The sequence below is a fragment of the Gavia stellata genome, chromosome Z (assembly GCF_030936135.1).
Source record: "Gavia stellata isolate bGavSte3 chromosome Z, bGavSte3.hap2, whole genome shotgun sequence".
Taxonomy (NCBI): domain Eukaryota; kingdom Metazoa; phylum Chordata; class Aves; order Gaviiformes; family Gaviidae; genus Gavia; species Gavia stellata.
The window spans coordinates 4,512,178-4,584,266 of record NC_082637.1 but is presented as its reverse complement, the minus strand read 5'-3'; the positions used below and the strand labels follow the sequence as shown (position 1 = coordinate 4,584,266).

At 41.9% G+C, this 72,089-nt stretch overlaps 1 protein-coding gene and 1 pseudogene across 3 annotated transcripts; one reads left to right on the top strand and one right to left on the bottom strand.

The window, feature by feature from the left end:
* Window positions 1–21,537: 21,537 nt before the first annotated feature.
* On the top strand, window positions 21,538–34,358 carry LOC104253297 (elongation factor 2-like; annotated as a pseudogene).
* Window positions 34,359–37,434: 3,076 nt separating this feature from the next.
* On the bottom strand, window positions 37,435–68,236 carry PIAS2 (protein inhibitor of activated STAT 2). Of its 3 annotated transcripts, none has more exons than XM_059833254.1 (14): window positions 68,191–68,236; window positions 59,281–59,755; window positions 55,985–56,069; window positions 55,296–55,346; window positions 55,079–55,169; window positions 50,569–50,703; window positions 47,188–47,293; window positions 46,516–46,589; window positions 45,475–45,635; window positions 44,731–44,864; window positions 44,111–44,282; window positions 41,726–41,865; window positions 39,878–39,915; window positions 37,435–38,182 (listed from the first exon to the last, which is right to left on the bottom strand). In XM_059833254.1, the coding sequence occupies exons 1-14, from the start codon at window positions 68,212–68,214 to the stop codon at window positions 37,997–37,999; spliced, it is 1,872 nt and encodes a 623-aa protein (XP_059689237.1). In that variant the 5' UTR covers window positions 68,215–68,236; the 3' UTR covers window positions 37,435–37,996. The 3 variants fall into 3 exon arrangements, with proteins under 3 accessions (XP_059689237.1, XP_059689236.1, XP_059689238.1); XM_059833253.1 differs by having other exon boundaries at window positions 37,435–38,179; XM_059833255.1 differs by having other exon boundaries at window positions 38,030–38,153.
* Between the last annotated feature and the right edge of the window lie 3,853 nt (window positions 68,237–72,089).

The window sequence follows — 72,089 nt, the reverse complement described above, 5'->3', positions numbered from 1 at the left end:
AGGGAAAACTAACCAGCTTGTATAGCAAGTGAGTCTCACCGCGAAGTCAAACGCAATTTTTCATTTGGCTTGCAGTCAAAAGATCCAAATGATGCCCTGAATCCTGCCTTCACAAGTACATAGGACAGCAGTGTAGCTGAGAGCAAAATTTGATTGGAAAAAAGGAGTGAACTGGGCATTTCAAGCCCTGCTGTAAGCATTCCTGATTAACCACAGCTGATGGGTTTAGAATAGTAGGTCTGAGGATTAAAGTATTATGTAGGCTGAAAACACCACATCACATCTCTAAAATTACTTTGCTTTGTATCATTTAATACTCTGTATACTCTGAGGATCAATTCCTAGGTCCTCATTCACTAATGGGAACCTCCACCTCAAATCTAGTTCATGTTTAGGGTTATGCACTCATTCTCAGAGGCTTTTATAAGAGATTCTGCCTCCAACTCTGCTTTATCATATTTTCTCGTTTGTACTCTTCAAATCCTACTTTAATGGTTTCCCTAGGAACCAATGAATGTCCCACATGTAGATTAAGGAGAACTACAAGCCCTATTTTTTCTTTGCATACATAATTCTTAACACAAAATAGTAATGCAATGTCCATTCACTCAAATATCTTAACTGTAAATAATATACCAGACTATCAGACTACCTTCTGACAAAAAAATTGCATAAAAATGTACCCGGCTCCTAAAGTTCATGATCCAAATGTCCTCTTTTTACGTGTCCAACTTCTGGAGTTCAGGCGCTAGACTGCTTTACCTGGGGATCTTTGCTCCATTTACTGCAAATGATAGAAACTAAATTTTCTGGGTGTCACATTACACAGAGAGAGGAAAAAAAAGCATATTTATAAAAAGTGGCAAATAAAAAGCCTGATTAATGCTCAATCTTGATAGCATTAATTACATATACATCTAACTAAGGATATATATTGTGCCTTTTCTGAACTGAAATTTAAAAAAAAATTAAATCCAGCTTCCCTTCTGGAGGAAATGTGCATTGGCTCTTGCTAGGGGCCTGCTCAGAACATGTGTGTGATGTGTAAAATGCAGAATTCATTTGATTTAATGTTAGTGCTCTCAGTGATAGATCTCTAGAAGGGCTGTTCAGCAGAATCCTGTTATAGCCAGCAGATGAAAACAGGCATCTCCAGAAATGTTTCGTTGCTTTTTAAGGTAGACAGACAGGCAAATGAGCCATTGGGTGTGCTTCTTTCTCCCCACTGACTACAGAAAGTGCTTAAATGACTAGCTTAGACTAAAGATCTACCTTCTTTGCAACTAAAACTAACTGAGATTAATCCCAGCTTGATTGAAAGATCACCAAAGACAATGCAGAAATTAACTTTCTTGAACTCTGGTTCACTACATTTCTGAGAAGTGAATAAGGCCTAATTCATTTCTTTTTGACACCTCTGTAGCAACTTTAACTCCTGCCCAATGCCAAAATGAGGCACCATGAGTTTACACAATGATGCAGAAGAGCAGTTATATATAGAGAGAGATATATATGGCCATAGGAAATCTGTTGCAGCCTCCTCCATCGCTATGTGCCAGGGTTCACCTCAGCCTTCCTCTGTCTTTGTAGCCTGGTGGCTGGGCTGAGCTCAGTCCCCTGGTAAGAGAACTCCCATGCCCCTGACCTCCGAGGTGGCTTGATGCCCACAGCCCAGATTTATCTGTAGAAAGCTTCGTCCCCAAGCTATGGCCAGGTTAAGGCATCTAGAGATAGAGTGACTTTCTCAAGACCCTGTAAGGTGGAAGTGGCAGAGCCAAGACTACAAGACCTAGCACGGATTAAACCCAAGGTACAGATAACATTGTCACCCATCCAAATCAGCTTCCTTCCTTCTTATATCTCTGTTTTAATTTCTTTCCTCTTTAAAAAGCATTCTAGTTATTGGTAGGGAAAGAAACCAAGAAAACAGGATGCTTTCATCTAAAGGTCATCATTTAATTTAAATGTCATCATTTAAAATTTCATCACCACTTAACTCCTGGAAGAAAGGAGAGGTATCAAGTCGCAGAAGCTTTACGGAATGAACGGTGAACACAGAAGAACAGATTAGGAGCATCAATACTGGCCGAATGCTCTCTCAATATGTAATGGCAACTAAGATCAGGGTGACACATCTACTCAGCTCAAACTATGAGATTCCATGGCTAAACTGAGATTTAAACTCTCAGGGCTGGAAGGAGGATCTGGGGAACTACAGGCCTGTCAGCCTGACCTCGGTGCCGGGGAAGATTATGGAGCAGACCATCCTGAGTGCCATCATGCGGCATGTATGTGACAACCAGGCGATCAGGCCCAGGTCAGCATGGGTTTATGAAAGGCAGGTCCTGCCTGACTAACCTGATCTCCCTCTATGACAAAGTGAGCTGCTTAGTGGATGACAGAAAGGCTGTGGATATAGTCTACCTAGACTTTAATAAAGCCTTTGACACTGTTTCCTACAGTGTTGTCCTGGAGAAACTGGCTGCTCATGGCTTGGACAGGTGCACTCTTCGCCAGATAAAAAACTGGCTGGATGGTCGGGCCCAAAGGGTTGTGGTGAATGGAGTTAAAACCAGTTGGCGGCCGGTCACAAGTGGTGTTCCCAGGGCTCAGTACTGGGGCTGGTCTTGTTTAATCTCTTTATCAATGATCTGGACAAGGGGATCGAGTGCTCCCTCAGCAAGTTTGCAGATGACACCAAGTTGGGAGGGAGTGTTGATCTGCTCGAGGGCAGGGAGGCTCTGCAGAGGGATCTGGACAGGCTGGATCGATGGGCCCAGGCCAACTGTACGCGGTTCAACAAGGCCAAGTGCCGGGTCCTGCACTTGGGTCACAACAACCCCATGCAACACTACAGGCTTGGGGACGAGTGGCTGGAAAGCTGCCCCGCAGAAAAGGACCTGGGGGTGTTGGTCGACAGCCGGCTGAAGATGAGCCAGCAGTGTGCCCAGGTGGCCAAGAAGGCCAACAGTATCCTGGCCTGTATCAGAAACAGTGTGGCAGCAGGAGCAGGGAGGTGATCGTGCCCCTGTACTCGGCACTGGTGAGGCCGAACCTCGAATGCTGTGTTCAGTTTTGGGCCCCTCACTACAAGAATGACATTGAGGTGCTGGAGCGTGTCCAGAGAAGGGCGACGAAGCTGGTGAGGGGTCTGGAGCACAAGTCTGATGAGGAGCGGCTGAGGGAGCTGGGGTTGTTCAGTCTGGAGAAGAGGAGGCTGAGGGGAGACCTCATCGCTCTCTACAACTACCTGAAAGGGGGTTGCAGAGAGGTGGGTGTTGGTCTCTTCTCCCAAGTGACAAGCGATAGGACAAGAGGAAATGGCCGCAAGTTGCGCCAAGGGAGGTTTAGATTGGATATTAGGAAAAACTTCTTCACTGAAAGGGTTGTCAGACACTGGAACAGGCTGCCCAGGGAGTTGGTGGAGTCACCATCCCTGGAGGTATTTAAAAGATGTGCAGATGAGGCGCTTGGGGACATGGTTTAGTGGTGGACTTGGCAGCGTTAGGTTTATGGTTGGACTTGATAATCTTAAAGGTCTTTTCCAACCTAAACGATTCTATGAGTCTATGATTCATAGAGCCAAAACCTCATACAATCACAGATTAATTTATGATGGAAGGAACTTCTGGAGGTCCTCTAGTCTAACCCGCCAGCCAGAGCAAGGCCTACTCTGAAACTGACAGGTTGCTCACGGCCTTTGCCAGTGAAGTGTTGAGTATCTCCAACGATGGAGATTCCACAGTCTCTCCTAGCAGCCTCTTGTAATGTTTGAATGAATGCTCCCAGGAGTCCACCTAATAAATTTGCTTTGAAGTTCTACAAAACTTTAGTGATTTGTCTCACGACAGATTTTCTTTCCTCTCTATCTATGTAGTGCTGCCAAAAATTAATTAACAGTGAAAAAAATCATATGAGAAATAATTTGCTACGTGACCCAGAAAATCTAATGGGTTTTGAGGTCTAGGACCACAAGGAATTTGCTTTCACCCCTAACTGAAACCATTTTTTTTTTCACATAATAAAAAGCACTGCAAGTGGGATTCATTTACCTACCTAATAATACCTCTCACTCTGTTCTAAGCCTTAAGAGATGTCAAAAGCTTAGATGAAAAGCGGTAAGAGCCATGCCACCTTTTCTGAGCTCAAAATGTTTTGCAAGAAACAACATTCCTGGTTTCCATGTGATTTTAATTTCAGAGCATAGGACACTAAAAGCTGCATTTTGGGGTTTCTGCATAAAGAATACAAACCTCTTGCAAAATAAATCTATTGAGGTGTGAAGGGGATAGATGTCTACAGTACTTTGAATCTGCTCTTTGAAACTGTTCTTTTTATTATTAGCTGTCTAACTGGAAAGTCTATAAACTTCAGCTGCAGGTCTAGGAAGCTGCTTATGCTAAGAAAATTCTACCAGCTGTATTCTTATTTCGAAGAATTTTATAGCCATTGACCTGGAGGTTCTTAATGTATATATGATTGTCTTTACATCAATAAGTACAAACATAGACATCCACTAAAACTGAATGATACCTGCTTTTCTTTTTTAGAACAGAATGTTGCACTCTAGAAATGTCATAAACTACACGACTCAAGCAAGGAAAGAATATTGACAGACACAAGCCCCTTACTAGGATACTGGAAAATATATCAGAATTGAAATATTGAAAGTAATAGAATTTTAAAATTAACTGTAAAATAAACAGGACTGAAAAATAAGAAATTGCTTTAAAAGAGGAAATAACAGTTAATAGTTTGGGAACCACAAAACACTGAATGCTTGCCAGGATCAAATGGAACAGTACCTCCAACAAAGATGATCACGCACAATTTTTACACATAAAATCACTTATGGGATATTGACAGAAGCAGCAGCAAAACAGAACTGATAACTGAGCACATAGTTCTCACATTGCCAGTAAAAACAGGCCAATAGCTATTTCCTTCTCAGATCTAGAGTCAGGACATATATAACTGAGTTCAAAAGTTGGAACTGCTGATCTGCCCAGTGTTACAGGTCCAAAAAGAGGCATTTTGCTATAACCACACAAGGAGCTAAGAATGCAGAAATACCATCAGTGTTTAAACTTGTCACACAGAAAGATGATGTTCTATCTTAGCATTAAAGGGCAAAGACGGTAGGGTGAGATTTCACTTCAGAGTTGTACTTCTCTTTTTTTTCTTGAAAAAGAGAACTAAAAGCTCCTCCGTGGGTCTACATCCTCGCTGGTAAGACCCAGAGAGATTTTGTGAGATTTTTAGTAAGCTATTTTCCTTGTACTAATTAAAGCTAATTTTCCTAACACAGACTGTAATGACAGTTATAAGCAATAAATTTAAATATTTTACAATAATCCTTTTTACATCTTAATACCCAAACAGTAAGAATCACACTCTTGAGAGTTTTGTACAGCAAATGCATCCTAATTCTTTGGGGAATCATTGGAAAGTTGATAAATGAACACTAAGGGTTATAACTGATGATAATGAGCAAATGCAATAAAAAGTAATTTTCTTAGTCTGTGACTCTGAGTCCCATTAGAGCAATTCACCTGACCTGCAACACCTCCTCTGGCACCCTCTTTCCCAGTGATGAACTATTGATTACATCTCTATTCTGTCACTTTCAGTGACCTAATAAGCCTCCCGTATCCAATTTAAAAAATACTTTCCAAGCAAAAGCTGGTCTGAAAATGAGCTAGAGGTAAAATTAGCAAACTGACATTCCCAGAATTCAATAAAAAGGGGTTATTCTAATTAAAACCTATACCAATACTGCAGTGATAGTACCAAAGCTGTACTGATCCAGTTGTCAAAGCTCTAGACAGTTAGACTTGAGCACTAAAAGCTATCTGGCAACTTTGCAACAACTTTAAGTTGTCCCTTCCTTCATACATGGCTCCCCAGGTACCACGCAGAGTATATCACCTCTATGGGTCAGAAAATGAACAGCTGACCTATTTAATGAGATAGACTGTCTTCCATTTTTCCAAGTTTCCTTTCCCATGTAAATCCTGGAGGTCAGAGATTCCTGGCTGCATCTCCTTCATCATATTCAGTGTAGTCGGTGATAGATGTGCAAGTATCACACAACCTTTTACTGAAAATTCCCTGGATCTTGGACAACTTAGTATTTTCAAAGTGCTTCTATATCCTTTGAGAGAAGATGCTATACAATTGCAAATACTGACTACTCCCATTTTCTCACTTTCCCTGACAGGAAAACACTGCTGTTTTTCAATACTTTAGATACACATTTGTGCCTGAAATATGAAGTGGACTTCTAAAAATAAGTTAATATTAAAGTAAATAGAATAACAGCCAAGAATAAAATCACTCTGCAAAAGCAGATGTTTTCTTTGCACAACCTATAAGAATTTAGGTCTGGAGGAAACCAACACCAGCAGTCAAAAACACCTGTAGTCTTTAAATACCTTAGTCAAAAATAGTTGCAGTCTTTCAAAACCATGATGCATTCATACATTCACATGCTTTAGAAACCTTAGAATTATTCTAGAAACAAGTTTAGGTGCTTCTGTACATTGATCCTAAACCAAGCTTATTTTGGCCTTGTCCATTACAAAATTTGGATCATTTTTGAGTTAAAATCAAGTTGTTTGGTTACTGTTAATTTAAAATACACCTAATTACTCCATCAAATACCTCATTCTGATTAATCTGTGAAAAAGTCTTTTGAGAAGGTAGTTATGTACATAAGCATCCTGGCCTTCTGCCCAGAGACAGGGTGCAAAGCAGTGCTGAGCACAGGGCTGAATGGGTGGCTGGAGAGTCATTTAGTTCTTCAAAGCGAAGCTGTAATAGGGCATGGGTGATGCATCATCCCTCTGTAGAGCAATTAATTGCAACTCCTGCAGCCTCTGTTTGTGGTTTCTGCATTCCTGCAGGAATACCTAAGTATTCTTTTTTTGCCCATGAAACAAGTGCAAAAAGAAACAAGCTGCCTTTTCTCTATTGAAGTTTATCTTGGAAGTCCTGGTCCATCATTTTTTGAAATCTTGGCTTTTATTTTTTCTCTTTTCTGTGATGTTTCAGCACTCTTAAAAACCTCGCATGTAATTAGAGCGTGTAATGTCAGAGAGGTGCGGTGCTGCTACCAGCCTCCCCTGGATGCGATGGAAAGATTCATTACTGCAGTCTCTCAACATATTGGTGGATAGTGGATACTAGATCCTAGATAAGAGATTTACTTGGAAACAGGAAATAAGATCTTAAATCTCTTTCTTCAATGGCAAAGCCAGTGTCACTTTTGTAGGGTCAGATGCTAAGATACAGGTTCCTTTCTTCTCCCATTCCCACCCCCACACTACTATTTAGTTCAATGGGGTCCCATATGACCTCAGCAAATGCCCTGATCACTCATCCCTAAAACTCATGCCCGTGCTCAAATGACTATTCATTTGATTAACTTGGCAGCATCTGCACAATGCTCAGCTACTATTTAGGTAGGAAAAAACACCCTGCAACCCCAGAGAAGACAAGTTGAGGCAAATCATATCTGAGTCAGATTTAATAGGACTTAATTTGACTTCTGATTTGTTTACACTTCATCACACAGCCAGTTTCCATTACGATCCCTCTTTATTTCCTACTTCTATAATTCTGCACCATGCTTTTAACATATGAAATTATTATTAGAGTTAGTTAAACACTTTAAGATTTTTTGGCAACTATGTTCAGTGCAGGTGTTAACAGCTTGCTAACGCATCTAAGGGATACAATCTAAAGCATGCATGAAGTTCAGCAGCTAACAAGTGATCTGTGGTTTGCAATCCCCCCCGCCTCCCATAACACGCATGCATCTTACAGATGTGCCATGCCTGTCTCTGAACGCTCATTTTCTTCCATACAAATGTATTTTACTTAAAAAAAAAAAATAATCCCCATTTGAAAACTAATTATTTTGTGTTTGGAGTTGATTCACAATTTTTACAAAGCTTTTAGATTAATGCAGATCACTATGGATCTAGATTTCCCGTACAGGTTTGTGCAATTGTATCAGAAATGTGCTGTAGAGAGAACAACGCATACCGGCTGCAAGAAATCCAGCCAGACAAGGAGAGCAGCAGCAACCAGATGTCTTCCAATCAGATTGCCCCTTATTTTACTGTGATTACTTATTTACCTTCTACACGTGCTGTGGCTGCCCTCCTATTATGCCAGATTGCCCCCTTCTCTCTGTTTCTCCTCCACTGCCACTCATGGACTCCTGCTTCTTTCGCTCTTTGAATCGCGGGCTGTCCCCCTTTTTCACCTCCCCTAAGCGTCAAGCCAGATCCAGCCTTCACCTCTGCATCACAGTGTGCTTCCACCAATGCTGGGTTTCAGTTTCCTACTGATGTCAAATTTCAGTCCAGCCCACGAAACCCACCCCCTGCCTTGGCTCTTGCATCATGAGCTGGAAAGCCCTCCTACGCCCGAGACTTTGAAAGGGATGTTTGCAGGGAAGCAGCAGTTTTATTCACTCCGTACTTTCTGTCCTATTTCTTTTGCAGCTTTTCTCTCTTATGTGACAAGGAACAGCTGTTTGTGCTGCGGGAAGCGTCTTTCTTGAGCTAAATCCATGCTTGTGCTGGAAACAGCTCTTTCAGTTGCTCCAGTGGCACTGAAACCCCCTGGAGTCAATAAAACTTCTCTAAGGAACATTTCCACTATCAAGTTTTATTTTTATATCTAAAAGAAGCATTTAGACCATCTTTGAAGAGGTTTATTTCTCTTAAAATTTGAACAAGATTCTAAATCTAAAATTCTAAATCAATGCAACTTTTACAGGTATGACTGCTGAAAAGCAAAAAAAGGGGCAGAAAACTTATTTCCTGCATAATTTTGAGTTAAACGCTGAATCTACAGGTTAATTCTGCAAACTGTCTTATGAGTAAGTTGACTCAAACACTGACCTGTTTGAGGCCACTCACATGAGTATAGTTGTCACACAAAATGGGTTAAAATTTCCAAAATCTTGGCTCTTAGATTAATAACTAATCGAGGCCAGGACTGCCTGCTGCTGTTTAACACACAACACGAAGCAGCTTTCTGCTCCTGCTAAAAGCCTCCAGGTAGATCTCCAGTAAGACTGAACAATAACAACAGATTGCTGATGACATCTGGAGCAATGTCTCAAGCCCTATCAACTCTCCGTCACATTTTACACCTCAAATCAGGTTTGAAGTTTTACATGCAGGAGCTTGGTTAGATACACTCACATAGATAAGATAATGGGCAAGAAGTTACATTGCAGGACTTCTCCGTTTCTGGTACAATTTGCGATCTCTGTAATTCTGTCATAACTTATCAGTTTACTTGATATTCCCACTTAGAAAGTGCTTTCCCCAAGCTCTGGGCAACTCATTCTGTTTAAAACACACCACTGCTGAATCTGGATTCCAACACAGTGAAATTAATGACCGTACCATACTCCAACTTTCCCATTGATAGACTAGAACTCCCAAACCAGACACATTTCCAGGATGCCCTGGGAGAAAAGGGCATAGGAGGGATAAAATGTTTCTCTGCCACCCAAGTATGCACTTGATGGAGAAGAGTTAGTGGTCACAAGGAGCTCCCAGCACCCTAGGCCCCACGATAAACTCACCTCAGAGCCCTACAGTTTATGGGAATGTTTCTCCAAACTTCTCATGAAAGAGTTGTTTTTAATCAGAATTGTGAAGGTTTGCTATACATGTTTCTCCCTGTGCTTTTACTCCTTACTGTGTTTACACTTATAGAAAAATTACTTCATCCTTTATTTACCACCATCACCACCAGCAGCTAACAGTGGGCCAGCAGGAAATGAGCAGAAAGGATTATGAACTCCTTAAGGTGACATTTCTGAATTTTTCAGAATTTTGCTTCCTCCCACAGAAAAGGCAGTAAAAAGGCAAGGGAGAACAATGTTTTCCCAAGGATCAAGGAGAAGTGGCAAGTTCAGACTAAGTATCTCAAGAGTGATTATTAACAGAGAGATAGCCCTCAAAGAAACAAAGTAGATTAAAAGACATCAATACTGAAAATGCTGTAAAGATGCATGCACAGGCTACTGAAGAGATCTGGTGCTTATGAGCAGGGACCAGATGAGGTCCTACTGCTTCCAAGGGATATTGTTATCAACACAGCAGTGTCTACTGTTACCATTAGAAAACCTTGCTACCGTCTTTTGCTCTGGTTGTGGAGCAGTACCTTGACCACAGAGAAAAACATTAAAATATAAAAATATAATATAAATATAAATAAATTTATAAATATAAAATAGAATTAAAAACTCAGCAGATAGAGAGTGCTAATGGAGCATGCACTTGCTAGGAAAGCAAGATGATGCTGCCATTTTGCTATTAATGTCACAATTGACATTCCCATAAATGTTGCCAACACTGCTCTGCTCAACATTTGTGAAGAGGAAGTATTTTGTCTAGAACACAGCAATGGTAATGATTCCCAGTTCATTCAACCAGTATATACAGGTGTCAACAACGGCATTGCAGCAGGACAGATAAACAATCTGATTAATACTCTGCGTGCTACTGTCAAGTCCCCTTGGGTGATGCTCACAAGTTACTGCCTGGAAGCGCAACTCAGACTCCATTTTATAACAGAATCTGCAATATTTATTTTGCATCTACTGTGCATAAGTTTGAGTTAGTTTGCATTACTTTGCATTTGCAGCTTCTGGGGGCAACAGGCAAGAAGGAGATAAGGTGGCAAGGCAAGGCAAGGCACAGCACGGCAGAAGAGAGATAGAGGCACAGCTAGTTTTAGGAAAGTAGTGAACAACTCAGTTTTTCAGTCCTATAACTTACTGCAACCTACTACAGTAGTTCTGCAATGTACTACAACCACACTGCAAAACTGGCAGATTACAGCCTTGCCCAAACAGGCGTCCACAACTTCCTTCCAGCCACGCTGGCAAACCCAGCTTCAGGTTGCTAACTGTTTGGACACCACAATGCAGAAAGCCTGCGGTGTAGAAATACCCTCAGTGGTGTATGTGCAGGGAACTTTGTAAGGGGTTAATTTTGCTCCAAGGAATTTTGTGCAGACAGAAATCATAGAGGTCAAAAGCCTAACAGGATTTTTTAAAGGGATTGGACAGTGCAAATACCCACAGTTACATTAGAGACAATAACTCTATAGATAATAATGATATGTTTTAGGAGACATAAAACCCCCTCCAGCTTCAGAATAGAAGTCAGCCATTAAAGTGCTTATGATTACAGACAAACTTCCCTACATGGGCTTCTTATTTCAAAACTGCCAAGTGCCCGAGATTTATGCCCTCTTCCTCAGAAGCCGCAAGGAACAGCCTCACTCAGGAACTGTATTGTACGCTGACCTGATACTGAAAGATGATACTGAAACAAATACAACTACTTCTACTTTTTGCTATAATCTCTGATTACACAGGTTTCTGAAGCATTTCACTGGATTCCACATAAATGAAGGCGCTGGAGATGTGAAGCCATGATGTAAACGTGCCTGGCCAAGCACAGGAGAGCAGAATGATAGGAACTGAGGTTTTGCTAACACTTCTGCAGCATCTTGCCCCAAAGAGTGCACTGAGAAACTTAAACAAGAAATGATAAATTCTGAAATGCAACACTTTCCATGCAGTCACCTCCAAAGCTAGGAAGGAAGCCCTGAGACCAAGCCAACTGCAGCTCAGCATTACTGTAGGGGCACAAAAATTGGCTGAAGACCGGCACTGTTTTTCTTTGGAGCAGCTACCACTTTAAGATGGGGAGAGATTCCTTCTCTTGGTATTCCAGCATCCTAAAGTCTCCGTTAAGGCCATTGAAATCCAAGCCTCTGTAACCTCTTCTACATTATAAAGGTGGTTCAAATAATTAGTGAGGAAATTTTACGTACCTCTTCTCTGTTTCTTCTGGAGTTGTCTGTGAAGTGGGACCTGATCTAATAGGTAGTTTTGATGATGCACTCTATTCCTAGGCACAAACAGAATAGTTGAATATAAATTAGAATGCTCATACTTGCCAGAGAGGACAAGAGAAGGAAAATTCACAGTCAGAGTTGGAATATTATTGCACCATATGCTTTCCAACAGCCAAGCACAACAGGGTCTCTCCACAATCCTTGCCTTACTGCACCCTGTTGTATTTCCACCTGGAAAGACATATGGCAGTGCCTAAGAGAGAAATTATTCCTTTTTCTTTTTTCTGATGTTAATGTAATTTCCCAGCTTTAAAAGAACATGTGATTATGAAACACACTTAGGCCAAGGATTAAAAAAAGTTCCTATCTGTTCTCACTAATGACAAAAACAGGTCCATTGACCTGTTGGCATTATGACCAAATAAAAACTCGAAAGAATGGCTTGGATTCTACTTTGTCTCATGCATCACGGACAAATTTGTCTGTTCTGCAGAAACCTGATGCCTCACAGTTATGTCAGGGACATTAAAGAGTACAAATTTTATTTTTCAGCTCTCAGGGAGCACTGCAGGAGAGAGACATTGTAAAAATCATCCTTCCGCTTGTAAAATGAAAAATATTGCTTTGTAAAGAACTGACCATGAACAAATGTTCAGCACCACAACAGATGCTTTTATCCCTGATTATAGTCAGTTTTTATAACGTCATTTTTTACTGTGAACACATTTATCATTATAGTAAACTGCTCATGACTGCTGCTAGATGAGGGAAGAAGTAGTTATGTTAGAAGATGGGAGTCCCTGGAAGAACGAGAGACTACACAAAAAGCTCTTATAACTATCCTATCATCACTCAGATAAGCAGAAATATTTAACAGTGGTGTTATTGTAGCAGTAATGCTTTTCACCTCCCCAGGGTAGCTCTAAGAGATCACTTCTGGATCACTTCTGCTTAAGAGGGCTATATTGAGTCACCTTTTCAAAAAAAAAAAGGGCATAAAGTTGATTATTACAAGCCTCACCATAGTTGTGGTAGGAGAGGAAGATGGTGAAACTCTGGATTTGTTTCATCAGCCTGGATTAATACGATCATTGCAGAGGGTTGTTCCATGGCCAACCCCCTTTAGTGAGGGTGCCCTTCCTCCGGTCGTCTCACACTGCGCCTTAGCCCTGTGATATCCATTCCCTCAAAGGGGCACATCTGCCTTGGCAGGCTGTAGCCAGAGATAAAGTTTAAATGCCCCAGGCAACTGATCCAACTGGACTTTGAAATGACAACTCCTCCATCCCAGACTTGAAAGTGCTCATGGTGGTTTTACCAATGAAGGAACCTGGCTGCCGGGTCTGGCTCAAGCTGGGAGCTTTCAGTCTTAATCTGGTCACTTCCTGTGTAATAAAGATCCAGAAATTCCTTAGAGACTTCAAACCCTGTACATATGGGTTCACCAAGATTGCTCATTCCTGATAGAGCTTCTTGAAATTGTGTTTACTTCCGCAATGGCTATGCTCAGGACAGCCTTACTGCATTGCCACTTGGCCTATGCCATTCTTTGCAATCAATTACAAAACACATCCTGCTCCCAGATAAACAGATGCGACCTTTTCAGTGCAATTTGGCAGATGTTCTCAATGTAGCACAGTTACCAGAAAGCTGAGTGGTAGCCCTAATTTAATCCACTAGAGAAAAATCTGCCTGCATTCCTTCCGAAGCAGAAAAACACTTCAGTCCTTGTACTTTCCCTTCCTTTTCATTCTGGTTTACAACCAGAATTGAATGAACACTACAACTAAACTTTCTTGAATCTTTGATATAACTATTTCTATATCCATATCACCATATTTAATAATATAATAGAATTTAAAACAATCACACTTAATTATAAGAAGTATTGTAACAATAAATTATGATAAGGTAGGGAAGCATTATTAATTTCATTCACAAGCATGCACCTCCTGGCAAAGAGATTATATAATTTTCCAGCAATGTCTTTCATTTATTTCCCAAAATCAGGTGCCTTATTTATGAGACCAACCCTCAACTCTAAACGGACATGGTTCAGTTATGTTCTTGCTCATTTGGTATATGTAGACAAGCAAGTGTGTTTCACTAACACAAGTGATCACATGATCCATTTCAAATTTACACATACCGGTCTTTGCAAAATGCTAATTTTTACAGCTTGGGTTTTCAAAAACAGTCATTTTGGGCCAACCTATTTCAAACCAATGACAACAGCAATCTCACTGATTTAAGGAGAAAAGAATAAAGGCAACACAGAGACAGTACTTTTGAAAATCATGTGTGCTGCTTTTATGTGTTAGTATCAATACCAGATATTCTTGCAAACCATCTAGTGAAGGAGCAGAAATGATGTCATGTGGCATATTCTATTAGTCCTTCAGTCACAACAAATTACAGGCGAACAAAAAGCTGGACTGCCTTCCTGAAGCGCCTGTCTCTCTTCATTGCCAAGTATGGCCTCCAATGTAGATATCTCTCTCAAATGCCTAATATTTTCTGAGATGGACCCAGGCATTTCTGAAGTGCAGGCAAAATCTGAAGGGATCGCCTGACTATAACCAATGCATAATTTAAAAAAAAAAATAGCAAAAGAACTCCTCAGCGTTCTGATTAATAGTTTTAAAGGAATTGCATGGTGTTAGGAAAAAGCCTGTGAGAAAAAGAAAAGTTAAAGGCTCACTTAATATATAACTATATACCCCTGATTACCTAAATTTCAAGGTGAAATTAAGTTTAGGGGGACAGTCAAGGGTTTAAACTCAAAGACTGCTTGAGATGAGAGGTTACAAAGTTAAAAAACCTATGGCAACGGAAAGTTTTCCTTAAGGAAACTTTCAGCTTTAAAAGCGGTGCTACCCCGGATAATCCCAAAAGCTGGTAGTGAAATTATTCACTGCCTTTCAAAGATTATTATACCACACAGCTTCAACTTACAACTAGTAGGATTTTATTTCCACAGTCCTGAAAAATCAACACAGATTTCAGACTTTTTCTACTCTTTACAAGGCTTACTGGCTTCAGTTTCACAGATTTTCTAACACCGTATTGGTCAGGTACCCTTTGGCTGCCATAAGCGCATCCATCACAGGCTTTTATTCATACAGAAATACTGTAAAGCAGAAGATTCACCATGTATTTTGAGGTAAATGGTCTGCCACTTGTTTGATAAAAAATTTGCAGGGCTGGTCCCTGTTAGTGGTCCAAAAATTATGTGAATCATCAGTTGTAAAGAAACAGTTGCCTCATCAAGCATCTTATATCAGCAAATGCTTTTCTTGTAGAATATCTTAGTAATAAAGTTACTTGGTTTTCTTCTTATGCATCATTACTAGAAATCAGATCCAAATAGTTAATCTACTGAAACATGCATAAACCTGCTATCTTCAGAGGATCCCCTCAGAGGTGTTAATGCTGGGTTTAGAGAAGTGCGATTGGCCATTTAGTCCATCCATAGTGCTTTATATATAATAATATGCGTGTATAATAGGTTGATTTGATAGTCTTCTTTTCTGATCTTCCATTCTTAGGAAGTACTACTGTGTAAATTTGCCTTTAGTTTGATCCCAGAAGTTGGTGCTTTCAGTGAAGACATTCTATTCTGCTTGACAATTTAATTACCTAACATTTCTAACAGTCGTTTTTAGGTGAAAGTCTGTATTAAAAATGTGAAGTGCTGTTATTACTTTAGTGTCTTTCACAACAGCAAGTTATTTTTAAAGGGACGCGATGTCACCTTCGCATTTCAACAGGGAACCGATCAGTCATTTAACCTATTTTTCAAAGTAACTAATAAGGGGTTATGGCACCGAGCCTGACTACCTGTTCAAAGCAAGCCATCAAACCTGCCGCTAAGCATCCGAAGAGGGAAAACGCGCCGGGGCGGTCCTCGCAGCAGCGCACCACGGCACCCCCCGGCAGGTCTCGCTGAGGGGAAGGGGCCGGGCTCCACCTAACGCTACCCGAGAGCGGGCCGGGCCCGCACGAGTGAGGGAGGATTAGCGCGATGGCCGGAGTCGGGACTCTCCTCCACCTCCACACAGCGCGCAGTAACCTGCAGTTCGCAGCCACGGGGCTATCACGGGGGGATTAAGGAACCCAGGACACCATAAGCCCCTGGGGTGGCGGGGGTCCCCGCGCCCAGACTGTCACCGCCTCCCCGCGCCCTCCAGGGGCTCCCGTCCCCTCCCGGTACCCCGGGAGCCGCCGCCGCCCCTCTGAGGGGCCGGGCGATGGCTGGGGGTCATGGCGGCGTTCGGCGCCCGGGCCACCGTTGGGAAAGAGCGCCGGGGAGGAGCGGGCGGGAGGCTCGCAGCGGGAGCGGGCAGCTCACCTCCGGGGAAGGGTCGCAGCGGGAGTAGGCGGCGGCCAAGCGGGCCCCGCCGCCGTGAGGGGAGGCCGTCCGCCCCTCAGCACACCGCGGGCGTCCGCCGAGCTGAGGAGCGCTCGGCGGGGAGGGGGGGCGCGGTGCTGGAGCCCGGCAACAGCTGAGCTCGGCTCGCTCCCGCCTCCCGCAGCCCGGCTGAGGCGGCAGGTGGGATCCGGAGCCATCCGCCGAGACGGTGAGTGTTCCCGCGGGGAGGAGGCCAGGCCAGGCGCGGTGCCGCCCGCGGGGCGGCCAAGCCACCGACCCACAGCGGTGCCCTGAGGCAGCCGGGCTCTGCCCGCGCCTCAACAGAGGGTACCTTGCGGGGACGGGGCGGGGGGGGCGCGGCGGCCATCTTCCTCGCCGTGCTTGTCGCAGCGGGCTGGGGAAGGGGTGGCGGGTTGGAGCCGCCCAGCTGGCCCTCGCCGGAGCATGATACTTTTCAGGAGTTTCTGCTTATTCTCTCTCAGCCCTGGGGGCTGGCTGAGGAGGGGGAGGTGGCTCCCACCCTCCCAGTGCTGACAGGAGTCCGGGGAAGCGGCGTCGCCCGATACCGCTGAGGCGATAGTGGCCGCGTCCCTTTCTGCCCGGCTGTGGGACTCGGGCACCGCTTATTTATTTGTTTTTACAACCCCTTCATGCTCTTTTATTAGAAAGGTGCCAGGTGCACGTGTAGGGGGGGTGCTGCCGCTTCTCTCTCCTCCTTTTGCAGGTATGGGGAGTGCACCTTGTCAGTGTAGGTCACAGATTGGAACGCTTCTGTACGTTTTGCCCACCAACGTGTGTAGTGAATTCAAGTGTAAGCTTTGGGGTTAAATCCTGATCATCGGTGTTTATAAGGATGGGAGATAAAAGCATTGCTTCTAAGGAGGTTTGGAAAAGGCAATGCATATGTGTGAATATATGCGTTATACAGTGCTGTACTGCGCTAATCTTGAGGCAGGATGGTCTGACCTGAATCAGATCAGCAGCATTTTCTCAGGGAAATCTGTGTTAGAAACACTGTGGGGTGGGTTGTGTTGTTTTGTTTTTAATTTACTTTTCTCCTTAGCAAGCCTGCCTCATTATTTTAAGTCGCTGCAGTTCTAGTAATGTGTTTCACCTGTTTTGAGTCTCTTTATTCTACTGAATCAGAATTTACCAGCCTGTTTCTGTGATAAACAGATGCTTGTACGTCTTTGCATTTCTTGATTGTTAATGTTCTTGGAACCTTTTCCTTTTTTTTTTTTTAAAGTCTTGTAATATTTCATTGTATGAGTATTATTGTTTACTGAAATGGACATTCTAGTTACTTATGTCAGCTTCAATAAGTGTTTTCATTTTTCTCTGTTTCTAGAATATGTGTTTCTGAATTGAAGCTGTGTAACGGTTTGTTACAATAAGAATTTGAACATCTTTAAGAGAAAGAGATGCCCTGCAGAAGAGGAAGGCAGTCTACTCTGGAGGCGTTACTGATAGCCAGGGATAAGCAACACTGCAATATGGGCTACCCAAATGATGTAATGCAGTGGTTAAAAGGAGCGAGGTTGTTGTCTGGCTATAGTGGCCATGAAACTTGAGGGGTTTGGCAAAAGTGATGTTCCACTTGTAATAAAGTGGTGATTTTTCTCTCTTTTACAAATACTGCTTTCATCTCCTTCATTTTTTGCTTGCTCTTGCACATGGAAGACCTTAACCCCTCTGCAGCAAGGATTTCATAGCAAGATAACCGATACAGTTGCTGTCTATCACAGCAGAACAGAAACTCTGTAACAGCTCTTTAATGAAAAACATTAAAATTGCTATTAATTTTTAATCTGGCTTTGTGTTTTTAGTTGTATTTATGACCAAAAAAAATTGTGATGCCAGTGCGCCTCTCTCTTATAGAACAACACATATGGTAAGCTCTGTTTTGGCATTTGTGTAAATTAAGTGGTAAATAAAATGTATGGGAGTGGATAGCATTTATTACTACATAATCCTGAAGTTCCTGCCAGAAGGCCTGGTAAGACATTAATATTAATGCTTGGATTGAGCTCTTCATCATTTCTAATATACTATATTTTATTAACAGGCTAATTAGCTGAAACTTACGAATGGTTTACCTAGTTATTTTAACAAGAACAGCTGCTATGATATAATGAAGTGAATTAAAAGTGAGCCAGCAGCGTTAAGCTCTTAAAAATACTCATTTAGGCCAAGGGATGAACCAAGCAATAATAAAGGAGTGCCACTTACCTAAACCTGGCTCTCAGTATTAACTTCCTACAGACTGAAAGCTTCATGCCCAGCCGTATTGTATTGTTGTAGGCCTGGCAAAAAGTACTAACACGGTAATACCTGAGACACCGGACCTTCAGTTTCTGGGCAGGGATGCAGTCGTGTAGTTGAGCAAGAGGATGGAAAGTCTGAAATAAAAATATGTTCACGTTGTTGGCATTGGCGGCTTGCAGTGAGACTTATCAGCAGGAGCTTTGAGGTCACTTATGGAGGCCTGCCTCTTCACCTCCTTGGTGGTGATGACTTCTTTTGAGGTATAATATTGTAGAGCTTTGGGTCCCACAGTCTGTCTAATCCATTAAACTTGGTTGTAGACCCCTCTTGTCTTTGCCTTACCCCCCACCTCCCACCCAAGTACTGCCTGACCCTGCTCTTCTCTCCTGCTTCTCGGCTCTCCTTTCCTTCACCATGACTTAGTGATTCTTTTCCATCTCAAACCCAAGTTGCTCCAGCTCCACCACAAAGTGACAGTAATATATTAATGACAGTAATATATTAATGACTTCTTGAAACACCAAGCAACTAAACCCGCAAAGCTAACATTTTACATCCGTGTCATGTATAATGGTCATTCTGCATCTCTGTTTTCATTCTACTTTTGTAACTGTGGGACGTAATTATCCTAGCTGGAGAGTAAGGCTCTTTTGTTTTTAGGCATGAATCGAGGTTTTTACAACTCCAATACCATCCTTTGTCAGATTATACGAATAGCTTCAACAGTCCATAGAACATCCAGTCCTGTCGGAGGAACATGCACGTGAAGTTTACATCTAGAATTAACGTAAATGGACATGCGTAGGAGGCCTGTATGCTTAACATACAAGGAAGAAATAAACTGTTACGGTCATTCTGCTCCTTACCCCAAAAGAAAACTACAGTCTAGCCTGTGTATATAAATTTATTGGAAACTTGGAGACAATGGAAAAAAATACAGGTTTCAGTTCAAAATGTGATAGCTGTGTAGTTAAATATTTATCAGAAGTAAATTTCACTTGTTCCTTTAAGAAAGTATGTAATTAGCAAATACAAAGAGCCCGTAGGTTTACTTCTCAACACTTAAGTATTTATTTAGATTATGAAATAAGTATATATAGCAGAGCTCTAGCACTATACTTAATTCTCACTAAAAGTACTGATTTATTTTTTTTTTAGCACAGCACAATTTAAAAACAGGAGAATTATAAAAGTAGAAAAGAAAATCAGTGATGCTATTTTCTCTACATGGAAAAGGAAGAGAAGAAAGAAATATTTGAAGGTCTTGGAAGAAGTGTGTAAATTTTGCTTGAGTGAGACTTTGGATGCCAGGACACCCTAGAACGTTCTAGAAAAGAAGTATCATTGGTTTTTATTAAACTGAAAATAACCTAACAGAACAAATTCAGGAATGAAGTGCCTTCATTTGAGGTAGATCACTGACAAAACCATAAGCATACTCTAAAAATTTTCTTGTTTGTGCTAAATTTTCTTCAGCAGAAAAAGAAGGGGGTGAGTTTGTTGTTTTCTCCACTGCAGACTTTGAGGTAGGAAAGAAACTATAAATGTAGGGGAGAGCAGGGAAATAATACATTTTGGGGGGAAGAGGCCAGGCTGCTGCTTAGTTTGGATCTTTCTCATCTGTAAAAAGAACTTGGCTATTTTAGTCAGTATTCCTTTTTTTAATAAGAACCATTTTCTTGAGAAAATGTATAATGAAAAAGTTGAACTGCAGCTCCAAAGTCAGTATGAGAATATGCAGTAATAAGTTATATATCAGAAGTGTATCTGTTCATGTAAAAAAACCCCTGTTTTTTCTCCTACATATATTTTGAGCTGGGCTCGGTTGTTTCTTTTTTAGTTAATATCCTTGCAAGAAGACGGGTTCCCTGTGTTCACAGGCACTCATTAAGACCTAGCCTGTGTTAGAAACCTTTGTTGGTGTAGCAATAGAAAAACATGTTTCTTTATTTCTGTGTCATTTGCAACCCAAACACAGATGAGGAACCTATTTAAGTGTTTCTTATGGTATATTTTTCTTCACTGGAGCCACTAGTATAAACTACTGATGTGGTACATGATTGGTTAATATTCCCCATCATTTTTTCCTCCCAATTCTGTCTTTTTCCGTGTCCCTGTGAAGCACTTCACACATGAAAGGGATTTGCAAGAATAACCACGTTAACTGCACTCCTGTGACCTACAGGTGACTCTCATTACAGAACGAGACAGGCCGAGATTACTAAGATCTCATCTTCCTTTGCTAAATTGTCATGTGTTTAATAGATAATCAGCAGGGCTTCTGAGGGTCAGCATGTTTTTTCTGCAAATTGAAGGAGGGGAATTGGTTTTAGCAAGAGATAGAAGAATTACAGAAACAAGAAAAATTTCTTTTTGGGATATCATTTGTGAGAGGGGCTTTAAAAATTTTGCACTTGGCTAATTAAAGTCTTTAAAGAGGTTTTTGACTGAGCTGGAACACCTGTTTCTAGAGCTGGTATATTGGCTACAAAAGGAGAAGACCCAGCCTCTTCTCAAAACCAGGAGGAGTGGCTCACCTGAGAAGCCCTGGGAGATGGAGGGTAGGTGTGGGAGGAAGACTTGGCAAAGCGAGGGACAGTGGTGGGAGGAGAGGAGAAGGATGTGTGCTGAAGCTCTGATGAGAGCTGTGGCTTGCAGTTGTGTGCACTAACCCTCCTGTAACATTTGGCAGGGATGAGCTGTTCTGTCTCCGCAGGTGGATTCTTCATTTTTTGTGGCAGTTGACATTTTGTGATACAAAATCTGAGCCGTATTTGAAGTTATGCCTCCACTCTTCATACTTATGAAAACATGCTAAAAATGTGAACAACTATTTGTAATGCTAAGCTTAAAAGTATGAACAGCTTCATTTCTTCTTTAGATTGTGAATTTAATAAGAAATAGCAAAAGTTTAAAATTTCACGTAGACATTTGTATACTTTAAAAGGAAGCAACAGCTGGTTTTCTTGTTTTTTTTTTCCTCCCCCATCCAGGTGAACTTCATAGTAGATGAGATCCAAGCAATCATGGGCAAGAAGTCCCATATTAGGAATACGTCTGTGATTGCTCATGTTGATCATGGCAAATCTACCTTGACAGACTCCTTGGTGTGTAAAGCGGGCATCATTGCTTCAGCCAGAGCCATAGAAACGCAATTGACAGAGACATGGAAAGGTGAGCAAGAAAGATGTATCACAATCAAGTCTATGTAAGAATTTGTTTGTATCTTTCTTTTTTTCTTTCTTTCTTTGTAGTCTGAAGACAGAAAAATGGTCTGCTGAAAGCCTTGCCTCTTGTCAGATCTTTTTTTAAGTTGACATGTGAATCAAGCTGTGCATTACAGAACAGAAGTTCACAGTCTTCAGAGTGCAATCTGGGCAATATTGGAGTAGAGCTTTTAAGTGATACCTAGCAACCATTCTTACCCGCTTCTCCCTATGGAGAAAGATGCTTTCAGAAAGATTCTTAGTAGTAACCTTTGTTTTTATTGGATTGCTTACAGACTAATACCCTGTTCCTCCAAGCACTGTGGTGGGCTCTGTCTCGTTATTATTGCCTCTGTCTTTGATGTGTGCAACTGCAAAGTTAACAAGTTGTAAAGTGATTTGGAGCATGACTGTACAAGTGTCTGACAGTGATATTAGGCTTTGACTACTATCTTGAGGTGTTGGTTTTGAATAAGAATAAAAAAAAATACACTCAAAGCAGACTTTTAGATCCTAAGAACTTTAGAAATTGAAATATTGAAGTCTTCTTGTGTTTTTTCCTTTAAGTACATCAAGAAATATTGGCACTGTAATAGAGCAGGTATAGTTGCCTGACCAACGCAAATTTTAAAATCAGCAAATTGTGAAACATTATTAAATTATCAAAATGAACTATCTTCTCTTACAGGGCAATTTCCATGTATTCTGAACTCTCAGACAACGACTTGGCCTTCATCAAACGGTGTAGGGATGGTTCAGGTTTTCTTATTAACTTAATTGACTCCCCTGCACATGTTGATTTCTCCTCTGAAGTTAGAGCAGCTCTCCGTGTCACTGATGGTGCCCTTGTTGTGGTTGACTGTGTTTCAGGTAAGCGTGCTTTTCTAATTAGAGAGACCTCAGTGTATTTTATGTTCTTCCTCTTAAGAAAAAAAAAATTATGAGTGATGGAAGAAGCTTCTTTCTCTGAAAGTTTAATTTCTAATGGTATGAATTCTGATTTGCAGTCTTAGCCCATGGCCTTTCCTGTATCTTAGAGGATTATATCCACTTTGTAACCAGCTTGCAGGTTGAATGTAGAGTAACTGAGGAAATAAAGTCAATTTTTCAGTAAAATCCTAGGGCAAGGAGCTGCCTGTCATTCTTCTCCTTCAGTTAGAAAATGGAGTGATACATGCAACTGAGTAATGGTGGTTTCAGAGAGCACTGAGACTACCACCAAATTCCCAGTTTGAATTTCCCAGTCACCACTGTACAAAGTAGATGAGAGATCTCGCCCATATATATAATACATGTTTTAATTGTGCTTATATTTTTTAAGGGGTTTGTGTACAGACAGAGACTGTTCTATGGCAGGCTATTGCAGAACATACCAAACCAGTACTGATGATGAACAAAATGAATCGTGCTTTGCTGGAATTGCAGCTGGAGCCTGAGGAACTTTACCAGGCATTTCAGCGTATTGTGGAAAATGTCATTTTCCACCTACGGCAAGGGTGAAACTGGACCAATGGGTAATATTATGGTAAAGAAAACTTTAAAACTTTGCTGTGGTTGAAATCCTATTTTGGAGAATACCAGCCTTGATATGAAACGATTGCATACACTTATGGCAGTTCAGGTCTCTGGCCAACCTGAAGGAGCCATTCTTCAGTCCCCTTCCACCCCCACTCTTTCATACTTTTGGGTATATTATTTCAGACCAACCAACTGGGGAGCGAAAGCAACTAGGAGAGAGGAGAGAATTCACAAAACAGATCATCCTCTAGTGATACTTTCTCACTAACAAAATGTGTAACCTCAAGGCAGTTGCTCAGTGTCATTCAAACATCAAATGTCAGACATTTGCCTGGGGCAAACTGCTGAAGGGAAGCTATGGTTTGAAATTTAAGGCAAAGAACCAGAAGCCAGAAGATTAGCTTTCCGTGCCTGACTTTGCTGCTTATGTCACTTACACAACCAGAAACGTGGCCTTCCTGCTATTCCTGTCTGATAAGATACTTAATGTTCTCTTTTCTGATCTGAAGATATAGGTCTCTCTTATTCTATCACTAATTATGTCATAAGATGCTGGATATCTCTGGAGGGATGGTTTGAAACTAGAAAGACAGATAGTATTTCCTATATTGCAGCTGAGAACTGTAAAATAAAAAAACCAAAGTCAACTACAAGTCTCTGGTGGTCCAGCTGTTAGAGTAAGGAATTGTCAGAATCAGGCTGCTTCAGATATTATTTTCTCCACCAAATAGCTACAAGACAGACCTTCTCACCAGACTTTTCAGACCTGTGTCCCTTTATTTAAATGTGATCATCCTGTACTAGCTTGTTTTATGGCTAAAATTGACTGCAGTTTAATCTAGTTATTGGAACAAAGGACTCGGCTAGGATTGTATTCTGATTCTTATACTCCATGAATCTCAGCCATTCTTAAGTCAGACCAGTTTTATCTGTGTGGCAGGAATGAGCCACCCATGTTTTAATTTCCAGAGAAAGTTCACTAACAATTCAGTTAATATTCCTTACAAAGTCATAATCCTTCAAATCCTACTTAGCACTTCACAAATATATTTCTGAAGTTTTTATTTTAGCCTTTGTTACAAATATTTTCACCATGTGGGACAAAGTAAGGTTCTTGCTTCAAGGTAGTATTCAATAGACCCATTTTAGGGGAAATATTTCCTTGTTCTGTGTTCCAGAAAATATTTGGCATCTTCACTGATGCTACCTGTCATTGAAAGCGATTGATAGATTTCAAATCGGTGCTTTGTGAAATGCAATCACTTTTTTTTCCCCTTTTAACTTTTTCCCCTTTTAAAGATTTATCCGGTTATTGGTACTATTGGGTTTGGCTCTGGTCTGCATGGCTGGGCGTTTACTCTGAAACAGTTTGCTGAGATGTGTGTAACCAAATTTGCTGCCAAAGGTGAAAAAGCACAACTCCCTCCAGATGAGCGTTCAAAGAAAGTAGAAGATACAATGAAAAAACTCTGGGGTGATAAGTAACATGGTACGCATGGAATGAATGTAGATACATGCTTAGATACCACAGTGACGCTCTAAGGGTATCAGTGATGCATACCAGTGCATGTTGAGTTTGTGCTTCTGTAAAACTAAGCTTTCATAGGCAGCTTAGAAAGCTAGTTACAGACATGAGTTTGTAACTCTTACAACAAAAATATTTATGTATCTGAGAGAGGCAATTGCTTGTAATGCAGATATGCTGCATGTGCCTTCTATGGTGAGTTCTGATAACCTGCTCCATCAGAGCAGAGAGAGAAGATTCACTCTCAGAACTTCAGAACATAAATGCCTTTATTGAACTGCATAGCTAAAATTAATACGCAACACAAGACTATGGACCAAATCCGGTCTTTTGATACCAATGAGTATTTATGTGAATTTAATGAACCTTTAAATTGTATCTCACAAACAATGGAGTTAATTTCCTATTAGATGTGTACACAACTTGCTATTAACTGAATGCTTTATACATGTGCGAAAGCTCAATATATTTGCTTGTATTCTGATGCCTTATAATAAATTAACCTACCTTGACTCATTTAGCTTACAGGGTGCTCCAAGATTTATCTTGTACGGTATTTAAATGATTTTAGCAAGGCTTCAAAAGACAGTTATAGATAACAGGGTGGAGTAAGAGAATTCTTGGCATCAGCTTTGCTTACAATGCTTAATTCCCTGTAAAAGCCTAAAAATGCATGTTGAAGTCAGTGTATTTAAGTGTAGTAAAAAACCTCAAAAGCCTAAACAAACAAAAAGCAATCCCTTGCCTCTCCAAACATCTAACAGTTATTGCTACATTCAAATAAGGATTAGCCACTCTTCTGCTATTTTAATCTCTGCTTAAATGTGAAACTTTACAAAGTTTTCTTTTACAAATAACTAAGTGGAAATTTGCAGGAGAAGTGGATACTCCTCAAGTTCAAACTGGATAAGTAAAAATAAACATCTTTAGATATTTTGATCCAGCAATTGGGAAATTCAGCAGATCAGCCACTAGCCCAGATGGAAGGAAGTTGCCAAGGACATTTTGCCAGCTAGTTCTGGATCCTGTCTTTAAGGTAATGCAATACTCTGTCTTGATTTGATTGCAGGGGTGTAGAGGGAGACTTTTTTTTAGTTTAGCAGATTAGCTCTTAGGAAAGCCATCCCTCTTATAAAGTGTGTCCATACTTTCTGTAGAGACTAGAAAAATTCTGCAGTATAAGAACAGTGTGCAAAAGGTGGGACAGAAGTAGAAGGCAGCAAATCTGAATGGTCTGTTCACTGCAATAACATATTCTGCATATCATTAGATTAAAGATTTATGCATCTTGTATGAACCTCTTCTGATAAGAATTTGGAATTTACTTTGGAATTAGAAGCATTTGATATAATTTGTGAATCTTGAGCTGTATGATCCTTGCGAATAGTTTCTCAAACAAAAGCCCAGAACAGAGAAACCAGAGTGTTTTCAGATGTACAGCATGTTTCAGATAAATAATAAGCAAAACCTGTTTCTGTTACATTACTTACTCCAGTCACGATAAACTTGTTTCAGATCTTTGATGCCATTATGAATTTTAAGAAGGAAGAGGCAGCCAAACTAATAGAGAAACGTGACACCAAGCTAGACATTGAAGATCGAGATAGAGGGGAAAACCCCTTCTTGAGGTAACTTGGTCTTTATACTTCATTAGAATTGCCAGCATGGTAGCATTTCTTACCCTTGAGCTGTGTAAGGAGAACAGTCTTTCAGGTGTTTCTAAAATTCACAGAAACATACATGAATTGTCTTTTTATAATCTGGCCAATGGTTTATTTGTGCGTCAGGAATGCCATGATTTGAAATAAGGTGCTTGGTAATGTGTTGCACTGAATTTGCTAGAGAGCTAACAGGACTTAAGTGGGTTGCAGCATACAAAAGACATACCTGGTTTGATTTAAGAAAAGGGAGAAAAATTTTATTTCATACATGAAAAAACCCACCAATACTGCCTCTCTCCCTCTTCTCAAGGTGTAAATGCAATGCTAGTACAAAGTGTCTGTTGCTGCACATGCATGCTCTGGCTGTGTAATCAGAAACATGGTTTCTGGTTGGCTCTCACAAATTCCAATTTATTCAAGAACACTGCTGAATTCCAGTCAACCTTTTGAAGAAGAATATCTGAAAGCGCGTGATCGCTTTCTATGCAGCACTGAATGTTAAAAGCAGAGATTTTTTAAGAAACTGCCCAGTTCCTGTGCTAACTTGTGTTCTCCTCAGATATATTAAAACCCACATGAAAAGGGGGCTCAGGGATACATGTGGAAACTTCTTGAAATAATCGCTGGAGAAGGGAAATCCAACCGCATCACTGTGGCAAATGGCCAGAGATTTAATAAAAGATTTGGTTTTATTCTTATCTTCCATATATGAAAGATACAGCCATAAAATATGACTATTCATGGACCTTTTTCTTTCTACTATTGTCATCTGTTGTAGGCAGAAAAGAATCCTAACCTTTGTGTTGAAATGTAAGTCACTAACCCAAGGAAAAGAAGAATGCAAGGAGTGTTGGTTTTCAGTAATTCAAACATAGGGTTATGTTCAAGTTGCCTGTTCTAGATACGTATTTTACTCATAGCCTTTAACAAGATTTAAGTAGCCGTAGGGAAAATTTAAATGGCTGTCAGGACTTTTTACATTGCATCCCTAGGCGTAGCCTTCTACATGCTATCCAAAAGGTTTATTTGGGGGTCAGTTATTATGTTTGTTGAAACAAATTTTAATTACAACGTGAATTTTGGGTCCTAGGCCATGATGCGCCGCTGGCTGCCTGCTGGAGATGCCTTGCTTCAGATGATCGCCATTCATCTACTTTTCCCTGTAACAGCACAAAAATACCACTGTGACCTTCTTTATGAGGGGCCACCTGATGATGAAGCTGCTATGGGTAAAAAAAAAAATTTCCCAGCTTACCAGGCACTGTCAAAAATACAGCACCCCTAGTGCACAGATGAGTAAAACTGCTTAAAATGGATTTGGACTAAGTTTCTGTGTTACAATGATAATTACTAATTTGGGACTCTGTTGAGCAGGGTATTACAGAAAGTAAGAAAGCAAAGGAAAAGCCTTGGGGTACGACACATAAAACTTGTTTTATGTCCTTATATGTGGGATGCTGATGTGTGTGAAACCACATTGTATTTATTTTAGATTCGGAGAACGTGTGGTTGAGATGAGCAGGAATATGGTATGTACCAGCCTTTGCATAAACTGTAAGAGACGGATGGAGCAGCAAGTTCATTACCCTCATTCTCTCTGTAGCTTTCATTATGGTCTCCTAATGAATCCTGTGATTTCTCCTCAGTCACAGTCAGAATCATAACAAGATACTTCACTTTCAAACACTTCTAACATGTCCCCTGGTAGCTGACATGTTGTGACTGTTCTCTGATTCAACCTTAAAGGTGGAAGACAAAAATCTGGTAGAAAATGGAACCATCTCCCGGTTGTCTGAAGGGGTGGCTGAGATCATGACTAAATAAAGAGCAAATAGCTGAATCTGAATCTGATACAGGGCCGTTGGTCTGACATGCATAGGAAGGAGTTAAGCTTTGAAGAATTTGTCTGTAATATGATGGTCTGTAATATGATCATTAACTTGAGTATTTTCAAGAGGATCTGCATTTTTTGGATTTGTGTAGATTTGTCACTTCCCTCAGAAATGCACAATTGTTGAAATCAATAAATCACATTTGAAGTAATTTTCAAGTCCAGTATTAGCAGAAGCTTATCTGTGATGGCACATGTGTTTAATCCTCTAATAAACTGTTAACTCTTTCTCACAAAACTGGAACAGGACTTCTGTTAAAGGTCCTGCTTCTGACCATATCAGCAATATGATCACTGAGGACGCAAACTTCTAGCACTGTATTTTATCTTCTGGATTCTAATGGATCACAGGGTATCTTTAAATCCCCCTATACAAAACTTTTCCTGGGACTAGGTCATATTAGCAGAGATTTATTGATATCATGGAACCTGTTACGAGAAGAGGGAAGCTTGGGCAAGCAGGGAATAAGTACCCACAGAGGTCTCAGTATTGAAAGAAACAACAGTGGTGATGATTCATTACCTTAACAAAGAATCTTTGATAGCTACCATAGGTATAATTCATCTGTCCGCACACATTTGTCCTTTACTGACTGAAAAAGAGAGAAGCTGTTAATAAGGTTCACTGAATTTTGGGAATTGTGTGTATATAGTTCTAAGTTTTGAAGTCTCACAGAAAATGTGTCTGATGCAGATACATATTTTATTGCAGGTGTCAAAAACTGTGATCCCAAAAGCCCTCTGATGATGTATATTTCCAAAACGGTCCCCACATCTGATAAGGGGCGTTTCTACGCCTTTGGGTGAATTTTCTTTGGTATTGTTTCTACTGGACGGCAAGTTCGAATCATGGGACCAAACTACAGACCTCGCAAGAAAGAAGATCTTTACCTAAAACCCGTTCAAAGGTAGATGGAAATAGTGTATTTCTTTTGAATAGCAATGCATGCAAAAACAAATGCTTGCTTTTAGTTCTTGGAATCCTAATGAAATGGAGATTATATTTCTTTATAAGAGTTGTCTTTTCCTGTTTAATAATCAGTAATCCAGAGGGATTATAGGCCAATAATAGGAAATTTTCCTTTGTGTGAAAAGGCTTAGCTTTTTGGAAATACTGGGGATAAAACAAGTCTTCAAGGATTGCTGCTCACCGTCTGTCTTTGTAAGAACCATTTTGATCATCGGTCATTACATTAAGTCCATTGAGGATGTACCTTGTGGCAGCATTGTTGGTCTAGTTGGTGTTGACGAGTTTTTGGTGAAGACAGGTACCATTACCACCTTTGAACATGCCCGCAACATGAGAGTGATGAAATTTAGTGTTAGTCCAGTTGTACATGTGCTACTGCTGAAGCAAAAAAACCCCTGCTGATCTACCAAAACTGGTTGAAGGTCTAAAGCGTCTGGCCAAGTCTGATCCTATGGTTCAGGTGAGTGTTAGCTGTAAGTTTTAGCTTTAGAGTTACAGGTTTGCAGTGCGATACCCAAAGCATTCAACTTTATTCACAGAGAGCTCTTTATGTGATATAATGGCATGGCTATAGGCTCAAAACAGTTTTCAGCTGTGATTGTCGGAGCTAACACAAGATAAATAGCAGTAAGTTCAGTCAGCGTTTGAATAGGAAGATCCTGAGGAAAAACATGAACTCCGCAGCAATTAGTGTTGGGTTTTTGAGCAGTACTTTCCCTTACGCTTTTTTAATGCTCCAATACCTCAGTAGGACAGGAACTATGTTTAATGTGAGAGTACCCGGTTTTGTTGGTGAGATTCATTCTGGAGCACTCCTGGAAACAATGTAGAGATGATAATTTGTTAGAATTTTGAATATTTGGGGTTGTGCAGTTTTGGTATCTGAAATTTTTCTGATTTAGTCTGTGTGTGTTTCTGTTAATACTTTCTTGAAGTGTTTAATCCCTACTATTTCCTTTTCTAGCATCTTATCGAAGAGTCTAGTGAACACATCCCTGCTGGAGCAGGGGAGCTGCATCTAGAAATTTGCCTTAAAAGATCTGGAGGGAGATCATGCTTGTATTCCAATTAAGGTATTCAAGAATTTTTGTGGACTGCAGTGTATGGAATGTGACTAAATATTAACCTTTGAAAATATCATCTTGATCTGCTGTTGTTGGTTTCCTTAAAGCAACTTCCTTAAAGCAATTTGAAGCTTTGTAGGAGACCAAGCGATTAAGTAATAAAAGGAATTCTTTATTAGTTCATTGAAAGAGCTTAGAATTAGAGATGTGAAGAAAATCCAGTGAACAGGAAAACTAACTTGAACAATGATGGTAACAGCAGATGCGCTACTGAAAAAGTTGTTGTTTCTCTTGATGAAGCTGGCAGAGCACGCCTGCATGACTGAGTGAACCTGCCATTAACACGCTGCCTTAGGAGAAGAAGCCGCAGTTTATTGAATGGCATTTGATCGGTATGTGGAAATGATCAGCTTTGTACTTGGGAATTTTTTGTCTTTGAACTACTTGACAGAAATCAGACCCAGTTGTATCTTACCATAAGACAGTTGGTGAAGAGTCGAGCCAGGCGTGCTTATCCAAATCTCCCAACAAACACAACAGGCTGTATATGAATGCTTGACCCTTTCCCAGTGGCCTGGCAGAGGACATAGACAAAAGGGAAGTCAGTTCCCATCAAGAACTGAAGCAGTGTGTGCGTTACCTGGCAGAGAAATACGAGTGGGATGTGTCTGAGGCTCATAAGATTTGGTGCTTTGGACCTGATGGTACCGGTCCAAATAACTTAGTTGACATCACGAAAGGTGTCCAGTATCTAAATTAAATCAAAGACAGCATTGTTGCTGGTTTCCAGTGGGCTATAAAAGAGGCAAGTGTAGTTCTGTATGTTGTATTTGTGTTACTGAAATGTATTTGAGCTCTATTCATGTGAAAACTTTAGAAACTCTCGATAACTGATAAGAACAGGGTAATGGGCTAGTTGGAGTTTGTCCCTGCTGAAGAACGTATGTCACTCAACCTGTGTAATGAACACATTGTTCTCTGTGGGTATTTTAATGTTTGTTCCAAGTGCAAGTTCTCAAACGCTAGAGGAGTATTTGAGTCCTTCCTAGAAGGACTTTGCTGTGTGTATAGCGTACACTGCCTTGGTCCAAATGTAACTGTTCGGCATCAGCGTGAGTAACTAAAATCACGCCAGACTCCTGCCGAGTGAAGGTTCGTATCTTAGAAACACCTGAGTAGTATCACACCTTTGTTTTTCCCCTTTTAATACTGCAGTGTGTCTTGTGTGAGGAGAACATGAGAGGTGGTCATTTTGATATCCATGATGTCACTCTGCACGCTGATGCTATTCACCGTGGTGGTGGGCAAGTCGTTCCTGCTGCGAGGAGGGTTCTGTGTGCCTCTGCTCTTACGGCACCCATCTGTCTGGCAGAAATACAGGTATGCAACAGGGTATTATACATGAGATCATAGAATCATTTAGGTTGGAAAAGACCCTTAAGATCATCAAGTCCAACCGTTAACTAAGACAACAACAGAGATGCAACAGATCTATAATCGTGTTTCCACATTCTCTTCCGAGAAACCATGATGGCTCTGTTCTATGTCCTTTAGATCAGTGATGCAAAGACTTTGTTTGAGGACAGGTTTTCCATTCCAAAGTTAGGAAAAGGTTAAATGGAAACAGCAAAATGTAGGTGGGGAGGTGAGTTATGCTGTTCTTTATGAATTGCCAGTACTTTTGGGGAAGTTATGACTTGGGTTTTTTCTTTTTCCCCTCCTTTCTTTCTGTCACTGTAAACATTCAGGAGAACAAACAATGGGTGTCCTAAATAACCAGAAAGAGCAGCAAGGATTTTTCCCCCCCCCCCAATAAGCTTTTTTGTTAATGTTTAAATATTAACTTCTGTCCTTTGAATAACTGCATTTTCTTGATAAATTAAATTCTTCCATGAAAGAGCCTGGAAAATATGTTCCATGCTAAAAGTATTTATTTATCACCAAGTACAGCTATTCACATACCAATTTGTCTTAACTGTCTTAAAAGCAATTGGAAGATTTAAAACCTGCTTTAAAAATTAATTCCAGACTACGGTGCTGGGTGGTGGGCAGGAAATCTACCAGCGCAGTTGCTTAAAAAATGTCTTAGCCATGAGGGCTGAAGAAAATGAGTGCAAGTAAGGACAAAACAGCAAAATGGAGATTGTTTTTTTTACCTCAATGACTCGTGAGACCTATGGTGACAAAGCAGGGGAGTTTTGCAGCCTTAGTGGTACGTTTCTAAGCAGTTGTGGTTTTTAAAGTAGTCTTTACCAGAGTGCTTGTCAGCCATGTTGTAAGTTCTAAGATAAGGTATGGTGAGATCCTGTTTGTGTAAAATTTGCATCCTGTAGTAAATGCATTTATTACAAAACACTAGAGGACTCTGCTTTCTTGTGCCCAAGGATTGCTGAAGGTAATTCCCTGAGCATAGGCACTTTTGCCTAACTTTGTGTATGTAAACTACAATCTGGTACAGTCAGTATAGGCAGTAATTGGAAACTTCACAGTCACATGAGGCAGAGAAGTTAGGCAGAGCTTCCAAAAGATGTCTTGGAAGTGAATGTGAAGCCACTTGTTACACATAAGAAAAATTCCTCTTGAGTGAGGAGCCATTATGGGAAAAACATCGAGAGCTGTCTAGAGAGATTGTCCAATGCTGCCTGGCTGTGTTCAATAACTGGTGATCCCCTCCTTTTACGTAATGTGATTGATAGAATTTTGTTTTCATTGTGCCCAGAACAAGTGGTTGGTGGCATCTGTGGTGTGTTGAACAGGAAAAGGGGACACGTTTTTGAAGAATCCCACGCGGCAGGAACTCCAGTGTTTGTGGTCAAGGCATACCTACCTGTAAATGAGTCATTTGGCAAGATCACGCTTTTTTTGTAACTGCCTTTATTATAAAGGAACCGCAACTGCACAATTTTATTATAAAGGTGCAGGCTTTCACTGAACATAATGTTTTGTTTCCTGTTCCTTTCCTAACAGGTACTAAAACGTAATTTCTCATTTTGACTGCTTCTGAACACTGAACTAACACTTCTGTACTGCTTACCATAACCCTAAGATCTCAAACTGAGTGGCAGTGATCAGTTCAGGTCCTGAGACATATCATAATCTGTTTAGGTTGGAAAAGACCTTTTAAGAGCATCAAGTCCAACTGTAAACCTCACCCTGCTAAGTCCACCACTAAACCATGTCCCTAAGCACCTCATCTTTTAAATACCTCCAGGGATGGTGACTCAACCACCTCCCTGGGAAGCCTGTTCCAGCGTCTGACAACCCTTTCAGTGAAGAAGTTTTTCCTAATACCCAGTCTAAACCTCCCCTGACAAAACTTGTGGCCATTTCCTCTTGTCCTGTCACTTGTCACTTGGAAGAAGAGACTAACACCCACCTCTCTGCAACCCCCTTTCAGGCAGTTGTCGAGACCAATAAGGTCTCCCCTCAGCCTCCTCTTTTCTAGGCTAAACAACCCCAGTTCCCTCAGCTGCTCCTCATGAGACTTGTGCTCCAGACCCTTGAAACATAAATTTCCCCATATGTTTTTCTATCTGTCTAAACTGAATTTTGTTTGCCTTTTTATTGCCAATTTACTTGGTCACAGCAGATCTTTCTGCAGTTCTTTTGGAGTTGGCCTCATTTTTACCTGCTTGAAACAACCGCCTAGAAAGTAGCAGTTTCCTAACAGTACCGTACCCAGGTTCTGGAAGAGCATTCTTAGGGTTTTGTCTATGCAGAAATTCACAATAAACCAGTTTTATTTTTTCCTATAGCTGGTTCATCCCTTTTTATTTTTTCCTTCCCACTAGGTTTTACCACCAACTTGAGATCCAACACTGGTGCCCAGGCTTTTCCACAGTGTGTCTTTGATCACCGGCAGATTTTGCCTGGAGATCCTTAGGATGCAAATTGTCATCCTTGGCAAGTTGTGGCCAAAACACGTATATGCAAAGGCTTGAAGGAGGGTATTCCACCTCTGGATAATTTCCTAGATAAGTTATAATCGCTTCTGTTTCATGTTGTGTGATGTACTGCCCAGTTTTGTCCTGATACCATTCCTCATAAAACCAGGAAGGAATTTAGAGTGTCATATTGAATACACAGAGTCTTAACATATTATGATGATGGCATGATTGCCTACTAAAAAAATGACATGCTAATTTGACTTACGGGATTGTTGTTGCCTGTATCTTGTCTGTGGTCACTGATGCCTGTGTCAGAAATACACATGAAAAAAACCCAAATCAGTTGCCTGGGACTAATGGTGTTCTTCACAGTTTGCCTAATCCGCAATTGTCTTTTTACCTAGGAAGCACTTCCCTTCGTTGTTGCTCTCGCAGAAATTCTTGTTGACCTGTCAGGTTTTGTCCTCTCAGCCAGAAGATGCAATTCTTTCCTTTCCAAGCTGAGCTGTAATCCTCTGTGCTCTTGAAGACTGATAGTGCAGTCACAGGTAAGCTTTCTAGCATCCAGCACCTACATTTAAAGGCAGATACAGAAAATCCCCACTGATGTTGGAGATGCCTGAATTCTTGCTGGCAGACAGGTGCAGGACCTCCTGGGGCTGGGGCTGTATGGCTGGGTGGCAGAGTCCTGCCTGCGTGGCTCACAATTGTTTCAGACAGCTTTATCTGACCTGGAAATACGAAAATCAGAAGCCAGCTTAGGCTAATAGTCTTCAGTGCATAGACAGAGCCTTTCTGGAACTAGTATTTTAGCAGCTACCTCTCTTTTAAGGAAGCTCACTTATCTTCCAGAAAATGCAGAAAAAGGTGTAGCAAAGGGATGGGTGGGAAAAAAAGGGCCAGCTCTTGCAGCATGGCTTTCATTGCACGCCAGTTATCTCTGCAGTAGAAGGACTTTGTATTAGTCTCATAAGCTTTACTTTCCTTCTGCAGTTGGTTTGAAGGCATCTTTGACATAGTCCACTCAAAGCAGTGACCAGATACTTCCATAGTGGAAACAAATAGGTAAGAAGTCATCTATAACCTTTTCTTCAAGATTTTTCTCTTGTTGGAAGTTCTTGAATAGACATTTGGATGCATTTTAGAACTTGTTGAAGGAAAAATAAACCAAAAACTCGCCTAACTACAACAGACAGGCTTGCTTAGAGCAGGGCTAGAGTGGTACAGGCCTCGATTCAGTTGCAGCCCGCAGTCCCCACTCCCCCCACTGCTGCTTCAGTGAATTCTTTGTTGTCTTGTGGAAGAAGGTGTATCAAATCGGTGACATAACTGCAGCTCTTGATACACATCACCTGCAAACTCAGTGAATTAAAGGATTTAGGCATTACACAAGCCTAGTAATTACCTACTGCTTGTGTGTATCAGCATTGCAGGAAAACTTACATCACACCACAGCCTATGCCAAGCTAGGTCTCTCCTAAACAAGTGAGGCTCAAATGCCTTCAGTTTGCATTTGCCATTGCTTTCAGGGGTCTAGAAGGTTTAAAGTTAAATGCAGCTGCAAAACTCCTGCCCAAAACAGCTGGAGAACACAACCACACCTCAGCCCTGATACTTAACTACTAACAGGGCACAAAAATAAACAAAATTCCAGCCCTATTTCATAACACTGTGAATGGTTTAGAGCACATCCTAAAAATGGCACTCACCCTCACCTACCTTTTCTGACATACATGTGAGATGTTTACGTCCCTTCAGCCAGTTCAGCAATTCCCTGAGTTGCGCTCCAGTTTGGCGTTAAAAGTACAAACAGCATCTTCAGCAACAAACACCTGTTTTAAACACTTTATTCAGAATGACTCTGGAACCTCTCTCCACACTCTATTTATAGTTCAAGTCACTGGGCAATCGTGATGCAGAAAGCATTGATCTGCTGCAGGCCATTAGGAAAAAGTTTCATGAGTAGCATGGCTTTATTGGAAATAAATCATGCTAAAAACTGATCCTTAACAGGTACAAAAAATTTAACAGATAAGGAAGGGAGAAGAAAGAGTGGATGCAATATTAAGACCAACATGTGACCTGAAGACTGCTGTGAAAGATCATACAAAAAAGGCAATGAGGAACAGTAATGCAGCATTAAAGGTAGGAGTACAGGGCAGACGAGAGTTACAATACATCCTGCGTCAATATTTCATATCCATGTACTTCGTTCAAATACTGTAACAGTAATGGAAGGCAAAAAGCACCACGCATCTGACTAAAGAAATAAAAGGAACACAAAATCAGAAAAAAGTGAAAGCTGGTAATTAGGGAAGGAATCATCTCAAATACAATTACTCAACAGAAGCACAACACTTGGAAAAGCTGCTATGACAACATATACAGACAATACCATTATTCCAGCTCCATGGAAATGACTTGGTTTTCCTGGTCTGTAACCTCTTCCCATAGGGTACTGCTGAGGTTATCCTTAGAGGTGTGCAGGGAGACACTGCATACACACAACAAAGCAGCAGATTCAGCAGAGGAGTAAAACAGGAGGAAGTTATTCCCATTGAATTAGAAAAGCCATGATTAGGAGGTCACATAATGTGGGACAACGCATCATTAAGCCCTAAACACATAATTCCAGTTAGGTGGGAACACGGTGCAGCTACAGCTTTTATCTTCGAAAAAAGCCCAGCATCGCCCGTGGGAGGTCAGAGTGCAGTATTCCCAGACAGAATACAGCAGACACTGAAGTGACAGAAGCCAGAGGCAAAAGGTCCTAGAAAGTAATCCTGCACTGGAGAAAGGAGTTCCTGTTTTGTCTCCTTACAGCTGCGACAGAAAGCATGCGCTTCACTTGATCATCTGGGGAGGGGGGGCAGTTTCAAAGAGGGGCACCTAGGCCTTTATAATCGAATTTGAGTTTAAAGGCTTTTTTTTCACCTCTTAAAATTATCAAACCAGAAATTCAACTATAGCTCAACTGTGCATAGTTCAGGGTTTTTGGTGGTGGGGAGGTATTCTAATTCTGCCACGACAGCACAGAGATTGTGTAATGCAGGGTTTGCATAGATAGTTTGTCCCCTCCCCAGCCCAAAGAACAGAAAGAGGAAGAAGTCACAGCTTAGGATTGTTGCATTTGTGAAAAACATAAGATCGGGGGGAAAAAAGAAAAACAACACACAAAACAATCCCATTTACAGAGGCTTCCCCTACATCCCCAGGTAAGGGGGAAGTGGGGAACAAGAGACATACAACACAAGTCATGGCTATTTCACAAAGCTTCATTGTCTTAAATGAAGTTTATTACAGGCCCCAGTGAAAATATTAAAAATTCACCAATGCATACACTTCTGCACCTTTGTCCAGGTTGTTGTTGTTGTTCTAGAGTGGTTAAGTGCCTTTTTAATTAAAAAAGTTTGTTTTTACATTATTGCTGTGTTTTACAACAAAATTAAAAACCATTTGTGGGATCCACCCAGCAACAAAAAGTCAGTTTCCCCAGAACAAGCTGAAAGCATGAAAGCGTGTTCTGAAGGGGCCTTTTCTATACCAGCTATTTAACAAGCAAGGGAAAAAAAAAAAAATCTACCGCTTCTGTTCCTAGTGTAGATGAATTCACTCCATTTTCCAGAAGGCAAATCCTTTCAATAAATATCAGAATAACTTCTGAGATGCTGAAGTTCCAGAGATACAAGCAGCAGCTCTGTGCAATTTCTCCAGGAGTCCTGCGCTGGCCCTTGTTTCAGTCCAGTGAGATGATGTCGGGAGCGCTGCCTCCGCCGCTGGTTATCACTCCTGTCTCGCTCCTGCTGGAGGAGCTAACGTGCGTGCTGCTCTCGTGGTGACTGGTTGATGTGATGATGCTGCCAGGCGTGCTGCTTGTTAAGGTTGAGGTGAGACTATCCAAAAACATAGGAGGACAGTACTGCTTGAAACAAACAATGAAGAATGAAGAGACTAACTGCACGAGGGAAATGTATGCTCTGAAGATACATCTTCCCTACAACCAGCACAAAAACACGTTACTAGCAGAACCTTGTTAACACATGCATAGCAAGAACCGGAGTTCTGCAAACCAGCAAGCAAGCAGAGATGGTAGCCACGAACCCTTCTCATCTTCCCCATTGTTTTTTTCTTACTAAGTGGTTAGCTTGAGCATTTACTAGGGCATTAAGAAACACTGTCATGGCCGTATGATGATCACAAAAGACCCCTTAATGTTTGGAGAATGTTCGCTGCCCATAGCTACTGGGTACAACTGCATTATTTCAGGCTCCTTTCACCACGAAAGGTAGCAGAATGCTTTTTGCTACTTTGATGGAGGTTAGAATAACTGTATCCCCTCAAATGCCAGCAGCTGTACTAACCAGCATTTTCACAGTATGTACCTGCAATGATACACACAGGTCTCCAAACATTTTAGCAGTGATAAGTGAGCCCTGATCAAGTCTGATTAAGAAAAATAACTAAGTTGCTTTAAAATTTCCTGAAGTGGAAGACAAGCCTTCTCAAAGCAGAGCTGAACATTCTAAGCATTTAGAAACAGAACAAGGTTGCCAGGTGTCAAAGAAGAGGGTAATATAAGACACCCCCATGCGCGCACGCTCACACGGTGTTCAACACGTCTTGCTTTCTCTTACCCTGTGGATTCCAATCTTGGGCATACGTTTGGAACTGAGCCTGAACTGTTTGAACTGTCCAAAGTGGACCCTTCATAGCAGCATACCTGCTTCCAGTCTCCCACATGAACAAATGTCTGTTATTCCCACTTTTGGCAGTTCAGATCTCAAGGTCAGGCACAGAGTATTGCAAGATGGAGTAAGTGGAGAGAAAAGGAGGAAGTTCATCCTTTGTTTTTAAGGCACCCGAAAATCAACTCTGCTGTAGAGTCCTATTACTGTTGTCTTCTAGTGACAGAGAGATGGAACGGAGGGTCTGCTTCAGATCCTCTTGTCTTAGTTAGGGAGCCAGTATTCCCCCACATTTCAAGGCTGGAGTCTGTCTGTGTAAGAATCTAGTTACAGGAAGAACCGTTCTCCCTACCTGTGTAAAGTTTCAGTTTCCAGGGAAGGAAAAGCACCGCCTAGTTACTTCTGACCTACAAAGTTTCCATATAATCCAAAGCCAATAGGGCTGAGGTGTTACATGGAGGGATTTGTTATAAAAAAGTGTTCAGTCATGCACCCACCAAATTAATGAAGATATTTTCTTTAAAACTTAATCTCCTACTAATATCAAACCCAACAGAAACAGCAATCAGTGAAGGGTACTTACAGAGCTTAATCTGGCCTACGGATACACAGTACAAACTAAGAGCAGGAAATACGTGATGGGTGTATTCAAGTTAATGCTGTGCAAGTATCCACTTTAGCAAGGTGGACTATCAATAAAGAACAAGTTTCCATGCCTGGATTTATCACAGTGAGGCTAAACTGAATCCTCCCTTAATGCATCTTCATCCCCACCTCTTGTTGGGAACATGGATTTTCCTGGTCTGTGGTTAGGTCTAAGCAAGTGGACTGCGACCACGGTCTGGATGATGACAGCACCGTGATAGTTACTCGAGCAGTACGTCATAAAAACCAGACTTGGAAATTAACCCCATAGCAGTTCAGAAACATACCTGTGAATCAACTGGGATTAGTGAAAGAAAATCCAGACCTAGAAAGAAGAGAAGGATAATAAATTGATGCGTCTTTCTTTTATTCATACACAACAAATTTAAGGAACTTTTTTGTGGTCGTAGAAACAGATTTTGCAATCGTTATACAGCATTTCTAAATGGAATATACCACTGTGACACCACTCTCAACAACTACTTCAGGCAGCAGCAAAACGAGTTATCTAGTACAAGTGGCTCTTTTTAAGAATGAGAATGACATAATGATGTATTATTCACTGGATATTGCAGGGTGGGTTCAATGTGGTTGCTTAGATGGAGGTTGCCATTTGGAGCTGTTGGTTCACAATGCAAGTTTCACTGCATATTGTACCTGACTTGGCCAAACTGGGACATGAAGAGTGTCATCACATTAAAGATGCTGGAATGAAGTAAAGTCACAACATGCACAAGTCCAAAAACAAGCAGCAGGTCTCTTCCTCCACCCACGGGCAGCCAATAAGGAAACATTTCTAATATCATCCCCGTTTTGTGTCTAGACAAATAAAAGGAATGAAGAAGAGGAAACTACAAGTAGTTCAACGTATATCCTCTAAGAGCAGTGACAACTAGCGTCCGTCTTATACACCATTAGCGTGTAAGCATTTAGGGCAAGATATTTAAAATTATGAAACCAATGAGAAATTACAGCCTTTTTTGTTTCGTTTCTAAAAATTGGCCTTGTGTTTGCTATGTCAACAGAAAGAAATGGTAAACTTACTCCCTCCCTCTTCCCTCACCTCCAAGTCTGTTCTGGCCAGTGGTTTCTCTTCTCCATTAGAGAAAGATTCTGAAGGAGATTTAAGTTCAGCTGCTTTTACAGAATTGACAGCTGCTTTTGTTCTTGCACGTTCTAGAACTTCAGTTGATGGAAATGGACAACAGTTCTAGACTTCCATTCTCTCAGCTTACTCTCCTATCCAATTTGGGAAGGCAACCAATTTCTTAACAAGGTAGAAGTGGAGGGAGGGAGCAGTAAGGGAACCAAAATGGACAGAGAAACAAGGGGAATGATATCCATCCCATTGCCAAACTGGTGCTGAAAGAAGAGGAAAAAACCCAGAGATGTTGCAGGGGAGAAATGGAGACAGGCAATGGAAGGGGGAGAGGGAAGTACAGGAGGCCAATGTGACACCTGTCACCACAAGTCACCATTTCCTGGGCTCTGGGTTCGTTACAGCCGGCAAAAAGAACCCCCAGAGTCCCTATAGACAGTGTTCTTTTCAAGGAGCCAGGGTAGAAAACAATCAGTATCCCCACCTTTTGTCTGATATTTAGCAGCAGTGTTGAAGAATACATCATAGGCATTTAGGGAATGTCTAGGTAAAGAAAGTCAATAGAGGTCAGCTTACATGTTGTAGCTCACCTTAACCTTTTTTCATACAGTTTAGACAGAGCACCACTAGAATCAGCTAGCAGAACATCTCTACATCTAGGGTTGGGATGAGTCAGTGCCATCACGCTTCTGTAACTTAAATAAGCAGCTACTCTCCCTCGCATCTACGACACGTAACAACCGGATGTTTACACGAAGTCTAACTGACTATAGCGAGAAGCGTTTTTGGCTGCCGTTCCAAAGCACCAATTTGAGGGTGTACCCCAGAAGCAATGCTTTTCACATCGCTGTTGTGAAGTGCAATCTGAAAGCGGAAAGACAGCCTGTACTAGACTTGTCTAGACATCACATCAGTGCAATACTGCACATGGTCTTGTTCCATTTAAAAAAAAAAGTTGATCCATTCTCCCAATTTTTACCCACCCCACAAATTAATAAGGCTGTCAGAATACAGATTAAAAATAGCCACCACCTACCTGGCAAGTCTGATGAAATACTGGATATTGGTGGATGATGGAATGGTACTGGGTAGTCTGTTAATGAAGGAGGAATAGCAGCAGCATCGACTGTTGTCACGCTGGGCACTCTGACGGTAGATGGCTGATACATGAGAACCCTGTTTTAAACAGCACGGGAAGTTACAAACAACCTGGCCGTTAGTTACAGAAGAGAAATTACGTACCGCTGTGCACTCTCATTCACAAGGTCACTATGTTACAACACAACTATAGCGTGGCTACTCACTACACAGTATTCCACTCTTAATTTCCTCTTTCATAACAGTCTTCATAATAACATGACCATATCTTGGCTCTCAACAGCGGCTATGATATAAGAGCAAGCTGGCATTAAAACAAAGTACAGTGCTGGAGTCGTTTATAACAGTCTACCATTCAGAGACAGAAATGGACCTCTGTATCTGTGGAGCATCCTGGGAGGGATGTGCAGGTAGCCAGAGCCAGGAGGAGAGCACTCATTTCAGTTTCTCCATGTAACTGCTCCTCAGTGCTAACGGTCAACACCAAGGGCACAACTGACCATTATTCACCCCTGGAGCACAGATTACACACGTGGGAGTTAAATAACAAACCCATCTTTACTCACAGCCAGAGCCCAAGCTAAGCTCACCAGTTCCACGAGCACGCAACCAGTTAAAACCCTCCTGTGTCCCCACCTTCTGCCTGATTACCTCGTGGCACCATTAAAGATGACACCACAAGTGTTCAGGCACCAGCCACATGCATAAAATACTTCATAGACTCCAAGCCAGGTGGAAACACCCAGAGTCCCCCTCCCAGCTGCTCCGCATCCCTCCCTCCAGCCCTGACTGTTACCCACTCACATCTTTCTCCCCAGACTGCTGCATTGGTGCATTTATGCTACTTCTGATTTCAGAAGCTTGGATTTCAGACCCTCCCTTCTCAAGCACCTCTTATACTTCAGCCTATGTTGCTTCTGCCTGTAGGAAGACACCCCACAGCTTTGCCAAAACTAGCATTCAGGCAACATTGTTTACGGGAGATAAGCTATTCCCCAAAAACCTGGCTTTGACTTGGATTTGAAGAATGAAAACACACCACTTCCATACCCAAACAGCAAGGAAAATACATTGGTCACAGACAAGAAAACTCAATCCTTCTACAATTATGGTTGCAGGTAGCCAGCTCAGACAAACACAGGAGCATGGAAGTAAGTCTTGGTGCCTTCTGAAACTTCATCAAGAGATGTATTTGTAGCAATTTTTCCTTATAAAAATAAGAAACAGGGTCTCTTGCAGAAGGACTCCTCCACAGTCCTCACAACAAGCAACAGCATTTCAGTATCACTGCTGAAAGTCATTGAAGACAACCATTTGCTTACCAAAGACCACACATTTCTGTGGACTAGAGACACAGTACACCTACTCATTACTTCAAGAGCTGGCAAAACAGGAGGAGTTTGGTTTTATGACTATTATTTTAATACAAGACATAAGCCACTACGCTGAGAGACACAGACACACCCCTCATGCATGCAGCAACACTAACAGGCCATTACTAAAAGCTGACACTTGGAATTGCCTCGTGGAGCGGTGACTGCTGGAGAGCCTAACCAGCACTCCTCTCTCCCTGCAGGGCCAAGAGCAAGAACTTTATGGAAGCCACAAACAGTAACTGCAGCTGAGTTGCACAGACTGGGACAGACAGAAGGCTGCACAACAGTGAAGAACCTGGTTAAGCCTGCTGCTGAAGTCAGTCAGGCATGAGTACAAAGATGAAGCAGTTGACAGAGGACTTGGGAAGTCATTCGTTGCGCTAACCAAGGTGCCGGACTGACTGATAACCATGGCCAGCAACAGTGTCCAAGACATTCCAGAGTTTAACAGAGAGATGGAGGAAAAAGCTTGTCTTGATTCAAAACAGCAAAGCGCCTCCCTTCCAAGACTGATGAAACACACAACGCAGCCTAGTTTCCTGGGCACCAGAGCAGATGAGATAAAGGGTATAACAGACAGCGAGAGAAGAGCCTTTAAGATGACACTAACTTAGCAAGAATGCATAAAGGTCCTCTACTTGGCATAATCTGCTTTCACAGCGGAATCCTGTCCATTAGCTTAATCAGCTTCCTTTTCTATGGAGAAATATCCCTGCAAACACACCAACAGTCAGCCCAAGTCTTTTGTGAGATGCAAAACTATTTAATAGTGTTTTGCCTGTACAAAGGTACTGTATCAATACAACCTTCTGCAAGGAGAGGCCTAGAAATTCTCCTCTGGAAGTGTGGAGCTGGGTCACGAAGAGAGAAGATTACAAGTCCATTTGTCTGCACATCAGTTTATCTGAGACATTACAGAATAACAACTAACTTTAAAATTGACAAACCCTTTGGTTGGGCTTCCTTGTGTTTCAGACATAAATATGCACTTCCTTTTGGCAGGAGGATCTTCCTCTTCGTCAGACGAGCTTTCTATTGTCAAGTCAATAACGTCAACTTTCTTCTTGTTTACCTCATTGGCCACCGTCACAGAACACGGTTTGCTAACAACACTGGAACCTAAACAAGAAAATAAAATATCACTGTTTTTTTAAAGGCTGTTGACATCATCAGTTTCTATTTGCAACAGAAACAGTATCTCAAATCCTGTTTTAGCTCATCTTCCTGGCTACTACAGAGAATGTTACGGCCCAGGACCTGTTTTATTAGTACTCTGTATCATGCTGATATTATTAAAGCACAAGCTTTAATCTTCACGTATCAGTTTAAAGACCTAAAACATTCATTTTCTTAACTGCTATTATAAAGAGCAAAGACAAAACCCACAAATGCACGTTTTTAGCGATACAACCCTTTTAAGTTTAAATGAAAATAAGTTGAAAAGTATTAACCCCACCCCACCCCCCAAGAAAAACCCCAAACATCAACATCCATACACATTATCCCAGCTATAACTAAGCCTCCAGGACTTTTTGTTGGTTTGCAACCAGCACCCAGATGTACATACTTTCGATTTTGGTGCACTGTGGACTTGAGACTTTCACAGCTTCTTTCTTTGGCCTCATGGGGCACCAGGAGCCATCTTCTTGGAATTTGATCTCATCCACATCTGAACATTCATTGAGGATTTCCATAAAGAGCCTGAAAAATAAAGTTGAGTGGTTTCATTTTTTACTCCAAGTGAAATTTTTTATTTTAAGTGAAAAGGAGACACAGTTGAAGAGCTAATTATGATCACCTTGGACCCACTGCTTGTACTCTCTCCCTAGTTCATCTTACCTGAAGGCCTGCAATTATAGCCTTCGCAGGCATCGAATCCTAAAAGAGTATCCCAGCCTACCCATATTCCACTCCAACATTACTGCAATTCATAGATTCCCAGACAGAAGCAGAAATCATCATCCTTTGAATCAATTTTGACACTTGTTTATCACTTAGAAGTTAAATTTTGAAGTTAATAGCTTCAGAGATACGGTCACGCAAAAGGGAGCTCTATCCTTATATGTCACATTTGGATTTCTCCAGAGGCAATATGCTGAGGCTCAAGAGTTTGATGATGCAGTTAGGAGATAAACTTATAGTTCATTACATGGGAACAGAAACTAATGGAGTCTAATGATTCCTCACAGCCTAAAGTATTTTGACAAAGAAAATAGTATGAAATGGCTAAACCTCAAGTCACAAAAGTAGCTATCAAGTACATCATGAAAAATTTTAAGTAATTGGGTAATCTGCAAACCCAGCCTCTTACCCATCTAATATTAGGCTCTCATAAGCTGCCTTTTTGTCACAGACAGGGCAGATCCAGGTAGGCTTCTTTTCATTCATTTGAAGATAAAGAGCAGCATCAAAACATTGCAGGTGTGTGCAAGTAACAGCCCGGCATGGGATTGTCAGTCTCATTTTTCCCAGCTGCAGGAGATGCATTTAAAGAGTGTCAGAACAGAAGACAGTGAAGCAGGCCTGGATGGCTAACAATGAAATCAGAGGCAGTCGGTGAAGTAACTGTCTCTTCTCACTACAGAGGTGCCCAGTGCTAAGGTCACTGCAGGCAAATCCACCCTATCAAAGCACGTACAGTGCACTTAAAGGAACAAAGCCATCCTCAAAGTCTTCACTGAGTTGAAAACAGTCAGAAACATTTCTAATGGACCTGCATCGATGTTATTTCTAGGATTTTATTTTTATTAAAAGACCTACTGAAGCACCTGCTTTACTGTTTTCTTTCAACCAAATATTTCAAGGGGTTTTTGTGAGCTCCAGTTATGTCAGACTCAGAATGGCATTACACCCATTTTAACATTTGACTTAACAGACCAGTCACAAACACAAGGCCAATTTCTACCTGGGAAGAGAAACCCCAAGGCAGCATTACCTTGTTACCCGGTGGTCAATTTTTTTTTGTTATAGTAGCTGGCAGTATAAGCAATACCACCAAGATGAGGAGATACAAAGTTTTATTTATCATTGTGTCCTTTAATTAGTCTGTCACCCTGCCCAGTTAGTCTCAATGCCTCAATATATGAGATTACTCCTCCCTATACAGGCGAGTAGCAACTTGATTCTGACTGCATTACAACTGAGGCATTCACAGCTCTAAACCATAGTTGGTTGAATGCTGCTACAATCAGGTGCTTGTAGATGCACCCTTCTCCCCCCTATTTTATATTCATTAATCAGTATAAACCAAAAACCAGGTAAGTTCCTAAAGCGGGGCCTTTTAAAAGCAGCCCAGCTCTGCACTATAGATGACTACACAAATCTGTGTATGGTAACTTCCAGCTGTACTTACAGGACACATCAGAGATACCCGCAGACTGGTTGTGGCAATCTCACTATCAGGATCTGCAGTTAGTTTTTCTTTAACTATCAAAATAAATTAAGAAGTTATACACAGACATCATTATTTGAAATGCTAATCTTGATTCACCAGTACATCTAAAAAAAAAAATTAAGCATCTAGGAAACCAGTTCATAGCCATATCAAACAAAAATAGTTTCACTATTTAGTTAAGTGGCAAACACTGTGCATCACAAGACTATTTGAAATGCAACAGATGCACTAACAGCCACAATGGTTAGTAGAGCAAACTCAACCCAACATGCGAAGAGATAAATAAAATAATCATCAGTGAATGAGGTACAAAGACAATCAGCATCACATGCAAGTGAAGAGAATTTAGGACATCCACCTGCACCTCACAGCCCACCACAGTAAGTGGTGCTCAGGGCATTCCCATGAGAACATTTCAGAAGGGATCCCTAGGTGCGACTCCCTACCGGCTCAGGGACCCTTACTGAAAAAGTGCATGATGCCGCAGCAACAGCAAAGGGAACCTTTGATACTCTGGGCATCGACTTGCTTTTCAAAATGCTGCAAATCCCTTAAGTATTACCAGTTCTAGTTTGAAAGAGCCACCAGCCACCCTCAAAAAGTACAGACAGGCAAATTAATTTGACTTACTTAGTGCTCTGGAATGATCGGGGTTTCTGATACCTTTCATTTTTAACCTCTGCAAAAGCATAGCTGAAGTGAGCTGACGAACGAGATACACAGACATGGAGTAATTCTACAAAAAGAGTGATTAAAGATTAAATATTGATTTCATACAGTACTTCCACTATGACAACAGGTTACTATTTCACTTGTTGTAGCATACAGTAAAAACAAAAACATGCCAATTTTTTCCCTTAATAGTTATGAAAAGCATTGACAGACAACTTCATTACTGTGAGAGTCTCCAGTACTCTGCCAGAATTCTCCTGCCAGTCAAGTCCAATTGTCCTACTCCAGTTGTGACTTAACTAAGACGAATAACAACTCCACAACCAAGAGACAACCTGAGCTGTTTTCTTGGTAAGGTGATTTAGGCTGGTGACACACCTTCTCATACATACAGTCTTTAAAGAACTTCTCAATGTTTGTCTCCTAAATCCATCCCTTTTTTCAGTGTCAATCTGTTAGTGGGGAGCTCAAAGATAAGCACAAGACAAAAGAAAAGAGTAATGCTCTTTCAGGTGCAAACACAACACCTTTAAATGACACACAGCTGCACCAGTTTCTTTGTACCTTCTCTTTAGCTTGCTCTGCACTTTTAAGCCAAGCCTCATTACACCATAGCCACTCCGCTGAGGCTGGCCACCTTCCCTAGCATTTACTACTCTTCCCTAATTCACACCACTTGCCAGCTTTTGTTCAGTGTTCACTCTCTCTTCAAGCTCACTAGTGAAGAGAAAATACTGCAAGTCCCACTACTGCAGAATAATAATGGTTTCATCTGTGTAACAAACACAACCTGCAGTCTCTTCCATTTCCTGCCAGCCACCTTCTTATGGCTCATATACTGTCTGGGTACTGACACAAGAATTTTGAACAAGAACACCTACTGCCCTGCTCCTCCTTTACCACCTATAGGAAAACCAGCTCTTACCTAGATGAGCAGATAAAGTTATCTAAATGCGTGGGAAACCACTAAGAAAAATGGATAATTTTTTTTCCCCTGAAAGAATGACCATACATTGCACTGTTTATTGCCTACAGAAAGAATTCTATAGGCTCAAGTCCTACCACCTCTATGGAATTAATGTCTCCTTTGCTCAGAAGCCCTCCACTGTCAGTCAAGTACATGCCAGTAAGCCAGAATCACAGAATTACTAAGGTTGTAATATCAAGTCCAACCATCAACTAACACCTCCATGCCCATTAAACCATGTCCCACAATGCCTCGTCCACAGGTTCCTTGAACACCTCCAGTGATGGTGACTCCACCACCTCCCTGGGCAGCCTGTTCCAATGCTTCACTCTCTCAGTAAAGAAATTTTTCCTAATATCCAGCCTAAACCTCCCCTGGCACAACTTGAGGCCATTTCCTCTAGTCCTGTTGCTAGTCACTTGGGAGAAGAGACCAACACCCACCTCTCTGCAACCCCCTTTCAGGTAGTTGTAGAGAGCGATAAGGTCTCCCCTCAGCCTCCTCTTCTCCAGACTGAACAACCCCAGCTCCCTCAGCCGCTCCTCATCAGACTTGTGCTCCAGACCCCTCACCAGCTTCATCGCCCTTCTCTGGACACGCTCCAGCAAAGCCGTTACCATGTGCACCCACTGACACCCCTCACTGTCCCCAAGGGTCTCATTTAGAGGATGAAGAGCGACGGCTGCTATGTGGGTTCTGATACTTAGAGCAGTGCACCAACATTAAAGCAGTGAACTCACTTTACCTCTCGGGGCAGGGGGAGTGCAGGGACAACCTCCAATTCATCTGCTTCCATGAGAATATATTTTGGCAGATACAGGGGAGGAAGAAAGCAGGGGTCAGCAGGAGAGGCCAAGACCACACATAACCCTGCAGTCATTTCAGGATTCTTGTGCTTTATGATTGGGAAGCAATGGCTTAGATCTTTCCCCCACCTCTGTTTTAGAAAAAAAAAAAAAACTTTGCTGTCAGCACTGCCCTTTTATTTTCTGAACATGAGCTTTGTCTCCAATTTCTTTTTTTAAATTTTAGTGTATAAAAGTTTATACTGAAATCTCACTTTGAAACATATGGTGTCTCAGGTCCACCGATTCTGATTTTGAAGGAAAAAAAGCAGGAGGTAAGCTACTGTGATAATTGAATCCAGAAGGATATACACAACTAGCCACAGATCAAGGAGTAAGTAGTTCTTGACTTGCCAACAGCTGAAAGGGCTGCTGCAACAGCTATTTAAACCTAGGAAGAATTCAGAAATTACTCACGCTCTCCCTTTCTTTAGTAAATCCATAGGGTTTAAACATAGGGTCTAAACAGCCATGCAGCCATTTTAAAGGATAATTCCTTTTAAACTATGATTAATGACTGCAGGCACTAGAAAGCAACAGGTATCACACTTTAGTCACCACCTCCTTTATCACCTGAAGTCTAGCATGCTTTTCCCCCACTGCAGCTTTCCGTGAAGTTTAGAACTGCATTATGAAAAGGCTTCAATTATCTTGTTTTTTTCGCCAGCCCTCCATCCTTCCCCACATTGAGTCACTTCTCCCTCAAGTCACCCAAGCTTCCTGGAATACTCTTCATTTGTAAGAAAGCACACACTGCTCAGATATCCTGCATCACAAACACACATACCCCCCCCACAACATTGGTCCAACCAAGCATGGTCGAGATCCATCAAGCCCCAGCAGCCTGACACCTCCCCAGTAAACCCTTCCCAGCAACCTGCCATCTAAGAGCTTTCCAAGCTGGAAATTCCACCCCTGTTTTGGTTTATTTGCAAGTACAGTTTTAAATCAACTCATAGAGAGGCTATTTTCATGTAAACAAGGAATCTCAAAAGAACAGAGATGGAAATATCCATTAACCAGTTCTTCCTATGAAATAAAAATTGCTTTTGTAAAACTACTTAGTATTACTGGGTTAGAAAATACAAAAACCTTGAAAGGAAATGCCTGTCTCCACCCCCACAGCCTTGGCACATGTGGTCAGTTTAAAAAGCCTTCTCCAATGGACAGTTACAACAGATATGGAAAAGTGTTATTTTGTCATGTCTGAACTGTTTTGTACTATTTACATCGCAAAGATTTTGGTATTTTTGACACACATTTCAGGCAACCCCTAATGGCAGGGCTTTCTAACGTGAATTCTGTAAGGAAGTCTTTGCCACCTGTATGCAAATCTTATATATGTTACTGTAAACTACCATACTTCTAGAGGAAACTTTGTTTCCTGGCTCTGATAGTAAGTTCAGCCACCCAGCACTAAACACTTGCCGGTGCGTGCCTTGCCAGCAACATCAGGCAGTGGGGAAGAAGGAACGCTAGATGAGGTTATTTAGACAACTTTCCACATCCTACAGAACATCAGCTTACCTTTCCAATTTCAGAAGCCCAGGAAATGGAAATCTGGTTTGGCACTGCTGACGACAACCTAACTAGAGATGTTATATTCAAGGGGCGCCCAGGTCGCTTCTGTTCAATTCCATTTTTTGGCGGTGGAGCATATCCCTATGAGAAGAAAGGACAAGGAAAGCGTTACCAAGTCTCCCTGCTTACTCTGAAACCTGCTGAAACAGACTTGTTAGTTTTAAACAGATCTATGGGAACGATGTAAACCTAGAGGCTCTCTAAGCTGAAGAGTAAGTTCTACGCTTACTCTGAGAAATACCAGTCTTTGACAGTCTAATATTGTAAGTCAACCACAATTTTAAAGCATTTTTTGTTTTTAAAGTGGTTTCACAGAAGTGCTGAAAAGGTGGAAAAGGCGGAAAAGGCAGCAGTTTTGGTCCAGGTGAGTTCACTGGAAGAATAAAAAGCAATGTTGATGCTTTGTCCTTTTTTCCCCACCCCACTGAAAGAAAGAGCACGGAACAATCCAGGGATACAGCCTTAGTGACAAACACAGCAAGTCATGAGGAGTTAATTCAGTGTTTCACACCTGGAAAACACTTCATTGATTCTATTTAAGAAACAGTAAAGTCTTGTTCCAAGAGCTCCACATCTCCTTGGCGTCTGCTTTGCCTCATACCAACTACACCTAGCCCCACAGCAACAGCTTGTTATCTGTACTCCGCCAAGGCCCCTGAAGAAGTGCTGTGCATGGAATATCAGCTGTATTTAACAGCTAATGGGTTTTGCTGTTGTCTGCAGAAACAAAATAAACTCGTTTACTCAGCTTTGAAGAATTTCATAACCTAGACTGTTTTTCTCTGTAGTTTTATTTCCTATATGATGTTTGCAAATTGAATCGGGAGCCATCCGGTTCCCTTTTGCTTCTAGGCAAGCACATACTCTCCAGCACATCATGAGCAGAAAGTACTTGTGCTATGTGAAGGAGCACATGGCCTAACTGCAGCTTATTCATCTCACCCCACATCTGTCGCTATGAAAGCGAGCCAGTCTGCAACAGGAACTCGGAGAATCTCTGGTTTGAGCTCACACAGACAGCCTGCAGTCCACTCATCTCAAAAACTCATCCTGCACCAGAAGGATGCCAATAAGAGATTGCACCCCTCTGTCTTGAACAGAACTGACTGCCAGATTTTGTTTAGTTCAAGACAGTGTTGTTCTATATAAGAAACTCTCTCAGAAAGGATATGCTGGGAAAAACACACATTTTTTTTTTTACCCAGAGAAACACACACATTCACAGCCTAGTGCTTGGAAAAAGAGTTACTTTGAGAGACACTAAGTCTGAAAATAAAAACCAGAAATAGCCTCTTCCGCTCACTAGCCAAGTATACCACAGGATAATCACTGCCTTGAATCCAAGGAGGACTCGATAGTTGTCACACCATTTCCTAGGTTTCCAAAGCAGCTCTATTACTAGTCCATATGTTTCACCTGACAACCAAGCCCTGGCTGTGCCTCACCACTGCCCTTTATTAATTTCAGACCAGACTCCTGCTTGCAGTGACAGTATAGAGTCTCAGAACTTCTACGGGCAGGCCTGCCAGGCCAGAGTGGCAGACAGCAATTGCTGAAGAACTCTCTCTAAAATGGTTCTTACCCCAGATGAGTGACCCAGTAGCTATTAGGAACTTTACCATGTCTGCTTTATCACAGAACACAGAGGCAGCAGATGTATCAAGACTGCTGACAATTTCACATTTAAAAGAATGAATGATTTGCCATTTCTTTAATCAGACGTAACAGCTGCAGCCATTATAGAGCATATATATCCTAGCTGCTTTGCTGTAGCAGGCCTTTCTCTACTATGGTGACTTTATAATGAGCTTATGTGGATGAACACACCATCCCCGCAATATTTAGGAGAGTACTTCCACACAAACTGTACCAGCCACAATAATCCTGCTGGTCTCCAACCTAAAATGAAGCTGCCTCGCTTTCAAGAGAGCAAGGATGCAAGTTCTCTTATATTTCCCAGCTTTTCTTTTTTTCCTTTTTTAGAGACAGACTCTGCAGCGCACGTGCTTCATTTCAGTCAAGCTTTTATGTTTTCTTCCACAGAGCCATGACCTTGAGATCAGATTCAATCTTGTACTCCTAGAACACTTTTTAAAACCGTCCCTTCCTAGCCTTCCAGGACTTAGGTAAAGAGCACTCTGCTTGCCTATCGCACCCAGCACGGTCTAGCGCTGTTTAGTTAGGCTGCCAATTCTAGTGGTTAGCACGTGCACCAACATTATTTGGGTCTTTAAGTCTGCCACACTTCTTGCAAGAACCATATTAGTCAAAGCAGCTGGAATCTGCTATAGCCAGAAAAATCTATCGACAGCAAGTGTGACTGCTCTTCTATCTGCCTATTTCCAACCTGCCCTGACATACTTGATTTTGCCCTTTGAAAAAGACCTGCAGTGGTCTATGGAGATCCCCCAAGAAGAAAAACAAATTACCTTTTTGGACTTTCGTGTTTTGTCTTGCCTACAAGAGAAGTCAACAGGAGAAACACCTGCTGTAGTGCATGATGTGCAAAAACCTTGTTACTTGCCAAGACACCAGCATGCAAGGCTCTACGTTTACTCCTTTTAAGTCAGAACCAACACTATAAGAGGAGGACACAGACTGTTGTAGGAATACAGGAAAACACCGTGTTAACATGAGTTGGCACAACCTGCAGCAGTACTGGCACACTGGCAGCCTTTCTCTGAAGTTTCTCGTAAGGATTGCAGCCAAGGAGATGACCAAGAATAATTTACAGACATCTGCAGGGGCATGAACTGCTATACCAGGGAAAAGACAGAACAGTACTCACTTAGAAAGTGTACAAGTTGGCAACAGAGGCTGGCATCACTGATTAATTACCTAACACCAACACTAATGAGTTGGACAATAGCGGTCTTTGAGGAAAAGAAGTTGTCTTACATTTCCTGCAACAGAAAGGAACCACCGGCGGGATGCAGTCAGTGACCAAATCAACAAAAAGTGTTTGCAGGTGCACTCGGACTGAGACTGTATTTGTCATTCAGCTCATACTGAAGGAGGAGAGGAAAGGAAGTTGCCAAGGCAATTGTCATTTATTCACTTTCTCACCTAAAGTTTCTGCTGGACAGATTAAACAGTCATCTTATGATGGGCAGGAAGAACCTATGGGATTTAGATCTAACGCAAAGCAATAATCCAAGATTACAAACAATTTTTGCTACGCCTGTGACATACGTTATGCAAAATGTATCCACACAAAATGGATAGCATAACACAGCATAGCAGGGCGTAAACTGTATTAGCAAGACTGAGAATCAGCAGACATTGATGTCCACAGGATAACATCAGATCCAATTCTTTTTGGTGGGTTGCTTAAAGAAAAGGAAGACAATCTGCAGAAGAAAGGAGAAAATCCTCAAATTTATCACAGAGAACGTAACTGGCATTTGCAGAAAACACCGACCAGAAAACATATGAAAGAAATTCTCCTACACACTGAAGACAGATAGAAGAATAGTGATGCAATGGTTAAAAAAAGCAGGGGGAAGAGAAGCTAGAGAGTCTCATTTAAGCTGAGTATAGGCAAAAAAGAAGTCATGGTTGCATATGGCAGGAGGGAGGGTATAGGACAAGACATCTTACACGCCAAGAAGGTGACAAACATTCTGAAAAAGAGGTTTCACACCTCCTCTCTCCACACAGCATTTTTACAAACCCACTGCTGGGAAAAAAAAAACCTCTGTACTACTACTTTTTTCATCTTCTGTAGCTTCCAGAACTACTTCAGAATGGGTTGTGTAAGAGTTTATCTCTGTTCTACCATACAGAGATACCCGTTCCAGAGATTTTTTTCAAGAATAACGTGAATGCTTTTCCCTTTTTGTATATATTCAAACTTGAGGTGACCCTGCCTCCATACTAACTTTTGCAGCATCAGACACCAGTAAAGCATGTGACTGCCAACACTGTTCTGTTCCAGTATCAGCAAATGCTAGGAACTCTAAAATGTGTCTGTTCTTCATCCCCGCAATGAATTCTGCTCTAACCAGACAGATGCAAAGCAGTGTACAAACTTGTACGCAAGAAAGCGATACCATTCCCTCATAACAAGAAGGAACTCAAGCCAATCACAAATATAAATAGCCCCTACAGCAAGAGCTGCTACCAATCAAGTCAAATAAACTCAGTTCAAAGACCTATGAAGAGGATTCCCCATGCAGCCACTGGTTTAGTTTTGAGATATTTTGTTGTGTTAACTGCAACAGATGAGGTTTGCTATAGGTGGCTAAAAACACAATTAATCCATGCAGTGGCCGTAACACGATTAATAGTAGTAATGGCGCTCTCACACAGCAAATGTAGAAACCACATGCCTAACATTAGAAACTAGAGAAATTTGAGTGATAACAGCTTGATTGTTTTAGCAAGCTAACATTACAGAAAAAGCACACACACCGCAAGTCACAAGGAAGCCACAAATACGTACAAACAAGCTTACCGGCAATGGAAACAGCTTCCCATTCACTTTAATACACAAACTATTAGGGTAATTATCTTCTTGAGGGCAGCTTGTCTCTGCTAGGCATAACCTATATCCCCAAAAAGAGAAAGCGTCATTTTCAAGTGTCACCACATTCATATGTCCCCACAAACATCTAAACTTATGTTTCATTTGCCAATTAAGAAGTTACAAGGGAACACTAGGAAAAAGGTACCTTAGCTGAACTTGGACTGTGTAATCTCTCCTGCCCCCTGGCAAGAAGTCCCTGTGACAAAGAGAAAGAAAAAGAGAAGTACCCATTTAGACAGAAGATCTCATATTCCAGTCATATGCAGAAAGAACTGGCACACCTGCTCAACATCACTAAACTTTGCTCCTATTTTTCTTTTACTGAGCTATGAACAAGTCTCATGAGCAACACCTCTGTTTAGCTACTGCAAGTTAAGCAGGACTTCAGGATCAGCATCCTCTGTCAAGAGTTTATAGTAACAATAAAGTATGATGTTGACAGAGAGGAAAAAACCCCGTGAGTTCTCTTGGTTTACACCATAGGTCTTGCAACAACATGAACCCTGGGACAAAGATAAAAGCAGCCTTCCATTCCTGCAGCCAGGAAACATGCAGGGAAGAAAAGCTTACCACCTCTCTAAACAGTCACAATTATTTGGAACCGAGTAATTGTTAACTCTTTAGTGGCGTAGGATTTACCCCAACTGCACATAAATTCAGCGCACAGTAGTTCCTGAAGAAAACAGAACAGATAAACTCAGCGTCACTTCGGTGAGGATTATCACTCTGCATCTGCAAGCTTATATGATGTATAAAACAAACCAAAAAAAACCACGTTTTCTCCTGGAATTTTGCAAAAGTTTACCTATGCTACACCACACTCTTACTTCTTACCTGGAAATACAGATTTCTCTGACCTGCTGAGGTGTTAAAGCAAAGATAAAAAACTTCTCTTGGAACCTCTGAATACTGCTCTGTACTAGAAAAAAAGAGAGAGACAGAAAAGAGGTTTAACCATGGTGATTAAAGTCATTGATTAAAACAGGATCTGCAATTGAGTCTTTCCTGGAACAAGGCACAAGTCACTTAATATAATCAAATTGTTGTTGAACTGCATATAACTGTCAACAGGAAAGCAATGGAACAAATCATTCATTCAACTATATTCAGATGGCTTAATATCACATTACACTTCAGTACTAAAGAAGCTTGGCAAGCCACATTATAATCCTTTCTCCCAAGGGAGAGAGGTTCAAACAAACACACAACAAAATATAACACTGGATACCTGACAAAAAGTACCACAGAGAAGATGTTTACAACTATTTTAGTGTACTACAAGAAGAGAATGTGCACCAGGAGTTATTAATGGACAGCTGGAAAATTACTCAATTCAGAAAAAGCTAAAGGTAACTAAGCCTTTGGGGAGGAAGGGAAGGAGCACACCCCCTAACGCCAGAGAAGCCAGCTAGACTTCATGTCTGGGGATTGTCCCTCAGTAGCATTTGGCAAGAAAATAAACAAATACAACTTTCATATCAGAATCCTACTTGTCTCTCAGTGATGGAAAACAGTAATATTTTAGTATTAAGGGTTCATAGTATGTACATGTAACTTTTCTACTTTCTTTCAACTTGAGAAGTTAGAAATCTTGACCTGAAATAAAGATAGATTGGACTTGTCCGACAGTTTAAAGTAACCAGCAAGGAGGACAAATGCAAAAGTAGCACAACTAAACCAGGCAAATTTGGAAGAGCTAGACTGTCTTGTGCACTGTGACATTCAGAGGTGATCTCTATGCCCAGAAAGCACACACAAAAAGGACACAAACACAAAAAAGAACCTAGGTGCAAACACACACACAGAGTTCCTCAAACAATTCAAAACAGCTACACTGTGCATGTATGTGCATACACACGATAGACAGCATGTTATATTTTAAAATAATACTTGAGCATGTGTAAAAAAGATCATGGAAATATTTTGTTATTGAATAAGTGTGGGTTAAAACTAAACCCCACACCTACACTTGTGTTCTCATATTAGTGCAAAAGAATACCTATCCTCATCCCTTTTAAAGAGTAGCAGTGAAGCAGACTATACTCCTAGCTCTCTGACCTACCTGCCTATTCGGTTTCTGAATCCTTAATTCTCAAAACACACAAAACTTGTTCGTTCCATGTCCCAATCACCCAGGTCTACTAACTGGGACTATAAGCGATCCATATAAATCTAAAAATATTAAAGGAAGCCTGACTTCCAAATTTGCTCATGAATCCACGTTAAGAGTGATTTTCAGCCAATGTTCATATTCTTCTAACATCAGAAGGGCCCATTATTTGCATATCAAGCCATTCCCACATTTCTTTTCCCCGCTCCTCCTCACACAGATCTGAGTTGTAGCTCTGGCTGCTGCCACCTTCAGGTACCATGCTCTGGAAAGAGTTTGAAGGCAAGCAAGTACTCAGTTAAATTAATCTTGTCCGCCTCGCCCATGTCCTAAGAGGACCCCAATGTTACAGGACTGAATAATCCTCACTCCTCTGAAAACTGGGCAGCATGCAACAAAGAGCCTACAGTCCTCCAGGGAAAGAGGAATTTTCATGCAGCTCTAACTGTAACATGGTGACACCCCTAAGGAAGATTCTCCTTTCAGGAAAAAAAGGATCATTTCCAAAGCTGAGGAAAACAGCTGTTAGGGAAGTTTCTAGCATATCACTGCCACCTCTAGATGTCATTGACCAGGAAACAAAAGGTAACTGCACCGCAGAAATATAATGCAGAGCACACACTGCATTATATGGGACAGAGTGACTACGTGGCTGGCAACCAGTCTGATTTAACTATGAGCCAACAGTTGTCCCATAACACAGAATAATTTAGGAAGCTAGTTAAGATACTCAGTTATTGCGCACAGGAACGTAAGCGGGAGTTAGCCAGGACACGGTGGCACTGACAGATTATCTCTGTAAAGGTAACGGCAGCATGAGCCACCAAGCTGTCCAGCACCGCAGCAGCTATCGTACCAACGCGCGGGCTCGATATTAAACTCTTCTCTAACAGGGTGTCACAACACACAAACAAGTGACAACAGACATTGTAAATAATGCTTGTTAGTAATGTTTGCTGGTTTAGGTACTGGAGGATGAGCGATGATCAGTGTATGCCTCACTGAGGTACAAGTCACAGCCTAAAAGGCTCTATTACCAGTTAAGAAACTAAAATGTTTAAAAGGATGCAAATGGCTTGCAAAATGCTCAAGTGTTTCTAAACAATATTACTAAACAGTTAGGGAACATTTTCTACCATGTAAGGTAAGACAGGTTGAATTTCAAGACAGAACACAACATATTTCCAAATAATTAAATATGTTTAAGAGCGAGGTGTTTGAAGAAGCTAAACTGAGATTTCAGGTTATTTGGAAGACAAAGGTCCACTCTACATTTTAACATGCAGTATGGCAACAACCTGTAGGCTGAGAAACCTTCACTAATCCGAGTACAACACAGGTGATCTGTACAGCAAAGCTCCATTTCAGTGCCCTATGTCAGAACCTGCAGAACTGTTGCAGTGAGAGAAGCATAAACTAACAAACCAGTCAATTTGTTCTCTTTATGTTGTTGCAACTTATTAATTACTGACCCTGAAATCCTTTTCCTTTGGCCTTGACAGATGTGTTCCTCACTTGTACCAGGTAGAGACTTCAGGTCCAACCCTTTCAGCCAGAAGTGGCAGTTCATACTAGATATCAGGAAGCATTTATTTACCGAGAGGGTGGTCAAACACTGGAACAGGCTTCCTAGAGAGGTGGTCGATACCCCAAGCCTGTCAGGGTTTAAGAGGCATTTGGACAATGCCCTTAACTATTACTCTTTAACTTTCGGTCAACCCTGAAGTGGTCAGGCAGTTAGATGATTATTGTAGGTACCTTCCAACTGAACTATTCTATTATATTATTTAATACTCAATTTAATCATATAGTATTTACAAAAAGAGAACACTATTTTCTGAAGCGTGGCTTAGCACTTTTGGGGACAAGTGGGGAAGAGAAGGCAAGGGTAGAGATGAGAAGGGAAGGGAGTTTCCACTTTTCCCCAGCTGCAAAAAGCCATTTAAGTCTGGACTTAGTACTGTCATAAGCAACACCTAGTTCATGAATTAAGCAACCTGCACAGCTATTAAACACTTACCTAAACTTGTAGGTTTTATGAGCACATCAAGTACATCATAAAAAGGTAGGCTTTTCAGTTGAACATCGGGATGAACGGGTGGAATCGGAGGGGACGGCTGCTGCATCTCAAAGTGGGGCTTAGTGTCTTGGAGGAGCACAGAACTGACAGGCGAGGAAGGAGACTGAGGCGTGACCGAAGTAGAAGGGAGTGGGTGAATGCCAGCAACAGCCAGGTCAGGCTCGACAGGAGAGGAACTACTGTCCAAATTGAAAACCGCAGGTTTTATAGACGATAAGTCTGAAAGTCCTTCAATCGTCCTTGGGTACCGACGCCTATAGAGTTCTCGGATTTTTATCTGAACTGCTGGGCTGCAGCCGCTCTTCAGTAAGTGCAGTGCCCTCATCAGGAGGTCATGTTTCCGCCCACTTTTATTACGTCCAGCAAACCCCAACAACACTTGTAGCTCAGAAACACGAAAACTTGATACCATATTCTAGAAAGAAAAGAGAGATAAGCACAGGTGAACCAACAGTACCCCAAGCAGGCCTTTTTGAGGAGCATGGTGAAGCATCTGAACTTCCATCATTCTAGTTTTACATCTGTCATCTTGGATACTACCCACACCCTTACCCAACGTGAGAGTATAGCTAGTTTAAAGCAAAGAAACAAAACATCCAGGATGAAGGCTGAAATCACTAACACAACCAAACTCAAAGACTTTAATTGTTTTCACACTCAAAAACAGCACCAACAACAAAATCTTAATGCAACCCATGCAGCGCTACCTTAAATTCACAGACAGAAGCATAAGCTCTAACACAAAATCTGTCTCACTTCATGAAACAAACAAAAAGATCAAATGAATCAGTACTCTCACCTGTCTTCCAACACATTTTAAGCCATAAAATAAGCAACTGTTTAAGTTCCGCATAGTTTATTCTGAAACATCCTTTATTTCGTGCAGCATGTTAAATGCATGCGTGAACAGAGACAGGCACATCAGGTTTCACTCATGAAAGGATGGCACAACAAGGTGGGCACTTCTTAAAAAGCTGCGTTATTTCACACTAACAAACTGTTTAACCAACATAATTGATTCTTCCAGAACATGACAGAAAACTTCCTGTCCTTTTCGCATCATGTTCTGGTATCGTGGGACTTTGAAAGATCTCTTCAAAGGAAATAGTATTATTTACTTGATTATCAGAGTTGGTTTTGGAAGACTGAGGATTGAACTATGAATTTCATAAACAGAAAGATTCTCATAAAAAAAAAAGCCCACTATGCAAGAGGAAGCGATCTTCTCCCATCATTACTACAAACTAGTAACTTGGCATAGGTGCACCATCTCACATTTTTGTGAGCAGGCTCTCTTTTCGGAAGTATAAAGTTATCCAGAATTCTTCTATGCAATTTCCTTCCTATGTCTGTGGGACTCTTCCACCCTAACAAGGAAGTTAAGTTTTAAAGATGAAAGAACATCTGACTTTAATCTGTACTGCTGTACCGTACCAACTCCAGACTTGAGGACTGGCAGATGAAGGCCCTAAGTGAAGGTATGAAGTAATAGACATCTGGGATCACAAAAAGATATTTTTAGAACCAGTTCAAAAGCGCATTGTCGACTTTTAAACAGTAGTCCAATATACAATATTTAAAGCTTTGGGCATTGATTTCAGAAGGGATACAACTCAAAACGCAATGTTTTCTGTTTACCTTCCTTAAACTCCAGTACACAGTTACAGAGTTTACACCCATGTATTCCAACACAGATATGATGTCAGCTGAAGTTTTAAAACACAACTATGCTACAACCACGCAGTCAGCCACCAAAAAGAGGTCTCAACTCCCCCTGCATCCCCAACTGCTTGCTCCCCATTCTCTCCTTAACGCTGAGAAAATTGTTTTTACAATAGGACAGATCAGGGAATTGAGCCAGATGAAAACTCAACTTGTGCCATTATAAGGCAGCAGGAGCAAGCAGCCAGAACCTACCTTTTCAAGGGCCACATCATTCGTGCATATCAAAACAACCATCTAAAATACTGTGGTAGTACTCTCATCAGGCACACCCTTTCCTTGTTGTTGAGGGGACGAGGTTATCCAATTTCAGATACTGAATTTCAGCATTTCCAGACAGCCAGTTTGGATATGGTGATGCTATCAAGTAGCTATCAGGGAGCTAACCCAGCAGTCTCCAAACTGGTATTCCCCCAACACCCCGTCTATAAACACACCACGGATGCAACTGCCAGTGAAAGCAGTGGCACATGAGGCATCGAGTGGCTCACCCTAACTTCTGAAGAAGAGGCCAACATCAGATGTCACCTTAATTTCATTCCAGCAACTTCTCTCAACAGCAAAATGATACAAGAAAAGAGGATATGGAGACAGAACTCCATGCAGTTTGCAAGCTGTTGGAGGTTAAGTTTCCACCTGGCATTCCCCTGCTACTTTTCCTTAGTCTCACAGTGAAACACAGTGAAGAAAATAAAGTGTTTCAATATTCATAACAAATAGCTTGAAGGACTATAACAGCTTTATAGTCACGCCACATAAAGGAGAAATTGTGTTAAAAGATAATACTGATATTCAAGAATTTACTGAGAACTTCACGTTGCGTGCTTCCATAGATAGCTGCATAAGCTTGATAGCAACATCAGCTCCTTTATTTCAGATGCAGGCAGTAAGCATGATTCTGGATTCCATAATCAGAATGCAAATGAATAAAATAATCCTTTATATTGAGATTAGGGAAACAGCATGTATTGCAAAACACTGCCTATTACCCTGCCTGCTGCCTTCTGTGCATTCCTGCAAGTTAATCAAGGTGAAATGTGCAGTCAATCACGCCTTGAAACAGCTAACATTTTATGTGGAAATTCCACAAACTAGCATTTTGTTACAAGATGGATTTCATTTTATTAGAAGACACAGCCTGGCTTCAATACCATAGTCAGCAAGATTTTAAATTGACACATCCATTAAAAATGCTTGGGAGTATAAACAAAAAATACATAGTTTTGTCCATCAATGCAAAAGTTTTACATATGCTTTTGAAAGAAGTCTTGCAAAAGTGAGTTTTACCGGAAGTAATTAAACAACGGCTTTTGCAACGTGTTCCCCCTAAAGCTGATTCTACATTCCCTTTAAGGCAACAACAACCACGTACGTGAAAACACAGCTAGTCTGATCTACATGTTTTAGCTTATTGCTCCATTTACAGATATATCAAAGTGGACACTCGTTCTAATCGACAAGGTTTTATGGAGGCATAACATATGCTTAAGAGCATTTATAATCATGGTGCAAGGCAGATATTACTTCCAACAAACCCTACCAAGTTATTTTCTTTTGGGGTTGCAGCAATATTGCAGAAGACTGCAGCCTAGCTATTAACATGCTTTTCACATCACTGAATTAAGATTACACATTCAAGTTGTGTCATGTAAGTGCCATCAATTTTCTCGTAAGAGAAGTTCTTTACAGCTGCAGAGCCCAATAAAAAGCTTTCTTAACACAGAAGACCAAAGCCATTTTATTTTTAATGTTTCTCCATGAACACAAAGAGTAGTTTGACAGAACTTTAAGGATGGAAATCAGACTGGATAATTCAAGTACTTTTATATTCCAGAAACATTTTTTCCTCCTGAAGTTCATACTTGAAGGTCATAAGAAGTTTCACGGGGTTTTTTTGTTTCTTATTGTTAAACTATAGCAACCGTGATTCATAAGCAGAAATATTGTTCTAAAGCATTAAGCCGTAGGTGTATCTGGAATGGCATTCATTTCACAGGGATGATGATGTTAAGGAGTCCAGAAAACGCTGACATGCTGCTGAAATTAAGTGCAGGCATGTTTCAGAGCAAAGTAAGGAATCAAACATATCTCTCAAACAAGAGGTAAGTAATTGTCCATGCTCCCCCTGCCAAAGCTACCTGCAATTTTAAGTCACTGTACTTACATATATGAATGAAAGGTAACCACGAATGCCTGTTAAATTCTTGACATATGTCTACAGTAAGCGACGACGACTGTACCTTCTAGGGCAACCGCAACTGCTCGAGGAGTGAACCCTACACTTGAACCTGCAGAAGCAATCCAAGTCAACTCAAAAGTTCTATTCAGTCACTACCTAAGAGCTCTGTTTCAGCCCCACTGGCTTCCAGATATTTTCTGAAGTGTCTGAAGGCTATATAGGGAAGGGATGCACCAAGGACCAGCCCCACAAATCCTCACTCCTGACTTTAAGCCCTTTTCTGGGCACTTATAGCAGAGAAGCACATTTGTGACATCTTTTGCAACAAATTTGTATACACACCGATTTACAGCGGGCTAGAAATGCAAAATACCGGTAAGAAAGAGCAACTCCTGTCTTGGGATGGTTGAAGACCTCTATGTTGACCCTAAATACAAATATAAACATATTCTGGAAACTGGTGTAGCTACAGATAAAAGACTGCAAGTCCTGGGAAAGAACGAAGATGTCACTAGTTAAGTCTGTGTAAGTAGTACAGCACAGTAAGAGCAGCTCTGAAGAATATAACAGTTGGTGGAAACAGCATGACCACCAGGTCCTCAGTATTATGAGTATTTTTCTTTGGACTAACTCTAGCCTGGCTCCTAAATTAGCCATTAGTCTTCAAAGTTGCATGCACTTAATATAACAGTGAAAATCTTAAATCAACTACTTGCGTTCACTTCACATAAGAGACTCAAGAGAAAGCTTGACCCATTTCATTGCAGCCTCCTTTTTTAAGTACCATAAACTACATCATCTCCTTCCTCTCCTCCATCACTATATTTCAGCACAATCATTAATTGTTAGTTATTCTAGATACAACAATCTTTTTAGGTATCACAATAAGACTCACTGGTCCGAGTAAGTGACTAACGCATCTAGGAAGAACAGGGGAATTACATACAGATACAAGATAACAAACAGTGTATCGTCATAGGTTATTAACAGTATTTTATGAGAGGTTATCTTATTTAATACAGTCAATGTTAACTGCAACCTAAAGACCACTACATCACCAACAGAAACTTCTCAGTATCTATTCTGTCCATCGTTTTAAGTTTACCCCAGATCAACATGCGGAATTTGATTTCTACAAACCCCCAAACTGGTCAGCATATACAATGTTATTAACACAGCTGAAATAAAGCAGAGTGCAACGGAGCATTTGGCAATGAGCTTGAAGAGGACACGTGAAAATAGCTCTCTGTTTTCTTCTTGGCTAACGAATTAGTGCTGAGCACAGCTTCACCTGGTAAACAGGCAAACACTGTCCAATCAGACTGGAAAAACAAAGCAAGAGGAGTGGAAAGACACCAAGTCTGGTATGAACGAGAGATCCTATACATACAAGAATGAGACTTCGATTTCTGTATTTTAATACCATATTGTTCTTCACATTTGAATCGTATGACTTCAGTACTGGGTGTGCAAGAGCAAAAATTAGAAGTGGGACTTACTTTCAGCATTTATAAACTCTGATTTTCCAGTAAATTTCATGTAATCTCCCCTTCCACATAGGATGTATGAGCACACTTCCATCTCTTCTCACTAAAATGAGGGGGTTTTCCACAATGGCCATGAAACTGATCACTAGTGTCGCACAAATTAGTTTTGGCACAGGCATATTAATTTGTCTATAAAGAGCTTTTTTTTCCCCCATAAAGATGAAACTAACATACCACTTCAAAACCCGATGAAATACAAACTATGAGACTGAAGCTGTTATCTTCTAAACTAAGGATCTCTAATGTTTCAAGGATAGCGTGCGCTCTGTATTATTTGTTTCCAAATTAGAGTCAGGATGCCAGCAGAAACTTAGGGGACCCAAAAGATGTTCTCTCTCGAAGTAATAATATATAACCAATCCTCCTATCTGCAGTATTTTGCTGGGATGCAAAGTATAACATCAAGCCAAATCTCGGTGAGTTTGGAATTTTTTGGGAGCTGGAATTGTTTTCTCGCAGATGGCTCTCAGAAGGAGCTGTAGTTCCCCACTCCTGGGCCAATTCTGTTTGAAAATGTGTTCACATGCCATCTCTGGCCTCCACACCAGACTGCTGACTTCTGCTCCACGTCTGTCTGTGCCTGTGTAATCCCTTTGACATTCATCGGGCTGCTCGTGAGTGAGGATTATGAATAAAAGTATGAGCCATGTTTAAAAACATCTGTGAACAGCAGGTCTGGAAATTGTATCTCAAAATACAAGAAAGATACAGTTGTGCTCACCACATCTTCTCAGCAACTCCCTAATATTCCAGAAACTCATGAACTACAGAATTCACTAAACACTACTAATTAATTAAGGGTTAATCTGAAGGTCTGGAAGGGTAAGCCTTATACTGGACATTTTCACCAATATCTTGAAAAGTAATGACCGTGGTTACAGCTACTTCCGAAACCTTTAACAAAACTGAAGATTTCCAAAAGGCATGAAGTAACAACAGGTTCCTTGGAGTCTCTTTGTTTTCTTTCACTACAGCCTCTCAGTTAAACCCTTTGGTCATAGCTCCCCAGAACTTTTACTCTGAAGCTTCAGAGGATGGCAGGGATGGTACTAACAAATATTAAAATGGTCCTTTGCCCTGAGAGTAGAAAAACACTGCCCCTGCATGTTTCCTGCAAAAACAGGATTTAAGAGAGAACTCTGACCTCCTGCCTTTAGCCAGTCCTTAACGATTTACTAAAATAAATTTAACTATCCCAATTGCCCTAGTGGCCTTTTATAAGGCAGGTAGAGATCACATACTACAGGAAATTGCAAGCAACAAGAGAGAAGCAAACAATACTGCCATAAAAACGTCCTGTACGTTCATCTATAAAGCAGCAGTTTAAGATCACTCCTAAAGGTCAATTCACAAAATTTATTGCAAGGGGTAGGGTGTCTTTCCTCTTTCGCCAAAAGCGGGAAGAATTGGTTGTCTGAAAAAAAAAACCAAACTTGAAACCTGCAAACCAAGTGCCTGGTATTCAAGCAGACACATCCAAAGGTATCCTCTTAAAAAAGGCAGTAAAGACCTTGAAGACATGAGGCAGTCTACTATATTCTCTTCCAAAAAACATCTAGAGCTTTCCCAAAATGGACCATAAATTATTATCAGCTGGATGTTGGACAGACATTTAGAGAAGCTCCAGGCTAGCAGATTCATTTCACAGGCACTCCCGTTTACAAATAAGATGAATGGGAACATCAAAAGACATTTCTTCAGACTAACATTGTTTTAACTACCAACACCTATTCTTTTGAGTGACAAAAGGGCAATCCTGTAGTTGGCCTGAAACCCAGTTCCTTTTTCCCTCCATACCTCCTGTGTTACTTTTGGCAAGCAACTCAGGTGCATATATAATTTGAAAGATATTTAGGTACCCAATTCCCAGAGTCTATCAATACTTACATATATCTAGATAAGTGATTATAGCCCTCTGGAAAAAGCAGACCACAGCTCCAGCTCAAGCCTGCAGAAGAGGAGCTACAGAAAGAAGAGGTCTCTGCTACAAAGTTTACAGTGGGGGTTTAGCCACCTACATAGCTACACCCTTTGAGAGACATTGGACAGAGGGCTGAAAATGAGTCAGGACACTAAACAAGAAAACATGTAAACACAAACAAGTTAAAAAAAAAGTTTAGCTTATTTTTTCCTAAGCCAACCCTTCTTAAACCTAAGATTGAGATAGAGCACCGTTGTCCTCAAAGAAACTCAGTTCTTTCCATGAGATTTTTTTTTTAATAATCGAGCTCCTCTGCTACACTACAGCCACTTCAACCCAAGTGGTGTTAGCACTGGAAGAAGCCTTAGTGTAGGAAATTCTCTGGCGATTGCAGCATATTTCCAACTGTTGGTCAGAATACAGTCAGTTCAGCCATCAGACCTTTCTCTACACTAAAGCCTAACTCACAGCTGTTCCTATTTAACTGACTTTTATTCCTTCTGTCGAAAAGTCTAGGTCGGGGGGGTTCAGTGTGCACGTAGTATTCCCTCGGTGGCACTTCTGCAGGTGTAGATGCTGCAGAAGGACAACATTCTCCTTCTGAACAAAGATACTCACAGATTGTTCAAGAAACATAAGGAAAAACAGAAACAATGTAGTCAGCTCTTTGCCTACACACCTTAAAATATGGAAGGTCACCCCCCCACCGAAAAATCTGTCACAGAAAGTCCACAAGTGCAATATAAAAGGCATTCAATTGAAGATAAAACAGGTCTGAAAAGAAATACTGGATTTCATGCTTCGCAGGCAGTTTTCCCAGTTAGAAAGCGGTTAATTAATTTTCAAAAGATGCAGTAATTACTAATATTTCCCAAAAAATCGGTAATTATTCAGCATTCTCCCTTCAGTTCGCAGCAAGGGCATCACGGCGCTGGGCCTCCCGAGGGTGCGGGGCCCCGCCAGGCGCCATGCAAGCCTCCGGCACCGGGCCGGGGCCCGGCTTCTCGCCGCACGCAGCAGCCGAAACGGCTTTTAAAATGTCGGGGTTGGGGGGGGCAGAACCCCAGCACAACCCTTACGGCGGAGATGGAAAGCGGCCTCCCCGAGCACCCCCCCCCCCCACCCTCCCGGGGAACTGACAGGGAGGTTTCTCCTCGGGCAGAGCCCGCAGCGCCGCCGGCTCCCGCCGCCCCGCGACCGCGTTTCAGGGCGGCCCCGCTTCCTCCCCGGGGAAGGCGCAGGCGGCCGCGGGGCCCCGGTGGTTTCCGGCCGGCCGTTACGGGCTGCTGCCTCAGGGAGAGGCGCTGACGGCTCACCGCCCCCCCCCCCCCCCCCCCGCCCCGGCAAGCACCCAGGGGTGCGGCGGGGGCTCCCCGTGAGGAAAGGCCGGGGAGGGGGGTGGGCGAGAGGCCCCCCGCCGCGGGAACGGCCGCAACATCTTGGCCCGCGTCTCCCCCGCCGCCGCCTCTCTCCCTCCTCACCCGCAGCTCCTCGAAATCCGCCATTTTCTACCCGCTGCTGCTGCCGCCGCCGCCGCCGCCGGGCCCCGCCGCCGCCGCCACCATCGTGCACCCTGTGCGCGCCCCCGCCACGTGACGGGGGAGGGCGGCTCCGGCGGCGGGGAGCGGGGGGGGAAGCTCCGCGCCGCCTCCCCGGGCCGCCTGCCCGCGGGCCACCTCTCCGCCCGGTGGGGCGGCCCTGAGGGAAATCGTGAGGTAAAACCAGCCTGATTTTTGTACAGACGGACCCGCCGGTACCGGCCCCACCGCGACCCGCGGGTTCCCTAGCCGGCCCGCGGGGCGGTAGAGAGGAGGCTGCGCCTCAGGCCCAGCGGGGCTCCGGCAGCAGCCCAAGGCCTGGCCCCGGGGACGCGAGCGTGAGAGGGGAGCAGCCGGCGGGCCCGCAGCCCCCGGGGCTGCCGCTCTCCCCCGCTCCAGAATTAACACCGCGGAGGACTCACTCAGCGGTTAAAGAGAATCGTTATATTCACAAAAAAGGATGAACAGCAAATAATACAGTCTCACGATTGAAGTGTATTAAGTGGAAGGGTTGGACGTGCGCTGTGATTTGATAGCTTTCTTAGTTTTATCCATCTCATCAAAAACATTCTCATAATTTGTGCTATAATGATGATGTGACACATTTTATTAATAAAAAATGAAGCGAAAATGTCACTGGCAGTAAGCTTCAAAACTGGATAATGGGTTTCCTGCTGCAAGGGAAATGTTGAGACATTTACAGAAAAAATAAACATCGAGGTGCAGCTGAGAATATTATTTTCAAAAGCAGCCAGAGATCATTATCTAGTCACAATAATTACCTAGTCACAATATTCAGTTTCATTGGCAACTGGGCCGTTAAACCAAACAACCGATTTACTGCAAAAAAAAAAAAAAAAAAAAAAGCAAAGACTGAGCCAACAAACAGGCAAGCAGCCAAGACCACCTCAAACGAGAAGTTGAAGAGAGACATAGGAAAAAAAAAAATTAGGTCTGAAACACAAAATACATTTGCCCATATTCACCAAAAGGCAGCAGATTTTGCCCGAGTGACGGATTCAGAGTGGTAACTACAACCATAAGGTATCTCGGAACAAATATGAGTACATGAAACCAGGAGCTTCTTAACAGGCCAAGAGGTGGGCTATGGTGGCAGCAAGCGGGATTCTAGCAGGCAATTTTGGGAACAGAGAGTTGAGCTTTTATAGAGGGTACTGATGCCTGGCCGTACACACTGGCTACGGTCACTCAATATCGCTACAAGATCTGGACACAAAGGAACTAAAAAAATTAATAATGTTAGTGGTCCTTTTGCAATAGCCTTTTGAGGCAAGCTTTCCTTTTTATTTACTGTTGGCTAGACCAAGATAAACCCTTAGTTCCGCTGAAGTTTTTAACCATAACCACAGATAGCTAGTCCTCTCTGCATAAACTGGTTCTGTGCTCAGTCTTATAATAGTCATTTCCTTGAAGATTTAAACATAAGGACTTTATTAATTTCAAACCCCTTTTTTAGTCAAACCCAGGAATTCGCAGCCGGATAAAGCGTGCTGTCTGCCACACCGCTGCGCTACTTCAACTCCCAAGACCATCAAACATTTCTTTTTTCTATGCAATTCAGTACCAGACTAAAGAGGCAAGCGGCAGGTTAGGATCTCTTACATCATTAAAGCAGAGAGCAGCACAAGCCAGCCCAAAGCCTTCTCTCTTCTTCTTTCAGCACACCCTCACAAGTTTCTTCCTTCAAATACACCAGGGAAGACATCAATGTTCAGGCTCACACCAGAGCTGGGCATTTCTTTTCTCGCGTACGCTCACCTCTCACTTTGTAACCGCATCTTTCAACCTTCCCATTCATCTCATCCCCTATACTTGCTGGGATAAGGGCGAACCCATTATAGTTCGTGTTCGTGCCTCACATGCGTAAGATAATAAGAGTTTACATATTAGCTTATCCTAATTTTTTGCTTGAAGAGTTCCTTAGAGTCCTTCTCTTCATCATATTCTGTTTTCCCCCAGCTTTCCCTCACAACCTTTCTCCTGCTCATCACTGGGGCCATACCCTTGAAAAAAACACATACTCCATACTTCTGGTCCTCCTCAAGCTTTTTCCTAGGTCCCTATTCCACAAAAGCACAGGCCTATCCTCTCCCACTCCATTATCTTATCTCCATAGCAAGGTTTCTCTCAAATCTCCCTCTTCTACTTTTTCTAGTAACTAGAATGGATCTCACTTTCACTCTAGTTCTTCAAAAACCCCACTGATTTTTCAAAAATCCTCACACATGCATCAACTCCAGACTTCCGCTCCCCAGTGACCAGGCCATCCTAGCAGCTTATTGAAGTTTCAACCTTCCCAACACTTCTCTTTCCACCAAACTTTTAAGAAACCTACCTCAAGGGTCAGACATTCTTCCAGCTTCTGACACTTCTGCTGCTTCTTGCACCTCCACTTCCGATACTTCTTCCTCCCCCTCCTCTTTCTCCTCTCACAATCCCCTGCTGCAGCTCCTAAAGCGTTTCCCACGCTTTCCCCTTGAGTCCTTTCTGATTTTGCAATACAAGCTTTAAAACTCGGCTCAGCACTAGCCATCAGAGGAGCAGACAACCTGCTCTCCTTCAAGGCAGCCACTTCATACTCCCATCTGGTAAGATATCACTGCAGCACTTGCTGGGGTTTTTTTTTCCCCCAATATGCTCTAATTAGGGTAAGAAGGGAGCCTATAGGTGCTAGGCATCTTGCCCCCTAAATTGAGTTAAGCTTGGGAGGGGGGCAAATAAATACATCTGAGCTTCTGTCTTCTCTAGTAATCTTTCTAGGACTATGCACAGTATGTCCATACAAGCACTGACTCTTCCCACAGCTGTGTTACCTACTGAAATGGGGACATCTGATCATCTAAATAAACTCTGCCTGCTTCCCACAAACACATTGCAGACAGTTAAAAACCAAACAACAACAAAAACCACCCTACAGCTGCTCCCAGCATTGCAGCAATTATACTCATCAGCATTATACCTCAACAAACTCCTCCTGTGCTGCTTAACCAGCTACTTAACAAGTGTTGATAGGATTGGGGGGCCTCTGAGATCACAGACTGACAGGGGTTGGAAGGGACCTCTGGAGATCATGTACTCTAACACCCCCACCAGAGCAGGGTCACCTACAGCAGGTTGCACAGGAATGTGTCCAGGACAGTTTTGAGTATCTCCAGAGAAGGAGACTCCACAACCTCTCTGGGCAGCCTGTTCCAGTGCTCTGCCACCCTCCAAGGAAAGAAGTTCCTCCTCATGTTTAGGTGGAACTTCCTATGACCCAGTTTATGCCTGTTACCTCTCGTCCTGTCACTGGGCACCACTGAAAAAAGACTGGCCCCATCCTCCTGGCACCCACCCCTTCAGTATTGATAAGCATTGATAAGATCCCCCCTCAGTCTTCTCTTCTCCAGACTAACAAGACCCAAGTCCCTCAGCCTTTCCTCATAAGAAAGATGTTCCAATCCCCTAATCATCTTCGTAGCCCTTTGCTGTACCCTCTCCAGCAGTTCCCTGTCCTTCTTGAACCGGGGAGCCCAGAACTGGACACAGCACTCCAGATGTGGCCTCGCCAGGGCAGAATAGAGGGGGAGGATAAGCTCCCTCGCCCTGCTAGCCACACTCTCTTGATGCACCCCAGGATGCCGTTGGCCTTCTCGGCCCCAAGGGCACATTGCTGGCTCATGGCCGTCCTGTTGTCCCCCGGGACTCCCAGGTCCCTTTCCCCAGAGCTGCTCTCCAGCAGCTCAGCCCCTGACCCGTGCTGATGCCTGGGGTTACTCCTCCCCAGGTGCAGTACCCTACACTTGCCTTTGTGGAATTTCATCAGGTTCCTCTCTGCCCAA

Bases quoted from the DNA above. Each gene is read 5' to 3' on its own strand.
- PIAS2 (XM_059833254.1), bottom strand. From the start codon at position 68,214: ATGGCGGATTTCGAGGAGCTGCGG. The intron at 59,756-68,190 runs GTGAGGAGGGAG...TTTTCTTTCTAG, and splicing joins CGGATTTCGAGGAGCTGCGG to AATATGGTATCAAGTTTTCG. The intron at 55,170-55,295 runs GTACCTTTTTCC...TTGGGGATATAG, and splicing joins ACAGTCCAAGTTCAGCTAAG to GTTATGCCTAGCAGAGACAA.